The sequence below is a fragment of the Sinohyriopsis cumingii genome, chromosome 4 (assembly GCF_028554795.1).
Source record: "Sinohyriopsis cumingii isolate HCF-2022 chromosome 4, ASM2855479v2, whole genome shotgun sequence".
In the NCBI taxonomy this organism is placed as follows: domain Eukaryota; kingdom Metazoa; phylum Mollusca; class Bivalvia; order Unionida; family Unionidae; genus Sinohyriopsis; species Sinohyriopsis cumingii.
The window spans coordinates 120,117,515-120,189,603 of record NC_142964.1 but is presented as its reverse complement, the minus strand read 5'-3'; the positions used below and the strand labels follow the sequence as shown (position 1 = coordinate 120,189,603).

Here is a 72,089-nt window from a genome sequence, read left to right as displayed (position 1 = left end):
GATTCATCGTAAACGTACATATCCTTGCTAAATGCTACTATGAAAATATTTAATCATGTAGATTTCGACAAGATAGCAGAAGTGCTAACAGTTGAAAATGTCTGACAATATAAATTTACATCAGTTGTTATGCTATTGATACATCTCTACTTTTAAAACGTTACAATTGTTGCTTTAACATGAGTGGCTGTCAATGAATTTGCGTACAGAAAAATGATAGGCAACAGTGTCCATTATCGCAGTGAATGGAGCTAACGATCTTGATTGGCTAAACGCTTTAAATCTGATCTTCAGTATCTTTACTGGATGATATATTATGCATTTGGGGTTAATCTGTGTATACGTCCAATGGAAACATTTTGTGTGCTTTTTGGGATCAGATAGATCAAAAGAGACAGAAAGAATAATATAAATTATACCTATTTATCTTCACTTAATCTTCAGACTGAGAACTATAGCCATGCACGGTAGATGGCAATTGATCGGACAGTAAGAATCTTCAGACTTAATATTTTATCTCATTGATTGTAAAATTCTATTTTTTTTTCTTCAGGTGTATTAATTTTATATTTCCCCCGTGTGTTAATTTGATTAATATTAATGTACATTGAAATAAACTCTTTCGAATGGTCTTGTACGTCTATAAACTAAATTTAGATTGTATGTGCTATGCACATTACCACAAGGTCTGCAGTAGCTGATACATTAAAGGCGTAGTTTTGAACCCCTATCTTTCACTTACCAAATTACATTGCAATTTATTTTCACTACATATCCATGCCTGGACAGGCTAAGGCTTATCGCATTTATCCATATTTTCATTTTGAACTAGTGCTTGGGTAACTTTACATTTCTAGACAATTAAGTAGAAGACAATAAGTACAAACTTCAAGATGAAGACAAGGTTAGATGATTTTACAGGAGCGTACTTCACAAAAAAACAAAAAAAGAAAAGATCCACGTTTTGTTGAACTTAGTAATTAGCTTGGGACACGATCACTGGCATTTAAACAAGTAAAACCTGAACGTTTAGAAGAATCTTATTCAGTTAGTCTTCTACACAGGCGTTGGATTTTAGAAATGACCAATCTCACGATATGCTACAATATATTCTCACGCATGAGACAGAGAAATCTAACCTCACTTTTCGTATCTCAGTCTAGCCATCTCAAACCTGTCGTCTCAGTCAGGGTGTCCACGCGCTCAGAACTACTTTTTAAAAAAAGAAACCCTTGTTGTCTTCTGCTGTGCCTGACGTAGTTGTACTAAAATCAAACAACAACAACAGCAACAAATATATAACAAAAACATAGTAACTTTAGTTAAGTCCATCTTTGAGAACACACCATACAAAAACACTTCAAGAGAGACAAAGACAAATGCATATCATGTCGAGCTTTTTGGTATTATGCTTTTTCGTTCCAAACAGCATGGTCAATTTATTCTATATGCAGGCCTAGCTCAATACATTTTTAAATCAGCGTCATTAAATGTAGCTAAAGCTACCTAACTAGCTTTAAATACTTCGTGTGAAACAAATTATATACTGTTAGCTACATTTAATGACGCTGACCTGAAAATAATTGCTACAGATAGGATAAAATTCTCAATGTTGTGTGAAATGAATAATATAACAGAAAACACTTATCCATGCATATATTCTATAGACTTATACACTTCATAGCCTCCCTACTCTCATGACAATTAAGGAAAACTTAGTAACAGCCAGAAAAGTGTTATATAAAACATGATTTTTTTTTCTAGTTTTGTTAAGTATCTCCACTGTGACCCGGTTAAATCAAAATTATACCTACAATATTTAATGACAAATAATACACTTACCAGCCGGAAGGAATAATTTATCCGTCAGCAATCCATAAACAAATTTCACTGTAGCACTTGCCATATTTCCAGGACAGAAAAATAAATGTTCAAAAAATCCGTGAACTTGAAAGTTTACCACATGGTTATCCGCTAGGGTCAGTTTTTGGAGGGTCTATTATACACGGGGGTAATTTTACAATCAATATTAAGGACAACACAAGTATGTCACACACAGTTTCACCTCCTCCAAAGAAAAGCATAGTTATATACGATAGTGACACAGATCTCTAATTACCCATGAATAATCTAAAGCAAGATGTTACTCTTCGTTACAGCTTGTACTAACTATAACTACAGTACAGTAGAGCTGACTAGCCAATATCATTGGAACTGATGAAAATAAAACAGTTTCTTGTAATAAATATTAATTATTTATTGTCAATTCCATATAACATCCATATATTAAATATGATAATACCTCATTATCATGCGACGTTTTATGTTGTTATTTTTCTTTGCTCACTCGTATAAATTGTGTACTTCAGACGCAACGGTCACACCACAGCCCTCATTAACATATTTATATTATTGCGCTGCATGTAAACATTGGACGTGAACACTAGTGCAAAATTCTTTTTACTTTAAAGGAAAATATTGGGTGAGAAAAATAATCTTCGTTGGGGTTTGGACCGAGACAAGGAAATCCCAGTCGCAGGTTTATATTATATGTCTCCCCACTCGGGCAAGCCTCGTGGGGAGACAAATAATATAAACCCTTGAGTGGGATTTCCTTGTCTCAGCCCAAACCCCAACATAGATTCTATATTTCTCAGCCATGAGACATAGAAATCTAGCTGTTTTGCTAACCTTATTTTTCGTATCTCAGTCTACCCATCTCAAACCAGTAGTCTCAGTCAATATGTCCACGCACTCAAAACTACTTTAAAAAAAGAAACCATTCTTGTCTTCTGCTGTGCCTGAAGTAGTTGTTCTAAAATCAAACAACATCAACAAATATATAACAAAAACATAGCAATATAAGGTAAATCCATCTTTGAGAACACACCATCACAACATTTCGAGAGAGACAAAGACACACGTATACGATATCGAGCTTTTTGGTATTATGCTTGTTCGTTCCACACAGCATGGTCAATTATATCCTATATGCAAGCCTAGCTCAAGCTAAAGCTACCTAACTAGTTTTAAATACTTCCTGTGAAACAAATTATATACTGTTAGCTACATTTAATGACGCTGACCTGAAAATTGGCTGTGCTACAGATAGGATAAAAGTTTCAATGCTGTGTGAAATGAACTATGACAGAAAACACTGATCCATGAACATGCACTATAGACCTATACACTTCGTAGCCTCTCAACTCTTTTAACAACTACGGAAACTTAGTAACAGCCAGAAATGTGTTATGTCAAACATGCTTTACTCGAATTTTGTTAAGCATCTCCATTGTTCGCAGTTGAATCAAAGATATGCCTACAATATTTAATGACAAATAATGCACTTACCAGACAGAAGGAATCATTTATCCATCAACACATTAATCCATTAGGAAATTTCAAAGACAGAAAAAAAGTTTTCAGACAATCCGTGAACTTGAAAGCTTACCACATGGTTATCGGCTAGGGTCCGTATTTGGAGGGTCTTTTATACACGGGGGTAATTTTACAATCAATATTAAGGACAACACAAGTAGAACAGTTCCACCTCTTCCAAAGAAAAGGAGAGTTATATACGATAGTGACACAGAGCACTAATTACCCGTGAATAACCCAAGCACGGACACTGATGTTATATGTAACTTTTCGTTACAATAATGGCCTATACACTACAACAGAGGTGTGAGACCAGTATCGTTTCATTATTTACAATATAATTTTTCAAATTGGAACTGATGAAAATGAAATATTTTCTTGTCATAAATATTAACTATTTATTGTTAATTTCATATTAAATGCGATAATACCTCAATACTATGCAACGTTTTGTGTTGTTATATTTTTTGCTCACGCATAAAAACTGTGTACTTCGGATGACACGGTCACGTCACAGTCCTCATTAACATATTTGTATTAACGCACCGCATGTAAACGTTTGCGCGTGAACTACATTGCACAAGTGATAAGTTCTTTTGTACTTTAAAGAAAATTATTGGGTGAGAAGAAGTGTCTAAGTTTTTTTTATTACCAAGACAAGGAAATCACAGTCGCGGGGTTCCATTACACGTCTCCCGCCTCGGCAAGAATCGAGGGGAGACAAATAATGTAACATCTGACTGGGATTTCCTCGTCTCGGTGCAAACCCCAAACATAGCTTCTATTAAAATCATCTTTTATGAAACCAAATAACAGAACTGCTTTAAGTCCGATTTGCTGTTGGGAAATATTCTTGTTAGATAAATAGCATAAAGAGAAAAACGTCAATAACTCTGTTTAATACTCTGCATTACATAGAGTTTAATACTCTGCATTACATATATTATCACTTGCAAGCAGTATGCTTATAATGAAGCTAATACGTTTATAGATGGCCATCATCAACAATGAACTTTGAAAAAATTACCAAGTAATCACCCATTTGCACTAAGCCAGTTTACAACTGACTACACGTATAGCACACGTGCATTTACCTGATACATTGTTAAACACGTACAAGGACTTCTAAATCAGATATGCACTGCTAGCAGAATTAACAACCTTTATCCTGTTGGCTAACATTGTCTCTCTATCAGCCGCTAAATATCAAGCGAAGCATAAAAACATGAACACAATGTGCAAAGTGACATTAAGCTATGCTCTTGCTGGTATACACTACATGCTTATAAAGAACCTATTGAAAAGTATAATTAGTTCTTCATCAGCAATGGATTTATGGGCAAGATTTCAAGCCGACAATTTCAGGTACCCAATTAACAATAGACTAACTAACAGCAAACGAGTGTTTGTTTAAAATGTTGCCTTTTCACAATATGTACAGAATATTGTGTTGCTGGGAAGATAAATTACTGAACCCACAATACAACGAAGTCTTTAAGAGGATATCCCTTAAGCATATTTTAGTCAAGGACGTTGAACCCTACAAAGTCGTGAAAAATTATATACAATATGGTATGGAAAGCTTTCAATGTCAAGAAGCGGGTATGTAAAGAGTTAAAGCTCGTGTATGTACTTCAGCAGCAAAATGAATAGCTATTGGAATTGTCGGTACGTTAACATCCACCGGATTTAGCACTGAAGTCATGTGAATTATTTGAAAGGCTTTTAAGGACAAAAGATTTGCAGCAAAGTTTTCAAGTGTGAGAAACGGAAATATCAGTCATCACTAAGTTGAACAGAATCGACGACATTGTTGATCAGCGACAAGGCTTGTGTCAAACTGACGACGACGTGAAAATCATTGTGACCACAGAAAAAGATAACTGTGATGATGAGTTTATTTTCATTGACAACGAGTATTAAGTGATGAAAAACAAATTAAGGATAATAGATGAAGGAAATAAACTGAGAATTAAAACCGCTAGATAAATGGATAGCTCAAATCAAAAGATCTACTTATATTTGAGTCACGTCCTGCATACTACATATATATTACCAATCTAACTGATAACATAATGGCATTTCGTTATAGAGAATATATTTTGTTTTTCTTCCGCATTAAAATATTGTGCAAGAACGCAAAAACAATCTATTTGGCTACGTCACTGACAAGAATGAAACCATGACAGTTTCAAATTCCGATGGCTATTGCAACTTCAGAATGCACGTTTAAAGAAACAAAGACTTTAAATTAAACGAAGAAAGTATTGATATTGAAACAAGCAACACTCGGAGTCAATATTACACAGTATACATACTCAACTATATTGCTACGTTGCTGGGATCCCATAGCCAGAGTGTATAGAAGCACTTACAGAATTAGATATAGTTTGCATTTTTAAAACCATGAATGTATACATCTTCCAATATTACGCGAAATAAATTAATCCGCGTTTTAAATTTATTTTTATACGTTAATAATGAAAGTGATTAACTGAGACTTTGTTTCGAACAACGTTTATGACATTTTGAACAATTACAGATGGATGCAGTTTGCAGATTGAGTGTCAGTATAAAATATTAAGATTGAAAAGTACGAGGTTGTTACGGCAGGGAAGAGGTCAGGGTAGGACACCTAGGACAAACAATTGCCGGGGCCCACAACGGCCGTAGGGCCCACCACCGAAGAGAGGAACATTTATTTTAATTCAAAGGGTTCTACTGGAAAATATTTCCTAGTGCCCAAATTGTGTCCGCGGTCCTGTTTTACGGTATGCCTGTAATGTGTGTTTTCCATATGAAGTAAATAGAGCATCTAAAGAATGTTTGTAATAGATCACTTAAATGTCTCAGTAATCATTTTACACGTTGATACAAAACCAGGTGTAAAAGATACAGCAGTAGGTCAAAAGAGTATCGGTCTCCGAGACCTCGGCAATAACCGTGCAGTCAGTGTAAGATACCATAACAAGGTTAATTGTTGCAGATAATAAAAGATTGCATTGAGAAGAGTTGATAACTAAATAAGATACATATTTAGTATAAATAATGTTTGACATCGATGAAACAGGTTGACAATAAATTAACTGTTATTGAAGATAAGGTACTAAAAGAGCAAACTCTCTGAGATACAATGTCTAGTTGATGAAAACGGAATATGATTTTAGAAACTTAATCGACCGCCGTAAAAGTCCCTACTATCAGTACAGTAAAAAGGCAAATGATTTAACTAACATTGGACAGTTATAAGAACCAATATAACGGATGAAAAACATTGCGTTAAATGTTCTAGCTACAGAAATGGGGAAAGTTAAAACATCCCTGCAAAACTATACAACATTACAATCTCATCCTGAACAATTACAGACAGACTTAAATAACGAAATTATACAGAATGATGAATAACAAGGGATTTTAACACACAACGGACTGTCCTTAACAAGAAGGCTACATCTAACACAAGTAATAAATAATAAGGGGGACTTTGTATTGCTCCTAATCTTGAGAAGCTGTAAGCGCTTTACAACATTAGACAACACCTATAATATAAAAACATATAATGATATGATTACAAAAAACAAACACCATGAAACAATATGCAGAAAATATTTATGGTAGGAAACATTATTTGGTCTTTAAGTTTGTTCTTGCAGTCGAAATAAGTGAGTTTTAAGAGAACTCTTGAATTGTGTCTTTGTGTCTAAGTTCAGTGGGCAATTCGTTCCACTTTGCTGGGCCCTGGTACGCAATAAAACCTTGACCATGTGTCCGAGTTTCTGGGGAAAAATGATGAAACATTTATGACCAAAGAAGTCAGACGATGCAAATAGATCAAACTGGATGTGAACAAAAAACACGATCGTATCAATGGAAATAACATACGACAAAAATCAATAGCAGTTTTAATTGGCACAATCAATATAATACAATATGTTATATTAAATGTGTTTTACAATAATTGCTCGCTGGGGTCGAATAATCTAAAAGAGATCCAGAAGTGCATGCTGCTATATGTTTGTGCAGTTTAACACGGATGAAATAGATCAAATAATGAGGTGGCTGGTTAAAGAATTAACATATTTGATGTAAACGTTAACAATTCCCGAAGATGAAATATATACTGAAGTAGACAAAAGACACTCAGGTTAATGGTTTTAATAAAGCTAAGACCCAAATAAGCGACAATGTAGAGGTATTATAAACTGAATTAAACGCCGAAATGGCTCGACAGGGCGTTGTATTGAAGTTAGAATGGACGAAATGAAGAATGAAATTGACAACAAAAAATAGCATTTTGATCACACAGTGAAACTAATAACCATCATACGTAATTAAAATTTATATATATATATATATATATATATATATATATATATATATATATATATATATATATATATATATATAGAGAGAGAGAGAGAGAGAGAGAGAGAGAGAGAGAGAGAGAGAGACAGACAGACAGACAGACAGACAGACAGACAGATAGACAGAGACAGAGTCAGAGAGACACAGAGAGAGAACCTAAATCTAATTTAATTTAATTTATTTTGATACCAGAGAAGAGGTAAACAATACATGTTTGACATATGCAGCTCATCTGAAACTGGAATCTAATATGTACAGTGCAAGACCATAACATAAATAATATCCGGAATGGAACAATATTTCATATTTTCACTTTAAACATAATCCAGACGTACAGTTTCACCCTCTAAATAGTTCTTGCATTGCACACAGCAGGATAAAACGAGGCAGGAAATATGTTAGACTTAAACAGAAAGCATATATCAGAAGATGTGATTCGAGAGTAATAACTAATTAAGGGTTTAGCATTTACGGGAAGCGATTATCTGTATCAGCTAATGGTGCAGCATTTACGGGAAGTGATTATTTATTTAAGCTTTTTGATCCCAATGAATCTGACGAGGAACTATTTACACACGACAATGTTCTCATGAGGTACAAGATGAAAAATTTAAAGTAAAGAAAACACTTGACTATTTGGAGAAAAGAATGAGAAACAAGATTTAGTTACTCAGATAAACCTTAGCTTTGCTTTTCCTCTGTTCTAGACTGCTAATGATGGTCGATTTGATTGAAATGCTCCTGATAGTAATGTAAAATTAAAAGACAAAACCAATAACAGATACATTTTTTGTACCAAACTTCAAATGAACGTGTTAAATCGAAATACATTTTCTTTGTTATTATAATGTTGTAATGGGTGTCATCATGTACGTGACTGTTCCGGTGGCCTAATGGTTAGAGCGACCACGTCGGATGCTGGAGGTTGCGGGTTCGAACCCCGGCCGAGTCATAAAAAAAACTTATAATAATGGTACTAATAGCTTCCTAGCATTAACAGGTTAGTGTTTGGACTGGTCGGCCTGGTGTCGGGATAATGTGACTGGGTGGGACATCATGCTACTTGTCTACGGCACGATGCTCCAATCTAGACATTACTGTAAACCGCACACTGCAGACATGGCAGCGATATGCCTGAAAAATTGTTAAAAAAACGGTAAGAATCGAAATCACACACACACACACACACACACACATATATATATATATATATATATATATATATATATATATATATATATATATATATATATATATATATATATATATATATATATATATATATATATATATATATATATATATATATATATACATATATATATATATACATATATATACATACATAGTTTCTAAGGGATTTGTCAAAATTACTAAAGGGAAATGGTTAGTAAATATATATTAGTAATGTTGACAAATAATTTACTAACCATTTCCCTTTATATATATATATATATATATATATATATATATATATATATATATATATATATATATATATATGAATATCAAAAGAAGAAAGCTCAATGAGTTAAATACTTGAATCAAACATACTATTGTACCACTCACACACCCACTTGGTGCCACTCACACATCCAACAGCATTAAGCCCTAGAAGACTTGGCAAGTTCGCAACCATAGATCAACCGAAACATCATGAATGTACCCGGTGTTTTGATTTGGGTTTTTTCTTTCCTTGATGTTTTTCAAGTACATTGATATAAAGTAAAATGAAATTATAGCTATGGAGTGGTAAACAGTGTGGGAACAATGACCATCAGCTTTATTCTATGGAAAATAAATTATCTTTAAGTATAAGAACGCCTACATTATCATGATGTACAAAGATCTGTGGTTAGCTCTATCCGTTACGACAAACCGAACTGTGCAAGGAAACGTTGAGGAAACTGAATTCATGATCTCTGTTGCGCAAAATACTGTTATAGAAGCTATACAGTTAACAGCGTTTGGAAAGTAGTCTGGGATACTGATAAGATCTTTATCAGGACTTTAGATTTAAATAACAACATTTACTACAGCTGATGTAATAATAGACGAACATAAAGAGCAGCAGGGAGGGTGAACAGACCATTTTAGAAGGGTTTATTTTAAAAAAAAAGCTTCCTACGAAAATGAAAATACAAGCGTTACCGAGGCATCCAACCGGATTAGTGCAGTTTTATTGACGTTTCATGTCATTTGTTCAGAACGCTAAACCGAGGCTTACAACTGAGTTATTTTCTAGTGTGTTAAATTTATTTACACGGGGCCATCACCAATCCCCACCCCCGCTGCTGTGTGTGGTAAAAAACGTAACAATCAGGTGGGGATGTCTCTCGACCAATTATTTCATCGAGACCTATGCGATATCGGGACCGAGAATCATACAATATTTAAACTTAATCATATCCATGCCTCCTGAAAACCAAGTCTGGTGGATGTTTCTGAGTGTGTGGATATCAACACCATTAAAGGCAATCAGAAGATTGCAGTTATCTCTTATCACTTCATGTATTTGAGTATATCGCTGAGTAACATATATAATATCGGTGTTTTTGTGTCTACTTCGGGAAAACATCCGAGCTGTATCTGATTGTTTGTCTAGCATCACATCATCATATACTACAAGATTATTGATACTGCTACCAAGATCATCTACCAACGGCGCATCGTTGATGTCAGTGATAAAATCAGTAATATCGTTACCGTCCTCGTCCAACAGTTTTGCATTTCATTAAAATTTATAAGCACGTCGTAGCATCGCTTAATATCTACAGATGGTGCCACTAAATACAACTTGTCCCACGTGAGCCATCTCATTATCAGGTTAAGCAATAATTGCGTCTCACCAGACCCTGACTGATCTATGATAATTGATCGGATATAATTTGGTAGCTCTGGATGATGATTGATTGGCTCTTGCTTTCGTGTCGCTGAAAAATAAATGACATTCATTTTGTAGAAATATATAATAGTTATATGAATTTATATTGTATTCGATGTAGAGTGCACACCCCCACCAGTGGATTGAAAACAATGACGAGGAAATAAAAGAGTGCACTTAGAGGTAAGTGTGTAAATTGTGGAACAAAAAATACAAATTTATCTCCGACTTCAAGAATGTCATGTGTGGTGATATCGCTTGTTTGCTAAAAAAAACAATACCAAGTGGTTCCATAGGCTAGTATGCTGGCGAGAAGCATCTTCGTGGATATAATTATTGTAGTCCTGGAACCCGACTTGATATCCGACTTGACGAGAAAGATAACCAAATCTAGGAGAGTATCCAGTAAATACGATTGATCAAGCGTGCCATGTTCATGATGATGCGTATAAAAATCCAGATCTGCAACAACAACAAATTGCAGACGTGAAGTTGATACACACGTTACAGTCTGTAAAAAATATTTTTTTTTTCAGATTCGCTTGCTAATTGTTTGATAAAATCTGCGATGAAAGGTAAACGAGTACTGGAAGCTGATAATTAATCATAGATAAGTATTATATGGAGTTAATTTTTTATAGTTCAAGAGGATATTGAAGGGGTAGAGCAGCTATTAGTAAATTTGCTGATGCGGTAGGTGTCGCACGTTCTGTTGCTGAAGATTAGTTAGCACGACAGTCACTGTAGCAAATTTATCTACCACCACCTCCAAAAATTCAGTACGCACATTTTGATGTCAGCACTACCAATGAGGTTCGTCAGGCATATCTTCTGTTTTCACCACATGATACTATTAAAACACATCGACGTCAATCGCGCACATATACATATACGTTGACTGTCGCTGACGTTGCAAGTAGGTGTAATTAAGCAGAACCACTATCAACAAAGAGAGCAACCGAAGTAGCATAAGCTTTTTAATGAATTTCTCAACGTGGTAGCTTGCGATGGCCACAGTTGCTACAGGCTGATCCTGGCAAAGAATTTCTTGGTGCAGTAGTGTCTATGATGCAACAACAAAACGCCAAAATCAGACGAGGACACACCACAATTCATCGCTAACGCGAAATCGTTGAACGATTTAATTGAACACTTGCTGAGCAATTGTTTGGATATCAATATGCACAGGAAATATCCCTGAACAAACTTCAATGGACAAGAGATCTCGCGAATGGGTTGCAAGACTACCAAGTGTGATAGCAGCGCTAAACAACGAAGTTACTCGTGGAATTTCTGTGAAATCCGTCAGTGCAATCACACACACAAAAAAACACAAGTACAACGACATGACTCTTTCTCAAAACAACCAGTACTAGGTAATGTGACTCTCAGATATTTACATGAACCTGATGAACTTGAAGGTGGTAAAAAAAGAGCGACTGTCCCAGTCTGGAGCGTAACTACGTATTCAATTTCCAGCGTGGTTACTTCGACGGGTAGACCTGTAATCTACAGATTGAATTCAACTGCTCCTAAACGTGAATTTATACGTGAACGATTACAGGCAATTCCTGAAGATATTCAACTACCACCGCCTTCACTCTTGTGAAGGAATACTCGCTAGAAGCGAGCCAGCGCCTCTGCGTCGATTACGTTCAAGACAGGGCGGCATCATATTTTCACGCGTGTGGCCGACACTACTATTAATTCTATCCAAGGTAAATTGTCTTTAATTATTATCCGTATACTGCCAAAAAGTTACCGTGTTGCAGCTCGCACAATGATTGTTTTGTCGCTGTTTCAGCGTTATGATAAATTCAACATCAGTATGTAATTTTCGACTTTGTTTTTTTATTACACCGCTGACAACCAACCATATTTGTGATTATTATCTACAATATCGCAGTTATCCTGAATAACTTCAAGAATAATTCTTCGTAGCTGGGACATTCTCAATACGAACATCAACAATCCAAATATTAGTATCCGAAATAATAGTTAATTCATGTGATTAATTAATTGTTTAATATATATTCTAACAGCATCTATCGGGACTAAAACAATACCATTTAATACAGGTTTTTGTTTAGTTAGTTTCAACGCTGAATCAAGTGCCCGATGACCATTGGTTTAAGATCATTATTATTAGGATTTTCATTTAGCGGGTATATTGCATAAACAACTGCGTCCTAGGATACGCCCGTTCATAATATAGTTTGTCGATACCTGTCAGTATTCCTGGTTTGGAATTTGTACTTAATATAACAATACTTCCAGCGTGGGTTGATTCTTGAACCATGTCACAACGTGGTTAGTGCTATTTTGCACTCCCGGGGTTGATTGGAGGTGTGCAAAAGTGTTCAATTATCAGCAAAAATATGTAGAACGTAGAGAAGGACCTGGTGGTGGTGTATACTGACATCTGGTGATATAAAAGAGGATAATTCGGTGTGTGCTTTTTCTGCCACCAACAGTGTATCTGTATATTCGTGTAATTTATTGACTGCGCACGTATATATATTTTGCGATGACATTAAGATTGATATCAACACCGGTTATAACCACAACTCAGATTACTCTTATTGGCGCTGTTAAGTATGCGGATGATAATGCGCCGATTATTGTTACTGTTCCAGCGATTATTGCAGATGCAGAATATACAATCACGTCAGTAACAACGATACGTCAACGATATTTTTTTTTTTTTTTTGTTTTTCAGTATGCACATTAATGACATTTTTCTGTTGGCGGTGCCACTCGCATGCTTGCTCGTATCTGAAACGTTGAACGTAAATTGGGTTTTCATTCATTATGTAAACTGCTAACACTTCAAGTAGTTGGCATGTTGGCGAAGAATTCAATAAACCAATAGTACAGCATGCCTATGTCCTTTTCTTCGGGTTTTACCACGAGTGTTTCCTCATCGTTGTACTCCAATATTACTAACACAGACTCAGAAGGTCTGTTAATTGGATAACGCTGTGAAATGGTTGTAGATGTTGTAAATGTTGTAACGCCAAGTACTGAGAACATGCATATGCCGGTAACCTCAGCGCGATGTTTGATGGATTTATAGAGTGGTGCCTATAATGCGGATGCAGAGTCTGCTATATACACAGCGTTGATTAATGTTGTACGATGAATTACACAATCGGTAATCGTTTTGATATCAGAGAGCTTAATATCAATGACTGGTAGACTTCCGAAATCTCATTAATATTTCTATTTACGTTTCTACGAAAACTTAAAAACCTGGTTACATGACTAGCATAGTCAGATCTAAACGTGGTCAATCCGTCATTGATTGTCATTAACGAAGTCATGATTGGTATGTTGATATTGTCGATATATTTCTTCGTTGCAGCGTCATCGTTTGATTCTGGTTCTCTAAGACCAGTAATTTTATTATTAGCCATATTGAGAGAACCAGTCATTGTACCGCCGGTTTTAGCAATCTATTCACTAATCTCAGTTCTGATCTTGGTGTTGTTGTTGTCCACATATTTTGTTGTTGCTATATCACCGTCTGATTTTGGTTCTCTCGCATTGATAATTGTGGGTTTTTTTTATGTTGAGATCGCCATACATACTATCTCCAATTCTTCTGATACGTCTAGTAATCTCTCCCATGAGTGTTAAAACTGATTCCTCTGAGTTTTTAATTTTACCGTTTTTAATAAACACCACTAAGTTACCTTCGGTCGCACATGGAACCCGCAAAATAATATATGTCAACGGGATATTTTTGTCATCAACTGTCCTTGCTGATCCTGAAAAAGAACAACTTCATTTTAGTCCATATCTGCAAGACGCAAAAGATCAACGAACTTATTCTTGACCTCGTCATGGGTTGCATATTTGGATAAGTCACATTGGGTCTTGCCTTTAACAGATCTTCCGTAAATATCTACCATTGTATATTACACTAAGACTTGTTTAACATGTTGGACGAAGATGTATACTCGTGCACGACTTCATGAGGCGGTGTCAGGGACCTTGACACAGCGTCGCGCACAGCGAGTACTTAATGGCCATATATTGGCGGATCCGTTATTGTCTGTGTTGGTAATGTTGAATACCAGACGGGAGTATTTTGTACTCGGCTGACATATTTTAAAAATTCTTTTTGTGACGACAACACATACAAATCGAAATATACAACTCCACGTGGGTCAACCCCAAATGCAACCCAATGACTATCTGGACCAGAACTTAAAACGAGATTAATGATACCGGTTTCAACACGGTTTGATTGTTTTGGTAATTGATCACGCATAAAACACCTCTGACGTTTTTGATGTTTAATTTCTTAGCAGCATCAAGCAAATCAAAATTAGACATAGGAATCATGTTTAGTGAAGTGTACCGGGCAGTTTCAGACCTGAGCCGCGAGCTGCTTGACCGTACCGCGTTGGGGTTCCTGGCAGTCTTAGACCCCGCCCATTTTTGGAAGTCTTTAGTCCGTGGCCTTTAGCTTTCTTTAATGCCATCCCAGCGGAAGTTCCAACAGCACCGAGTGCAGCTGCTTTTGCAACAGCTGGGTCTGCAGCGGCTATCAACGCTGGTATAGCTGCAAGAAGTGGAAATATATCACCTGTTTTTTCTAGGTCTTTAATGGCACCCACAGAACGATCAAATTTAACACCAGTCTTTGATCATTTCGGCGTCATTGAAGTGATTGAGTTGACGTGTTCTATCAGTGATAGTTTATTTGGACGACCTGCGGTCTGTGCTGATTTCAGCAATATTGTTAATCCAGAATTTTTAAAAATCTGATTGTAGCTTTTTAATCTGACCAGGAGTCGGAGTAACACTAACATGATGATATGACATTATAATATCATGGACGAATTAATTACCGATCGTATCCGTCTTCGAGTAACACTCGAGGGATTTGCAACTGATCACGAGTGATTTAGTTACATGTTTTCCACTTTGGCATCAACGACTCTCATTCGTCCACCAACACCTTCAAGCAGCATTGTTTTGTCTGAAAGTATAACAGCGATTGCTCTATAACCACCAGCGGGCAGTCGTTGCTACACGAGCTCGTAAGTGTAAATCAGCGATTGATTGTCTGAACAGATCCAAGTATTCCAGTGAGAAATAATAGATCGGATATAATGTTGTGAAATCCCTCTGAGATATCTGCAAACCAGAATCAACATTTTGATCACTCCCCATGGATGTCATCAACTGATGATAAACACGTGCAGCATGATTGTTATCAAAATTCAGCCACACTTCTTCATCCGGTTCTTGGTGTGCGATTAATCTCAGAGAAACTTCACTAACCCCAAGCGTGTCAAGCACCATTGGATTTCGTTCTTGCGAATCTGCTCTGGCATTTTCCTGAAATGCGATGAATATATGTCGTGGTGCTGATACCCACTGCTATGATGCTCTCTGCCATGTGAATAACCCAGCAGAATTACTTTGAATACTGTATGTGGTCATTGTCAACCATAATAATGTTGATTTACCACCAGAATCCATGAAAGAGAGCAACCGTTGTTCTTCATTCAGCGATGGAGTCATTCTTGGCATCCACAACGAAAGTTTTGTTAGTATTAATTTACCTGCATTAACCCCAGAAGCACGTCATATTGTATCATTCTCGGTGGCTTCTCTCACAAGTACCACAGTGTGTTTAGCGCCAAATATAACTTTTTTAAACATATCAGTTTAATATAGATCGACGTGATGTAAATCCCAAGTTGAAATTTTCATTAATTGATGCAACTTCAGCTCCAGCGGTATCCTTTGTTACGTTACGATTTTCAGGATGATCAGCGGTATCCTTTGTTACGTTACGATTTTCAGGATGATCAGTGGTATCCTTTGTTACGTTACGATTTTCAGGATGATCAGTGGTATCCTTTGTTACGTTACGATTTTCAGGATGATCAGTGGCATCCTTTGTTACGTTACGATTTTCAGGATGATCAGTGGTATCCTTCGCAAACATCATTGACGGACCAGCTGACTCGAGTAATCAACGCTGTATCGTGCAAGGCCAAGTATCGTCGTTGCAACGTCGACGTAGTTCTGGCATACTGTATTATCACTTATTTTAGCTTGGCTCAGTTTTGTGGTTTTGTAAAAACAAAAAGTCAGTTTCGTGGGTACTTAAATTCGTGGTTTCGCCTGTCAAAATTTGCATATTGTTAGGTATTTCATTCATGGTATAACCTCTACAGATACCCCCAAAAAAGAATACAAAAGAATAAAACTATGCCGACGCAAACGGTGTTCACTTTAATGTTTAAAACATTACTACCACCCGTATGAGCACAAATCAATGACTTCTCAAGTTCAATACTTACACCGTGTTTTCGACCAAGTGAATAACATCAGTCCAAGCCGACGCAGTCAACAACACTAAAACAACACGTCAATCTCCATGAGCACAAATAAAACACCTGTCAAGATTAATCACTTTCGCCATGTTTTCGTTTGAGTGCTCGACATCAAAGCAAGCCGACGCAGCCAACAACACTAGACCAATATGTTATTAAATTACATATGAACGATCTCTTACTTAAACCACTGTCCATCAAGTTGCACCATCAGTACTTTCTGACGATCATGGCGTTAACACGGTGGCTTAAAAGTGGTAACATTCAACTAAGATCTCCCTCGACGCTGAAAGGATAATTTCAGCTTACGCGAGAATGAGTGAAAGATCGGTCCTAATTATCAGTAGATTTGAGAAAGCTGGACTTGTTTAATTCAGCAATTTGGGGCTTATTTACCTGAGAAGCATTTACGAGTACCATGAGACTTGATTGACATGATGTTGATACGGTGGCTTTGTCCAAAAATCTGTGAAGTGTGAGCTTTAATGCTTTGCTGTAATTAGTGTTTATACATAGTGTTTCATCAAAAATAGTGTTTCAAGAAATAGTTATAGTATTTTACAGGATTGTTCTTTTGGATGAAAACTGCATGGATAAAATGAAATGTGCTTTGAGAAGGATTTAAATGTTTCAACAACAGCTGTACACGAACGAAGGATCGATTTGAATAAGTATTAAATGTAATTTTCATATACTGTTATTTTTTATTATTTTTTCTTTCATTTTCAGTATTGATATTGTTTGAATACCTTATGCATTTTCCCTATTTTCTCTCTATCCTTACTTACCTCACTTATCAATTTAAGGCAGTGAGTGTAAAATTACGTCTATCGGATACCTTATTGAACGTGTGCATTGAAACAATATAAAATGATTTATAAATATTGTTTCTAAAGGTTAAAATAAAAAAATTAAACAAACACATGTAAAAGCTAATATTTAATTACCAGATTACATTATTGACCTTAATTTATCAAATACTAGTAGCTGTGTTAATCTCTAGGAACGAAACAATCTAAGAAAACGGGGGGTGGGGGGTGGGGATTGTCATCCTACGTGGCTCATTTGTCGTTGAGGATTTAAATTCTCGGTTCTGGGCAACAACGAAAAACCCGAAAATTGGTCCCCCACGATATTGATGATCCTACAGTATTTCAACAATCTTTCCGTCAATCATGTGTGTGGCACTATTAAATAACGCCATGACGCCATTGTTAACAAAACCAGCTCGATCACTAATTCCGTATGTTGTATTACCTGCTTCAAAAGTCGACTTTCGATTTCAATTAATGCCTCAGCGGGTTTTAAATATCTAGTTGTATAATGAACTTGTAATTCGATTTTTCCACGTGAGTCGGGTACACGCGCATCATAAGAATAATACTGATAATCACGCACTGATTCATCCTCAAGGACTGGTGTGTCCATGTCAAATGCTGGATCAGATAGACGCTTGAACATTTTATTATAGCTGTTATCATCTTACACGAGTAGTACTTCCCGCTATTAGACTTGCAGTTATATTCCTAGCTTTTGCATAAACTAATTCTTTCCACCATTCATTTGCAGCTTGATTTGTATTTTGTTGACGTTTGGAGGCATAACTTCGGTGTTTGCCAGCTTTAATGGGTGAGGTCGGACCGCTGGCGGTCTGAGTGTTAATCGTGCTAGTCTATCCTTGATTGCTAAAAATGCTTTTCTAGCAACATCACCTATAGTACCAATACATTTACCACGAACAAAGTCAATAGCTTTCATTCGTAGTTGTTTTGCAATCGGTATTGCTTTTGGGGCTATCTTTCTGAATAGACTCTGAACAACATCGCCGAGTCCATCTCGGTAGGTAACTTTATATGTTGGTAATCGCGAATTTATCACCCTGACCATTACAGGTCCACATTGAGAATTATGCATGATCATCTTATTTTCTCTTCACTGATCTAAATGCATTAATCACTGCGGTAATCATCAAAGGTTTCACCAATGAGGGACCGATAAACATTAATGTCTATGATACCGCCTGTAAATATCTGTGAAAAAAATCAGCTGCTTTAGTAATGATTTCTGTGGAATTATTACCGGCTCACCCTCCACCGGTTAACATTTCTAGTCTATTAACTTCGGCAAGGACGTTATTGGACAAAGTTTATCGGTCAACGGAAGTGTTTGTTTTATAATCACGATGTGTTTTTAAACTGCCAGTGTTACAACCTTGTCCGGATTTGTTGCCAGGTTGTTCTAATACTGGCTGTGGTTGTTGTACTTGTGCAAGATATTTATCTATTTCATTGATAAATACAGTATATTTGGTATCATTATTTCGGCCCTGATCAACTCCGTAGTGTATGCAAAATATACATTTGTACCAGTCTTCACACCTTACAGCATGATCAGTGTACTCTGATTTCAAATCTTTCTCTCTATTCTCATAACTACGCATGGCAAACGAAGATAATTTTTCCACGCTGTCAATTTTTGTTATGAAGGTAATACTCTTTTCGGTAAATTAGTCATTCACTTCAGTTCTCTCTCTTGTTTGTTCAGATTCTGTTTCTGGTTCTGATTCTGGTATAAGATCCTTTATATCGGCTACTTCAGAACGAAGCTGGTCAATACCCTCAAGTATTTTTTGTGTTTGTGTTTGTGGTTGAGCAGCAGCTATTTCACCTGGAAGTTCTCGTAGAATCTTTTTTGTTTGTTTAGTTCTTTCTGCTCTTTTCCAGTTGCTTTAGCGGTTTGCTCCAACGTGGGATTCTGCACCTTCTGTAAATTCCACCTGAGACTCGTTACGCTCCTGTAATTTTTGCTTGACAGAATCACCGGCTGGAAGATATTTTTAATTGCACCTAGTCACTGTCGAGCTAGTTTATATGTGCAAGATTCCATGGTTAGTGTAGGATCTCTTATTAGTATTTGATAGTATTAATGATTTAATTACTGACTGCGTCCCTACAGCAGCAGAGAGGATGACGACAAAAAAGTCGGTAAACGAGGACGCATACAAATTTGACACAAAAACGTCAAATAATACGCTAACCCGGTTAGAGGTCTCGGTTTGGCATTATTGAGCTTGTCTGTTCACTTTTGTAGGACGCTTTATTTTCATAAATGGACTTTTCTAAAAAGTGGTCTGTTCACCCTCTCCTCGTTTTAGTGTTATTAACGCTTGCGTTTTCGTAGGAAGGGTTAATATCACAAATGGACTCTCCTAAAAATGGTCTTTTCACCTTCCATTCTGCTTAAAGACTACGAACTGGAAAATATGTGCCAAAGCACGATAAGATTACCTCTGAATCAATTGCCAAAGTAATGAGTGACAAATACTGAAATGGACTCGATTTATGTTATGACTTCATCAAGCGAGCGAGAGAGAGAGAGAGAGAGAGAGAGAGAGAGAGAGAGAGTATCCTAGGCATAACAGCGAATACATATTTCACTAACATTATTCTTGATTCACACAGAATGATTTTGAAGGTGCTGCTAAACTATGGAATATGATTGATAAACTTGATCAGCTAAAGATTTGCAACTCGGCAACAGAGAAGACCTTTGTGAATATGAAGGATCTACGAAACTTAGTTATTGCCATTGTTTTCAACTGAGTCTAACGTTTTTAGAAGCCATTAATTATTTTGTAGAGCAACAAAAAGCACATGTTAATGACCAGCGTAACTGACATCAATCATCACACTGGCATTCGTTGCATCAGACTTGTTCAGAGAAGTACTCACGACAACAGACCACGAAGAAGAACATGTGCCCTATGCGCAAATCGTCAGACAATAAATCATCTATTTTGTTTCAGATGGCCGCGTTAACATACCAAACAAACAATTCACATCAATTCACTTTGGAATATGTATAAATGAAATCCATGTTGTTGAGCGTGGCCGATCGTTTTTTGATTGAACTGAATAACATGATTATTTGTAAAATAAAAAGCTATGATGAAGTATTGCTTGCACTAAATTTGCTAGAGACTGAATACAACAGTTTTTTCTTCTTCTATCACATTGTTATTATTTGTTCAGTTTTCACTTGCAAAAAGACCTAGGAGAGAAATTGGATATTAAAGATAAAAAGGTGATTGTATTAATTTCGGAAAATAAACTGGATAGTGTTTGATATGCGTCAAGGAAGCAGCACTTTCTGTATGATTGGTGACTATGAGAACTTGATGAGGTAAAAAGGAAAGTGACACTTTTAGCCAAACTAGCTTTTAGTGGAGGACATTTTGATGCATCGGTCTTGATGATTGTACTGAATTACAGCTCCAAGATCTAAGATTTCAAGAATAATACACGGATGTGTGTTGTATTTTATAGCAAGGACAAGAATCTCTTAATTAAGAGTTTGTCTACATTATTACACAAACTAAGGAATAGTAATGTTTAATGAGAATCGCGTTTCCATTCAAGTGGAAGATATTGACTTGTGTACGTATGCTGTCAACAGTACTATATTGATTACATTGCAATACATCTGGTTATTGTCGGACCTCAGTAAATGCATTAGATGGCAATTTTCTTGTGACTGATCAATCAATTTTTGTACATGTTAAATTATGTCTATATCGCATTTTTGGTATTGCATATCAAATATTATTGTGTGTTTGCTTTTGTTTCTTAATGTGTCTCAGTCTTGTATAAATAGTCTTGTCCTTAAACAAACTATTGGTAAGCCATTTTGCTCATCCTTGAAAACACCGTGAATCCTTTTATTTATTTTTGTCATATTAAATGCGTTCATCCTTATTTTATTCGCATTATATGCTTCAACAGAGGTGCATAATGAATCGCAATCACATATGGAGAGTCTCATTCTATCAATGAGGTTGCTTTTCAGTTTGCTTTAGTATAATTCATACATCAGCGATCTGGATGGTTTCAGCACAGACAAAACACCATATATAGCAGGGGTGCAGAATCCGTAGACGGCAGGCCGGATACGGCCCGCGAACGTGTTCTTGCTGGCCCTCAGGGCAAATTAAAACAACACAAAAATATAGCCCATGAACAGTAATCATATTACAGAAATTATGAATCCACTGGGCTACTGACAAATTTGCAACCTATACCAACCTGACACAGTGGTCAAGCCTAACTCACTTATTAACGTTAACTTTGGTCACAAAGTCGCTTTTGTACAGAACCTGTAGCGTCGTGTTTGCCGCCCTCGAGTGGTCTTAGAAAATGCAGTCTGGCCCATGGCCGAAAAAGGTTGTGCATCCCTGATATATAGGTTTGGTTTGTTTGATCTGCTTGTTTTTGAGACTAACTAATGTCGCAAATGTCACCAAGTGTATTTCAATTTGAAGTGTAACATCACACTGTGAACATACTGGTATTTGTTATCTGAGTTGGAATCACTCTTACCTGGATATTAACATTCATTGAGTGGTACAAACTGTTGCATTTAATCGTTCAAAACTCTCCAAGGATGCATCTTGGACTTTCCTCAACAACTTAGGTTAGCTCCAACATTGTAAAGTGTTTCTATAGATTTGTAATTGGTTCAGTTTTATTTCATATGTTCCAGTCAATGCCTCATGAACCGATAGCTGTGAACATATCGACATTGAAATTCTTCCTGAACAAAATGCATTTTAATCCTTGTACGTTAAGATGTTTATTTCATGATCAGGGTTAATTGTACAAGCTATTTGGTGATGATTATCACAACCAGACAAGCTATGAATGAACAGTGGGATGTATTTTGGTTATACGAAAATAAAAGTACAGCTCTCTGCACAGAACTTCTATGATTGTTTTCTTCAGTGATCATCATCGCAAACTTTATATATTAATATATTGCTCCAACCGATGTGACATGTACTGTCTGGATTAAAGTCTTTCTCCTATTCTTCTATGAAGAATATAGGTTTTACACTTTAAGCGTAGACACGTCTCTTAATACTTCCCAGGTAATTGTAAAACACTTGAATGCAGTCAGTTTCTCTGACAGCTATTGACCTGTAACATGTACAGGATGAAATTACCTACACGCAAAATACTTACGATGACCCTCGTTGTTTCAACTGTCCGACATTTTAACATGTGATTCTTCTGTTTTAACCAGTACACTTTTATAATCACAATAAACGATATACAGGACAATCATAGTTGCTGAATTTATAAGCCAAGTCTTTTCATGTATAATAACTATCGATTTGTCTACGTTGTAACATAACCTTTTATTAACAAATACCTTTTTCTGGTGCATCGAAAACATCAATAACTGTTTGCATATGTATTTCTTGCCATCAAACATGGTTTTAGTGTGATGCTATATTTTTCGCACACTCGAGCAAATCTGTGTTTGACCTTGTTCTAATCACATCTATCTCAGTGCCGTGTCACACATTACATCCTATAAAAACAGCCACCTAATTTAGCTTATTTCCTGGTCAAATTTCGTATATAAAATGTCCAGAAATGCTCAGTTACATAATTTATTTCACATTCAGAAACCTTTCTGGTGACACATTTTCATTGCAATATAAGTTTGTAAAGTCTAGGCTGCGACCCTATCCAGACTGCACGAACAAAAGCTTTGGTAAACAGAATGTTCATTAACATTGAGACCTAAATCAAGGTCTTCCTCAGGGGACAATAAATGTTACACACACACACACACACACACACACACACAAACACACAAACACACACACTCAAAGAGTGAAACGGCTAAAACAATACATCTTTACAATTTGATAAAGAAAAGCTAAACTATTCAGAATAAAAAATGGTTTAAAGTAAGGAAATAAGAACAAAACAACGGTTGAATTAAGTACCCGTGTAGGAGTGGACTCTGTATTTATCAGTGCAAAACTGATGGATGGCTGAGATTTTGGTAAGATTGCAGCGGGAAAGGTAGATTATTTTTCCTTTAGGCCAAAACTCCCCACGATTTTTCTAGTGTTGCATCCAATATTGTTCCTTACGTGTGCGTTCTACGTCTTTCCACTACAGGTTAGTTACGGTAACATCTAGATTGACTGGATGAAATGTCCATTCAAGTTGTATTAATTATTAACTGTCGCATACATTTTGTTGCAAATGTGCCTTTTGTGTTTATTCATTCGCTTTCTGAAATCATTGGTTTGACCAACATTTTAAATGGCACAGATCTTGCATGTCAAAAGACTGATTGTATAATTGGCTTGATTGATTGAACTTCTGCTATCGAGGTTCTGAAAGAGTTGGTGTCGGGCATATATTTGCAAATTAGACAACGCTGTGCCTGAATCGAGATCTTGGTTGAGAAGTCACCCTGTTACTTATAAGATGGTCCTTGAGATTTTTAGGGCTATGGTACGCAACCATAGAAACTCCATGATATATACCCTGTTATACAGTTTAATTTGTATTTGTTATGTTTTTTCACCATGATTATCTCTTGTGTATAATTGTATTTCGAACTTCGCCATGTCCAAAATCAAGTTCATTGTGTACCGACTAGTAACCTTTATTTAGTTTTTTAAATTAGACTGATCAGAAACCTTTATCTCTTCATATGTGCACGTATTGCAAGAAGAAAGGCCACGTTATTTCTTATTGCTTCAGATTCAAAAAAAGCAACAGAATCAAGACAGACCTATTCCATAATGCTCTTATTTTTAAGAGGTCAAGGTCACGGTCATGCATTGAAAGGAATATGTTTGTTGGGTCGATTCAACCCAGTCTAATTTTATTATGGAGAATTATGAACCATGAATGTCGAAAGGTGCTATATTACTTATTATCTTGTTCCTGTTTACATGCATTTCAATATCGTTATATGATCGATACATTCAAATTTATATGCATTTCAATATCCTTATATGAACGATACATTCAAGACTTTCTTTATATTGGGTGTAGATCATATACTTTTTATTTTGTTGATCGGTGATAGGACTTAATTCACGTTTGTTTGAAATTCCATTTGTTAAATTCATGTTTGAGTTTTTTCTCGTTGAGTTAATTGTTGTTGATAGTTCCATGTCTGGAACTTTATAATTTTCCTTATCGTTTTGTTTATAATGGTGTCAGATTTGTTAATATTTAATTTGCGTTTATAAATAAACATCTTATAAACGCAGTTGCTTTTGGTGTCTTCCCTAATCCAGTCCCAACCCGGCTTCATCTTGTGATTATATTATATCAGTTACCGTTCATTTATTTAACTCGGTGCGCATTGAGTTAAAAATCCAGTCTTTAATTTACGCGCACGAATTTGGGTGCAGGATATTTCTAAACACCGCATTTTTGTTTATCATTCTTACTGTCTTCATTCTAATCACCCCAATCAGACTCATCTTGTTACACTGATGAGGGACTAGTGTAACAAAATGTCGTATGAGTATTTGCTTCATTATGTCTTGACAGTTTTGAAGATATGACACATGGGGTAAGATCCTAATCCAAAGATTTGTGTCCGATGCATGTTTTAATTTATCTATCCATGACGCTTTAACGCAGTGATTTCCAACACTTTTAGGTCGCGACCCTGAAAATAGTTTTCCTGAGCTTTTCGACCTCGATTCCACATTTTGATAAGTTGTAACACCCTAAAATAATCCTAGCGACCCTACAGAACGTCCTCGCAACCCTGATTTGGTTCGCAACCTGGGGGTTGGGTACCGCTGCTTTAATGTGTAACCAACAATTACATGGGGATTTTATAAATTCCCAGGAACAAAGGGTATGATCCAGTGTCTTTTAAATCCTTGTGTTCTTTCAACCTCTGCAAAGCAATATGTTGGGTATCTCAACAATTTCCATGTTATAACCCATTGTTTTCATATGATAACCCATTGTCCAAAAGCCATTCCATACCCTGTAGCCCCATCACTATGAACCATATAATATTTTTGAAACCGTATTGTACATCTATGAACCCCTCCAGTTGCAACTTAAGCGTTCATGTCCAAATTTGTAACCGTATAGAGGAGATAGACTGCATTTCCATAAAGAAACCTACATAAAGACGGACAGGACGACGGAAGCCGTTTTTATTTTATTTACAAAGGGCATGATTATTTAGGACTGGAAATTAGCTCCATGATAGCTTGTTGAAAAGGCTAATAAAGTCCGATACTCTCTTCCCTGTCAAGGACGGTAAAGTATATGAAATAATAAAGTAGCATCCTGGTAAAATGTTGTTGTGTACTTGTGTACATTTCTTGCATATTGTACAAAAACAATGTTTAATCAGGCTATAATTTGCCATGAAAAATATACAATTGTTTGATTCATTTACAATGTGTAAAGTTAAATGCACAAAAAGAAGGCAACTAAACAGAATTTGTACGTGAAATTTGTACAAAATTTTCTTTGCAGACCTAACAAAGTCTGTAACAGCGCTATCAGCCGTCGTAAAAAAGAGACCCACGCGCTGTATTAGCGGACTATAACATTTGTTTTAAACTGAAGAATAATGAAGTTGTTGAAGATAATAACACGTGTCCAGTTTATGAATTCATAATGAGGTTCAATACAACGTCGAAATAAGTACAAGGCAAAATTATGTCATTCCTCTTAGCAAAACGCGTCCTTGTGGGACATTGCGTCATACAAGAGAGGCAACGTACTTGTGGAACACTGTATCCAACTAGAGAGGTAACGTACTTGTGGGACATTGTATCAAACGAGAGAGGCAACGTCCTTGTGGGAAATTATCATATTAGAGAGGCAACGTCCTTGTGGGACATTATCATGCTAGAGAGGCAACGTCCTTTTAGGACATTATCATGCTAGAGAGGCAACGTCCTTGTGGGACATTATCATGCTAAAGAGGCAACGTCCTTGTGGGACATTATCATGCTAGAGAAGCAACGTCCTTGTGGGACATTGTCATGCAAGAGAGGCAACGTCCTTGTGGGACATTATCATGCTAGAGAGGCAACGTCCTTGTGGGACATTATCATGCTAGAGAGGCAACGTCCTTTTAGGACATTATCATGCTAGAGAGGCAACGTCCTTGTGGGACATTATCATGCTAGAGAGGCAACGTCCTTGTGGGACATTATCATGCTAGAGGCAACGTCCTTGTGGGACATTATCATGCTAGAGAGGCAACGTCCTTGTGGGACATTGTCATGCTAGAGAGGCAACGTCCTTGTGGGACATTATCATGCTAGAGAGGCAACGTGCTTGTGGGACATTATCATGCTAGAGAGGCAACGTCCTTGTGGGACATTGTCATGCTAGAGAGGTAATGTCCTTGTGGGACATTGTATCATAGTAGAGAGGCAACGTCCTTGTGGGACATTGTATCATAGTAGAGAGGCAACGTCCTTGTGGGACATTGTATCATACTAGAGAGGCAACGTCCTTGTGGGACATTGTATCAAGCTAGAGAGGTAACGTCCTTGTTGGGCATTGTATCATACTAGAGGCCACGTCCTTGTGAGACATTGTATCAAATTAGAGAGGTAACGTCCTTGTTGTCCATTGTATCATACTAAAGAGGCGACGTCCTTGTGGGACATTGTATCATGCTAGAGGGACAACGTCTTTATGGGACATTGTATCATACTAGAGAAGCAACATGTACATTATTTACAACCTCTTCAAGCTCGTACTATTTCAAACATTTTTGAATAGCCATCTTATTAGAATCACAGCATATTTTACTGCATGAAACGAAATTTTACTTTGAAAATGATCTGCACATTTAATATCTTGACATAAACTTAATTTATTTAAGAAACGATGTTCCTTAATTCTCTGGAGTGAAAATTTTTAAGCTATAAAAGTTCACTTCTCGGTATCAGACACGTATATTATTATTATTATTATTATTATTATTAGTGGAGCCTTAGATGGCATAAGGGGCTCCTTTACAGATAATCAGACATCGTACCTATATCCGCGCGAGTTCGAGTTTCATCTCGACTACGTGAGTATGTGAGAAAACTTGTCAGTAACTTCCCGCGGCTCCTCTCTGATTCATCCTCCCCAAAATATACAAGCCGCCATGTACATACATATCATGTGCTCGAAAATTACTTTAATCTCCCCCTCCCCAAACCAAACGATAAAAATGATGATGATGCTGATTTTTATTATTATTATTATTATTATTTATTATTATTATTATTATTATTATTATTATTATTATTATTATTATTTGCTGAATGGCTAGTTGGGGTCTTCTGACATCAGTGATGAAAATGAATTCATTTTCTTTAGATAGTAAGATATTTTAGTAACAGAGCTTACAAGAAAATTATATTTGAACATTCAGACTGGTTAAGGGTACCTCACCATGTTAACATGGCAATACCAAATATTCAGAGTGGTTAAAGCTATATCACCATGTTAACAAGGCCATACCAAACAGTGGTTAAGGCTATCTCACCATGTTAACAATGCAATACCAAACAATCAGAGTGGTTAAGGCTATCTCACCATGTTAATGCTGCACCAAACATTCAGAGTGGTTAAGGCTCTCTCACCATACTAACAAGGACACACCAAACGTTCAGAGTGGTTAAGGCTCTCTCACCATACTAACAAGGACACACCAAACGTTCAGAGTGGTTAAGGCTCTCTCACCATACTAACAAGGACACACCAAACGTTCAGAGTGGTTAAGACTACCTCACCATGTTAACAAGGCAATACCAAATATTCAGAGTGGTTACAGCTATCTCACCATGTTAGCAGGCATTGTCAAACATTCAGTGTGGTTAAGGCTATCTCACCATGTTAACAAGGCAATGCCAAACATTCAGAGTGGTTAGGGCTACCTCACCATGTTAACAAGGCAATACCAACCATTCAGAGCGGTTAAGGCTATATCACCATGTTAACAAGGCAATGCCAAACAATCAGAGTGGTTAAGGCTACCTCACCATGTTAACAAGTTAATGTCAAACATTCAGGGTGGTTAAGGCTATCTCAACATCCATGTTAACATGGAAATACGAAACATTCAGAGTGGTTAAGGGCCTCACCATGTTAACATGTCAATACCAAACATTCAGAGTTGTTCAGGATATCTCACAATGTTAACAAGGCAATAACAAACAGTCAGAGTGGTTAGGGCTACCTCACTATGGTAACAAGGCAGTACCGAACATTCATATTGGTTAAAAGCTATCTCACCATGTTAACAAGACAATACCAAACATTCAGAGTGGTTAAGGCTTCCTCACCATGTTAACAAGGCGACACCGAACATTCAAGAGTGGTTAAGGCTACCTGAGCATGTTAACAAGTCAATACTAACATTCAGAGTGGTTAAGGCTATCTAACCATATTAACAAGACAATACAAAACAGAGTGGCTAATGCTATCTCACCATGCTAACAAGGCAATACCAAACATTCAGAGTTGTTCAGGATATCTCACCATGTTAACAAGGCAATACCAAACATTCAGAGTGATTAAGGGCCTCATCATGTTAACAAGGCAATACCAAACATTCAGAGTGGTTGAGGCTATCTCACTATGTTAACAAGGCAATACCAAACATTCAGAGTGGTTGAGGCTATCTCACTATGTTAACAAGGCAATACCAAACATTCAGAGTGGTTGAGACTATCTCATCATGTTAACAAGTCAATACCAAACTATTTGCAAGGCCAGTTTGCACAAAGCTGCACATATCATAACACATCTTCCATGTATTATACAACTTAAAATCAATATACCTGATCGACAACTTCAAAGATCAGTGCTGTATATAGTATTATAAACGAATTGAAACTGATTATTATTATTATTATTATTATTATTATTAAACAATTTATTCTGCTTTCTTGGCGATAAAGTTTATTTTTTATTGAACTACTTATGAATTGAAGTACTATTCTGTGGAAAGTACTATTATGTGGCCCTTGTACCTCTAAGTGAGCCTCTTTTTACTGATCCTATAATCCAAACTAATTCCTGGTCGTGGGCCTTGGAGCCATCGTGAACATATATTGTACTGATACAGGGTGCAAGATCAATATACAGTTTTGAAAGTGAGTTTTTTATGTGTAATAAAAATGAATACCTACAAAACCTTGCTAATATTGCCCGATTCATTACGGTTGGGGGGGGCTGTATTATTGTCATACAGAAACGTATCTTCTGTTGATACGTCATAAATCTTTTCATATGTTTGTATATTTTAACTTCACCGCCATGACAGCCATGTTTGAAGTCACATCAAACGTTTTCATTTTGAACTAGATATTATAAGTGTTTTAGTAAAAAAGTTTAGGAGTAGTGATGGCAAGATGTTTAAGATAGCTGCCATGGTGGTTTTCTAGAGGTCGATGTGATTGAATTTTTCTTTAGGACCAAACAAACCAGATGTCTTATAGAGGGTTTTAGTGAAAGCCTCATGTAGATATGACTATATGTTCAAGAAAAATAGCGATAAAACAACATTTTTTTCAAGACAGCCACTATGGCAGTCATGCTGGTGGTAAAATCGGCACGATATATTTAGGACCAACTATACATCTTAAGATGTCTTTTAGTGAAATGCCCATGTCAGTGCGACCATGTAATTATGAAAATTACAATATCAAGATTTGTAAGGTGTCCACCTATGCAACCATGTTGGATGACAGATCAGCCCAATTTATATTTAGGATTATCCACATCTTCATCGTATTTTAGTGGAAAACCCAAGATTTGCAAGATATTGTCCGTCCAAGTGCAAGCCAATCTAATTAAATTCAGATCTCTACTGTTCTACAAGAAGATCTGATAGCGATTGCTTGGGGGGGGGGGGGCATATTCTGGTGACGTATGTTATGACCATAATCGCAAATTATATCAGCCAAACAGATTAAGTCTTCAATCTTCGAGTTTGGGAGACTGAGCAGTATGGTTGAAGAGCATAACGTATGGCGAACGATTTGATTTACTTCCAGATCTCTGAAACAGAGGCGTAGCGGGGGGGGGGGGGGGGCAGGGGGGTACATATGTCCCCGGGCGCCAAGGTACAGGGGCGCCAAAATGAGGCTTACAACTTTACATTATAATAAGTAAACAAAGGTAATATTCAAAAATGTGATTAAACGGGGAGGGGGTTGGGGCGCCAATTTTATAGTTCGTCCCCGGGCGCAAAATATCATAGCTACGCCTCTGCTCTGAAAGCTGCATTTCCGTTGGCTAATTCAAAGGCCACATGAACTATGACCTCTACGCGGTCGCCGCCAGATCGTACCGTAGGACAGTAAAAATCTGATTTTAATCAGACTGAAGGCAAGCATCTTCATTTAGGATTAACTGGACCCTGTGATCAAAGTATGTTAAAAATTCAATGCAATCCTCCCAGTCGCTTATGAGTATTAACAAGAAAGGACTTCTTCTAACTGACTGATTGATCCTGCACGGACAGTAAACGGACGACAGGGCACTGAATAGACTGGAATAATATCAGTACAGCTAATAAAAAGCACGATTCTTCCATTTACATTAATTTTAATCAGTTATATAAGCCTTTGCACGCATGAGAAAAGATGCGAGGAACTTTTTACATTTTCACTTGAGAAAACTTTACAACACAAATATCGCTGAATATGTCATGTATGTTTTAAATATTCAAGCAGTTCTCTCTCTTACACAGTACAGCAGAATTAATGAATATTTTCAAAAAGGTATACTGAATTCAGGTAAGGTTTATAATTTTAGCAAATATATGATTTATCTACTGGTACAAAGATATACTTTATACATACAAAGTCTTAGATTTGACTTGCCGTTTCAGACCAGTTGATACAGTTTAAGAGTCTACACATCATAATTTAAGAAATAGCTCCAAGACATTACTACAGCACTTCCAACATTAAACTAATTTTCAAAACTAATAGAAAGAACTAAACCAGGTCAGATCTAAATATCATAAGTCTAAAGCTCTTCCTTTTCTTTCCAAAATCTCCAAAATCTAGTACGTTCTAGTCCTCATCGACCATCTTTTTCTCCCTTCGCTGGGTACTCATCGTCAGGGAATCTTTCTAATTGCTCTTGTTCTTGAAAGGGGCTGAAATTTTCTTTTACTTCAGTCTCCGACGTATTATCAAATTTTCCTGCTGGAATATTGGGGTTTTTCATCTTTGGACTCTGACCAGTGAAGACTATTTGGGCCAAAACCACCATTTCTTCAAACTGAACCTAAAACAACGACATGTAATATTCAGGTAGTAGAGTCTATGTGACTGGCATAAATAGGTTACTTTCTATCGCTGTTGAATGTGCCATTTGAGACAGGAATATAAAGTACAGCAATTCCATCTTTTAAAGCAAGTATGATTTTGGTAAACTATTATGAATTATTAAATGAGATGTTTAACATTCGACTAGCAATCTTAAACAAAGATTGAGCACTATTAATTCAAGTCTTAATTTTGACTCATTATGCAGAAATATTTACCAATAAAAAAACAATATTGAAAATTTCCGTTAAATAAACCCTTTTCAATGTATATTTTAATTTAAATTGTTTCTGCGTTCTTTTAAATGATGAAATTCACTGCTTTTCTTATTCATACTTTGTGCAAGTTTTTATGTAAGCATGTTGTTTTCGTCTTTTATAGAGTGTCAGTAAAACCTCTTTGGACTAAATGTCAACATGCAACTTTTAAATAAAACATCCATCGCATGGATTAAGTCCCTTGAAGGATGACAACAGGCCATTACTTTTAATCTTGTTTGTATGGTATTTAGTTCATATTTCTTTGTATAAAGATACATTGTATTAAGGTAGTCTTTCTCTGTCTAAAGATGTATTATATTTAGGACGTCTTTTTTCAACGATGTCCTGTGAGATGGTTTTATACTCGTATATGCCATTTTGCCTGACTTATTGTCCTGTGAGATGGTTTTATATTCGTATATGCCACTTTGGCTGACTTATTGCACTGTGCATTAACCAAGAGTAAAATATCCTTCTTTGGTCTTTATGTACCATACAGGAGAATTGGGTTTTATACGCATGTGCCAAGTACAAAAGTGTGCAGTCGAACCTTAAGAGTCACTCAAAATGCCTTGTCAGCTTAATTACTTCATTAGAAAGACATTACAATCTGTATTCAGTTTCTGATATTTTTATGATATACAGTATTTACCCCAAAATTATGTATCTCTGGGTCAATCACTCAACCCATCTAAAGTATCAAATTCACTCATCTGAAGTATGAATTCCAGCCATCTGAATTTTCTTAGAGATAATGCCACAAGGTGGCGCATTATACAATATACAAAAATAAGACTCCGTCATCTTGAAATATACATTACATTGCAATATTGTTAGGTTTCTTCGCCCTGAGGTGGGGTGGCACGTTTAAGCTAGGGTTTTTTTCTTATATTTTTAAGATGATATAACAAAATTGCTTATTATTTCTACAAAAGCTGAGAAGAGTAATTTTTTAGGCAACTTGGGACTCTGAAAATTACAATCAAGTCCCAGCCATATCCTTGAAAATTGAATAGTCTGTATCTTTGTTCAGTGAATGGCATTGTTGTATTTATATCTGACGAGAAAAGTATTAGATCTAGGACGTGGACCCGGTTGGCATCAGACATCAGTTATCGACGTAAGTCGTTGTACACTGTAGCACAGTAATCTTTGGCTTGAGCTGCTTACTCAACATTGGTAATTTTCATAGTTTAGAGGAACTGATGCCATCGATAATAAAACAAATGCTAAAATATGACATCCTTTCAAACATTCGTCTTGTACTTACACTTGTTCCTGTCTAAACTTTGTACGTCAAATGTATAAAACGAATCTCTTACAACGCCTAGAAATCAAGTTGAATCCTAAAAATGAAGACATATGATGAATGTTTCTCAGTGTGACACAAAAGGAAGTAGGTAAATATTATACTTGAAACTTGAAGAAAAATCGTGAGACAGTTGGTAATTGTAAAAGATACAAACCACACATAATTACAAGACACAAACCACACATAATTAAGAGATACAAAACACACATAATTACAAGATACAAACCACACATAATTACAAGATACAAAACACACATAATTACAAGACACAAACCACACATAATTACAAGCAATTAGCAGTGATCAGTAGACGGAATAATTGTTCTGCGCCTCTTTTTCTGACATGATTCATGCCGGAGAATAATTAGTTGGACTACGCGCTGAGACACTAATGAGTTCCCCATAGTTTAAGAAAAGGTTATATGGGGAGAGAAAATAGTCATAATTTTCCCATGGAAGGCTACATGAAGTGTTCCATAGCCACAGCAATCATGAGATCCTTTCCAAATGTGATTCTTCGTGTACGTCGATTTAAAGCTGTTTTATATGTCATTATTTCTTAATCTCTTAATTTCCTTTTATATCTTTCTGACATATTTGGAAGAACGCATACCACATAATATGTTATCTTACAATGAAAAACAATTACGTTTAATGGCAATCAAATCTTTATTGAGTTTTTCTCTATCCATACTATTCTAATTTTGAATACAAAAGAGAAAATGAACCAATCTGGATGTTTCCAAGACGAACTGATAGTATGGATAGTGTTTATTCCAGAAATGGAAAAAGTAGGGCAACTACCAGATCAAAATGTCGGATCATTTAGAAGAAAACGGGCATGGCAAATATCATTACCTGTTTCTTGCTTGTCTCTTAAATCAATCCATAAATATATAATTACCACTGGCACTTACGTCATAGATGCATTAATTTCGGCAAATAATGTACACTTTTCTAGTATTATGTTGTTACGTTTAGGGGGCCTTATCTTAAGTAACAAGACCACGTAAACCCCAAATAAGCATTCAAGTTTCTAAATAATAAACTTATTTTAATAAAATATTAGATCAAAGTGAAATAATTAAAAATAACTTACAGTGTATGAATTCCTCGAACGTACTCCTAGCAATCCTAATTGTGCTATCAAATTCTCATTAATCCGGAAACTGTTGAAAGGTATTCCGAATGAAATTTCTAAAGTGCGTATGTGCTACTGTGATAACACCATTGAATTTAACGCAGTTATTAATCCAAGTGCCTTTTTTCTCATTGAAATCATGCAAACAAACAATATCAATGAAGTCTTTGAAAGTTTCAAACAATCCGATATAACTTGGTACATACTCAAATCCTTGTATGAATTCAAATATTCCTCAAAGTACAGACTGTTTGAACTAGTGGTTATCATCTCCGCTATTTTCAACAAACAAATATATCACTTCCTTTCAACGACTCTTACAAAGCTAGCATAAATGAAGAAGAATGGTATTCGTGTTGCGTGTGGTCATTATATAGTAACCATATGCGTTCAAATAAACAAAATCGGAATAATATTAATATCTGGAACAATTTAAATTGTATTTATTCTTTTTCAAAATACCTTGGTCGTCAACATACAATTTGTATCTATTATCCAATCAACTGGTAGGCCGTGTGTAATAGCTATCTACATGACAATTGTACTATGATTTTTCAAACGTTGTTTACGTGACCTTCATTCACTATTCGCGTGACATCCTTGACCGATATAGTTGTTGATTTGACGTTAGCACTCGGCCTTGTTATAAATAATATTCTTTCGAAAAAGTGCACATGCACTTTACTATAGTATTTCCACAAATTAACGAATTTTAAAAAAAAACTGTCATAGTATCAAATGACTTCAATTAAAATTTCATTATAAATTCAAAAGATGAAGCATAGATCTGTAACAATATGCTGTGAATCATTGTCGAGTCTGATCAGTTGTTGTTGTTATAGGGTTTAACACCACTGTTCAGCACAAGATAGGCTATACTTGACGGCCTGTAAAAATGTGGAGGAAGGACACAGGAAAATCCTGGGAAAAAACCACCAACACACGAGAAGCTACTGGCAAACTTTCTCACATGTCCACATTGACCGAACCCGAGACTCCGACCCACGCAGACAGAGGTGAGATGGCAATGATCCGTAACGGTTAGCGCTTTAGACCACTCGGTCGCTCTGGACCACCGAGTCAGACCAGATTAAATCGCATGAGCTCGATACAAATGCAGTAAAGAGTATAGGTCAATGAATAGAGGGATGGGGGGGTCCTAGCTGTGCATTAAATCTGTAAAATTTTCATTCTTTAAAAAACAAACCTGAGCAAAGTTCGAAACTGAAGAGCAGAACCTAAACAAACATTTGAGGATACTTTTCCAACTTAATTTAACATTTATCATAATAATCAGCTATCTGAAGCCATATTTAAATATGATACATGGAATCAAAGTGCAGGCAGGTTATAAGTCATGCGCTGTCATTCGTCAATTGCAACATTATATATGAAAGTAAGACTATTGATCAATTGAAAGGGTTTGAGATGCAAACCTGTATTAAATACTGCGACAGAGCGACAGGTTTTTGACCCAGCACCCTTTTCATTAACGGGTACTTTTAATTTCATGTATAATGAACACCTTACGATATGGGTTTTACAGTTTTGCTTCAGGCTACAGAGCTCAGTACCAGCTACTTCTGAATATCAATCGGATCCTTGACAGCATCTATCCTCTCTCATTAAAAAAGGGGGCCCCGTGTGGCCGAGTGGTCTAAAGCGCTCTCCGTTACGGATCACTGCCATCTCACCTCCGTCTGCGTGGGTTGGAGTCTCCGATTCGGCTAATGTGGGCATGTGAGAAAGCTTGCCAATAGCTTCTCGTGGGTCGGTGGTTCTTTCTGGGGTTTTCCCGGGTTCTTCCTCCACATTAATACTGGCCGCCATGTATAGCCTATCGTGTGCTGAAAAATGGCGTTAAACCCTACAACAACAACAACAAGAACAACAATTCTCATTAAAACTGTGACCTTTCATAGCAACTGTAAGCGACAAACAATACTTTATTGAACAAAAATACCCGGTGTCGCAGTATGACCCTTATGCAATATTTGTAAAATAACATTATGTTTGGTTTTACCATTAGATGTAACTTCTAGCAAGATCTAGCACCATGAGAAAATTTACCGATGAACACTGGGTACCTTCATTGAATCTAACAAGAAAACAGAACAGAGATTAGCTGTGTTCTTCGTGTCATTCAGCAATGAATGGAGACCATTCACTTCGATTAAAGTTATTTACATTCGAATTTAGATCGTTACAAAATAAATTACATTACGATAGAGTTGGATTGACTATTTATTGATTTTACATGTCCTCGTCTTACCTTGAAATGTTTGACTCTTTTCCAAAGTACGTTTCAGTTGATTGTACCAACCGACGTTCTACTTAAGTGTACCACACTGCGTAAGTTGACATTTTGAAACTGGCGTGACAAGCTAAATCCTAGCCAAGTTATACAGAAGAATTGCCACAAGGTGGCGCATTATACAATGTACACAAATATGTTTACGTCATCTTCCTGAGTTACATTGTTCGAGCGGAAATACATTTCATTGCAATTATGTTATGTTTTTTCGCGGGGAGGGAGAGGGAGAACACATTTACATAGGATTTTTGTTTTTCTTTTATTTCTAATATGATGGATATAATTGCTTCTTTTTCTACAAATCAAAACGATGGTATTTTAAGCAATTTGAAGCTCGGTAATTTTCCCCCCAAAAGTCCCAACCTTATCCCATGATAATTAAATAGTCGGCCCTTATGTGAGTGAATGACATGGTTGTATTTACATGGGACATGGACATAATGAGGCCCAGTACGGTGCCCCGCATGGCCGACAGGTCTACTTTACCTGCCGTTAGAGATGACAGACGTTTCAATTTTGCCCTTTTGGTTTCGAGTCAGTTGTGGCATGTGAGAAACCTTACCATTAGCTTATCGTAGGTCGGTGGTTTTTGATGGGATTTTCCAGGATTATTCCTCCACCATATATTATGGTTGTGCTAGGGATTAGTCATCGCTATTTACCTGTACCAAATAACAATGACTCACGTGGTTTTACAATCAAATGACGCTATTTGATAACCGCATTGTACAAAAAATAAATTACACGTCATTGTCAGTTAAATTTAGTATCCCTTGAAGTTGACAAAAATGAAGATGGCAATTGATGTAGGTTTTACATTTCACTTAGGAAATTATAATTCCAATAAAGACTTTGTAGACATGCACTCCCTATCAGGAAAAGAGAATCCATACCAATTTCTTTTACTTCTTTTCTTTTTTGCATCACAGAGTAGTCCTCTTCAAGCTGGGTAATAAGTACAAAATCCTTATATATAAAATAAATTCAACGTAGATCCTCGAGAAATACCCGCTAGACAAACATCCATTAAGGAGGAAAGTCGTTCTTCGGTGTAGTATAATATTGTTCGGGTCCAAAATTTTATCTTGCCTTGAGCTGCAAATTCTACATTGGTAATTATCATAGTTCAGGTGCACTTATATCACTGCAAAAGTAAACAATAAAAAACAACACACAAAACAAGGAACAAAGATAACAGGTCGAAACTGTAAAATGTGCGAGGCTGGAGCATGTTCATTGAAAAAGGTATTCAGTGACAACTTCCCTTATATTATACACACATATTATAGGTTGTATCCATAAGGGATATGGTTAAATCAAATGATGACATAATTAGTTCACCAAGGACAAGGCTGGATCAAATATAATAATGACATGGATGTATCCATGTGTGTGTGTGTGTGTGTGTGTGTGATATCACTACGATGTCTGCAGTGTGGTAGTTTAAAGTGATGTCTAGCACTGGGGCATCGTGCCGCAGTCATGTAGCATGATGTCCCACCAAGTCACATTATCCTGACACCAGGCCGACCAGTCCTAACACTAACCTCTTAAGGCTGAGAGCCTAGTGAGGCAGCTGTTAGAACCATTTTTAGAAGTCTTTGGTATGACTCGACCGGAGTTCGAACCCACGACCTCCCGCATCCGGGGCGGATGCTCTAACCACTAGGCCATCGGAGCGGTGGCTGTACCCATAGAGGGCATGGATAGATCATACAATGACATAGTTGTACCCATAAAGGACATGGCTAAACCATGCTATGATATGATTGTACCTGCGGATGACATGGCTAGATCAATTAACGATATAGATGTATCCATGACCAACATCAATGAACGACATAGTTGTATCACTGAAGAACACGTCTAGATCAATTCATGACATGATTATGTTCATGAGGGACATGCAGGAGCATTGTTAGTTCAATGCTTCAAAAATAACGCACGGACTCACGCACGCACGCGCGAAAACACAGATATTCATTGATTGTGGTCATTATGTCAAACCGAAGAAGAATAAACCTAATCTCCAGCCGACAGTCAGCTAGCGCATGGCATGTATTTTGATTCTCCAGTTGCGAAGTAGAATCGTCAGACGAGTGGAAGGGTTGTGTGAACTAATGCAAGTGGACCAAGGGACCGACATTTTAAATTTTCTGGGTGGAGAGTCTTAAACATTTTTTCGAACACGAAAAGTATCCTTTCCTTTACCTCCAGAAATGTTTTCCGCCAACGTTTCAACTAATACAATGGCTATAATACTTTAAATCAGACCAAGATTGTTCTTTTCAAGCTAAGTGTCGGCTCTAAATGTTTTTCATGATCTGATTAGAAAAATAGCTCAGCCCTCCCCCGGTACCGTACGCTAAGTGGTGGGGTTGGGGGCCCCGAGTGGCCGAGTGGTCTAAAGCGCTCTTCGTTACGGATCACTGCCATCTCACCTCTGTCTGCGGCGGTTCGAGTCTAAGATTCAGCCAATGTGAGTATGTGAGAAAGCTTGCCAGTAGCTTCTCGTGGGTCAGTGGTTCTTTCCGGGGTTTTCTCTGGTTCTTCCTCCACCATTAATACTGGCCGCCATGTATAGCCTATCATGTGCTGCAAAATGGCGTTAAACCCCACAACAACAACAACAAGTGGTGGGGTTGTGCGAAATTAAATGGTAATTTCTACATAAAACCATATCATTTACTAAACTAAGTATGTCCTTCATTAAGACAACCATGTTACGCATTGCACTAACCATGTCACCTATTTAATTAACCATGTCATTTATTAATCAAACATTGTAACTAGTGAATAGGCTGCCATTCTCTGACCTCACCTTGGCACCTGCGAATCCCATATAAATGAACATAATCTAAGCATGAGCTCAGATATTACATAATCCAAGTTCCTTCTTTGAATGTTTAGGTTGCCTAGTACGTATTGTTATCTTCATTACTACCATACAGTTGGTAGACATAAATAATTTTATATATGACGCCACGTCTTTGTGAATTCTTACCTGCAAGGGAATTTAGTTCAAACAAGATATAATGCTATGCTGCAAAGGAAATTGATGTTTTATAACAAATTACAAAAGAACCATCAAACTGCTTTACATAAATATGTGATCAAGGAAAGGAACCTGACCTTAAAATGCAATGGTAAAATTTATGACGATAATATATTATGTGAAGCGTCTCTCGAAACGTAGAAAACCCGTTTAACTGGGCTCATTCTTAAGTGCGCCATAAAGCAGATCAGTGAATGTGACGAAAATATTTTCATCTATAAATCTATATGAAGTTTCAAAAATAAAGCAAATAGACGATATATAAAATTTATATTTTTTAGACTTGTTTTTAAAATTTTTGTAAATTGCGCACCTGTTCACCTGACATCGACGTAGCCACCTTCCCCACCTGAAGAGGAAAATAGATGGATTTTATCTTTTTTTCGAACAAGATGGTACAGATGGTCGATTAAATATTATATGAAAACATGGAGGGGGGGGTAGTTTGTCTTGTCTGGTCACACTTTACATGAGGCATATTTACTGAGTGAATATTGCTGCAAATTGCAAGTACGGTCTGACAACGTCTCAAAATACAAATCTCATAAATTCTGTAACGATACACATCGTCCATATAACAAGTGATATTTATTTTTTTTAATTTTGACATCACATTTAGGAAGACAAGGAACAACTAACAATCAGAATTTAATATCACTAAACAACTGATACATATTGTGTTATAACGTACTGTATAGGAGAACTCAAAATCAAAATTGAAAATCACTATACCACTAAGACTGTTTTGTATTCGCAACTCATATAGGGATATAAAAAATTAAAATCAAACTAAAGATTACAAGAATACAGCCAGATCATGGAGACAATTAGCAAACAAAATACAATATAATGATTTTACATTTTTTAATACAAGTCATATTCAATTGATTAAAGTTACACTGTATTGAATTCAAGATTTTTGAGAGAGGAGATATAAACATTCATGAGTTTTAACATATAATAGTCATTGCCGGTCTCAATAGATAATGTCCAGTTATTGTTTATACACTTGTATGTCATACATGAGTAGTCAAAGCCATCTCTGTCGAGCAACAACATGAAAGAGAACAAACGTTTTAATTTATTGATTTCAGACAGTAAAAAAGACTACTTCAAGGTTTCAGAAAGATGGAAAATTATAGATTTAATTTCGTCATGATAACATTGAGATAGAATTAAGATAGACAGCAATTGCTTTGAAAGCCAGATGGTTAAAACAGCGCAGTAATACGATATGATATATTACATATTTGATGTGGGTAAAACGCAAATTTGTATTGGTTAAATTTACTGTACACTTTGAAGATATGGTAAAGTTGGTAATAGTTTTAAGAAAACAGCAGATATATAATTGATGGAAAACCAAGTTACATTTAAAATAAAACGTATGACTATTTGCATTGAAAGTTTATTTTGATGGCTTATCTTTATGACCACCGGGCGTAATAATATAGATTCACAGATTTCGCAACATTTAATAGACATGTATTATCTTTATCCTTCAACTTAATAGTGGCCTAGTGGTTAGAGCGTCCTCCACGGATGCGGGAGGTCGTGGGTACGATCCCCTGCCTAGTCTTCCCAAAGACTTATAAAAATGGTACTAACAGCTGTCTCGCTTGGCGCTCAACATTATGAGGTTAGTAATAGGACTGGTCAGCCTGGTGTCAAGATAATGTGCCTTGTTGGGACATGATGCTACATGTTTGTGGCATGATGCCCCAGTACTATACATCACTATAAACTGCCACACTGCAGACATCGTAGCGATATGACTGAAAAATTGTTAAAACTACGTTAAAATCCAAATCACACACACACACACACACACACACACACACACACTTCAACTTAATACAGTCTTTTGTATCCTAATACATGACGACAATTCTGCCAATGATCTTTCTGTGAGTGGTTGATAAATGTATATGGGAAATGTAAAATATTACATCGTTGTATACATTCGTCTTGTACTTACATATTTCCCTGTCTAAACTTTGTACGTAAAATGCATATGAAGAATCTGTACTCTCGTCCTGTGGCGCAAATCAATTACCAATCAAGCAGAATCCTGAAAAAAATGAATACAAATAAAGACATTTTTTTCATTTGGACACAAAATGTAGGAGGTAAAGCATTTACCAAAAACTATAAGCAAAAGTCAAGAAACAAATGACAACTGTACTAGATACAGGACACACATGATTGCAACCAAATAGTAATTACTCGTGTGATGTCTCGTGCTCCGTAAACCGGTTTTCTGACATGACTAATGGAGGAGAACAACATGTTTGTCTACTCGCTCAGGTGCTAATGAATTTGCCATAGTTGGAAAACAGAACGTTAGACGGTGAGGAAAACAGTCATTATTTAACTATGGAAGGTTATATGAAGTATTCCATAACCACAACAATCATGTAGTCCTGTCCAAATGTGACTCCATCTAAGCTCTTTCATATTTCATTACTTTTTTGATCTGGTAATTTAGTTCTAAATATGTATGACATATCTGGAAACAACCAAAAGCAATTGATAAGTTCTCTTAAAAAGAAAACAAATAAACTTAATAGCAAAATATTTCTTGAGTTTTTCCTCGCACAAACTTTTCTATTTTTGAATACAAAGGAGAAAATGGCCAAATTTTGGAATTTCAAATTAGAAATAATAGTATGCATAGTGTCCATTCCAGGAAAGTGGGGCACCTACCAGGTCAAAATGTGGGGTCTTTTAGGAAAACAATCGGAGAATGCAAATATCCTGACCTATTTCTTGTTTATTCAGGAATGTCAGAGACATATCATTATACCATATATTTAATAATTTCTGCAATTAATATTCAGTTATCTAGCATTGTATAATGAGAATCAGTCATTGTCAAGTCAGAATACAATAAATCACAGGGGCTCGTAACAAAAGACATTGATAGTACTTATTAGTGGCTATCGAGCTAGGGGTCGTCCATCCTGAACATTACATCTTGCAAATACTCATTTTTTTAACAATTAAACTCCGTGCGAAGTACAAAAATGAAGAACAGAACTTTAAGAGTCATCGAAATGACCCACACTCCAAGAGCAATGCAGCCACACTAGAAAGAGTCCAGTAGCATGCAGCAAGGTGTTTGTTATGGTGACTACCGACGAACCAGCAGCGTCACAACCATGCTCAAGGACCTCCAGTGATAAGCCTTAAGGGAGCAAGATCACCATATGTAGCAGATTATCAACCAACTGGATGAAACCCAGACAACAAGATACTTGATCCCGGTAGGAGCATCAACCAGAGACCATGCCAACATATACAGGGTACCATACTGTTCTGTGGACACATATAGGAGTTCCTTCCTCAACACGGGCATCCGTCTTTGGAACTGCTTGCCAGCGGGTGACAGCCATTACAGTGCCATCCATTGAAACCTTTACGGCACACATCGGCGTCATGGAGACTCAATATCTTAGCATGGACATCGTGTGTCATTTTAACCTCTTTTTAATTTGTACAAAGAGCCTTACTTCACATATGTTCAGTTCACCTGCCTTCATATGGACAAAGCACTTAACTAGAACATGAAGATGAGATGCTACTAATTAAACAATTATTATAAACGTAATTAAAGAATTATCGTAATTTTAAGTCAGCTGCAGACATTTTTATATATGTTACCCTGATCCAAAGGGCAAGCAGGTTTTAAAGCACGCACTGTCATTCTTCGACGGCAAGACGTCATAATCATATGGGCTCGTTACAACTGATATTAAGTGTATCGGTGAATAAATATAGGACTGGTGGTACCAACATGCGATCATATTGTTACAGTTTGGCTCCCTCCGCCGCCAGCCCCTTATTCGTTGACATATACTCTTAATTTTATTTGTTACGAGCCCTTGTTATAAGTTTGGACCCCAGCCCTCTATCCATTCACCGATAGTCATAATTTCATTTGTAGCGAACCCTTGTTACAGGTATGGACCCCAACCTTCGATCCATTGATCAATATTCTTAATTTGTAAGGAGTACATGTGCTTATAATAGCAGCAGTAAGACGTTTGGTTTTAGTTTCACTTGAGGTCGCCGAGTTCACATCGGTCTCTCATGGTATACTGGCTGCTTTATGAATCCAAATGATAGCAAGAAATATTTCGATGATATATCGATGTTTTTGCGTTAAACGTGTCACATTTCATAGTAATTGTAAGTGAGAAACAATACTTTATGGAGAAAAAAATAGTTCGTATCGCCCTACAACAATTATGGTCATTATTTAATATTTCTAAATTTGCATTACATTTGGCTTTACACGACGTTAGATGTTAACGTGTAATAATAGTATATGCCTTGCAGCATGAGACAATGTATCGATGAATTTGGGGTGTCTCCTTTGAAACTTTAAAGAAAACACAACCAAGACTGGTTCTGATCATAGCACACAACGATGAATGAAGACCATTAGTGTCGATTAAAGTTATTCGCAGTCAAAATTTCTTACCTTGAAATGCTTGATTTATTTTGCCAGACGACGTCTCAATCAATTGTTGTACCATAGTGCGTACGTTTACATCTTAATAATGGCATCAATGCTAAATCCCAGCTAAGTTATGCACAAGGTGGCGCATTATATATTTACACAAATAAGGTTACGTCATTTCGCTAAGAGTTACATCGTTCGAGCAAAATTAGAATTGTAATGTTGTTAGGTTTCAGTGCAGGGGGGGGGGGGCACGTTCAAACCAGGTATTTTGAATTTAAAAAATTCAGCTTAGTGGATATAATTGCTTGATTTTCCTACAAATCAGAGAAAGAGGATTTTTTTTAAGCTATTTGAGGCTCAGTAACTTTTTTCCGAAACTTCGCAGCCACATCCCCTGAAGAGTAAATATTGTGGATCTTAGATTAATGAATGGCATAAATATATTTATATCGGAAAAGCACATACTTAGATCTGGGACAGGCCCACGGGTATCTGAGTGATCTAACGTACTCGCCTTTACAGATCACTGACATCTCACTTCTGTCCGCTTATGTTCGAGTCTAGAGCTCGGTCACTTTGAGAAATCTTGCCAGTAGCTTCCCGTCGGTCGGTGGAATTTCCCGGTTCTTCTTTCATTAGATATACAGGCCACCTCACATAGCCTAACTTTCTGCATGATTGTTTATCCTTGTATACCTTGCCCCTATAACAATGACTGACGGATTTGGCCGCAGAAGGACCTATTTCAAGTAAGGAATGTACAAAGCAAACTATATGTCATAGTCAGTTTAATTTAGTATCACTTAATTTGGGCAAAAATTAAGATGGCAATTAATTTAGGTTTTTATTTCGCTTTATAAATTATATTTCTAATTTAGAATTTATATTTTAAAAAGATACACACTATCAATCAGGGAAAGAGTATCCTGACCAATCTCCTTTACTTATTTCCTATTTTCGGGGACAAATTTGTATCTTGGCATGAAGTATTTATCATACATTGGTAATTTTCATACTTTAGGTAAACTCATAAAAATAATAATCTGATCGAAGCTCAAGAATGGGGTCGGCGAGATAAAAATGCAATTTAAGTAGTGTCGAGTGACAACTTATATTATACACCCAGATAATATCAATTAATGACCTGGGTGTAGTCATGAAGGAGAATTTTAGATCAGTTTATGACAGGGATGTATCCATGAGGGATATAGATAGATCAAATGGATACGTGACTATGTTCCCGATGGACACAGCTAAATCAAATGATAACATGGTTGCATCCACAAGTGAGATAGCTAAATCAAATAATGACATGATTATATTCCTGAAGGACATGGCCAGATCAATTCACGACATGGTCGTATCCATGAGAAACATGGCTACATCAAAGAACGACTTGGTTGTATCAATATAAAACACGTCTAGATCAATTAATATCATGATTGTATCAATGATGAACACGTCTATATCAATTCATGACATGGTTAGGTCATATGGACAGCGTTCTTTTGCATACCAGGGCCCACCAACGTGGAATGAATTTCCCACTGAACTTAGACACAAAGACACAGTGATCACATTCAAGAGTGCTCTCAAAACTCACTTATTTCGACTGCAAGAACAAACTTAAAGACCTAATAATGTTTCCTACCTTAAATATTCTCAGCATGTTTTTTATGTTTTCTAATTTCATGTTGTTTGTTTTGGTAATCATATCATTATATATGTTTTTTATCTTATAGGTGTTGTCTAATGTTGTAAAACGCTTAGAGCCTCTAAAGATTATATGCTATACGAAGTCGTCATTATTATTATTATATACACAAAGGACATGCAGGAGCATTGTTAGGTCAGTGTTTTAAATCACACACGAACGTGCGCACTTACGCGCGAAAACATAGACAGTGGACATTCATTGATTGTTTTCATTATGTCAAACCGAAGAATTAATCAATCCCCAGCTGACAGTCAGCTACCGCATGGCAGGTATTCGGATTGTCCAGCTGCCCAGTAGAGTCGTCAACTCAGTGGTAAGGTTGTTTGAACTAATGCAAGTAGACCAAGGGACCAACAATTTATTTTTTCTGGGTGGGGAGTCGTAAACATTCTTTCGAACACGGATATTATCCATTCTTGTACCTTTGTACCTCAATATCCTTTTTTCGTCAATGTTTCAATTAATACAATGGATATAATATGTTCTTTTTGTCAGCGCTAGAAAAAAGTTTTTAAGTTAAGTGTGCCGGCAATATTTCATGATTTTAATAGAAAAATATCAGCGCCGCCCCCCCCCCCACCCCACCGCCACCACCACATCAACCGGGATGGGGGTGCGGCAAATTAAATGATCCCTTCTGCACAAAATCATATCATTCACTGACCTGATGAAGTCATACATAAAAAATGAACATGTCACGCATTACACTAACCATGTCATGCATTACACTAACCATGTCACTTATTACACTAACCATGTCACGCATTACACTAACCATGTCACTCATTACACTAACCATGTCACGCATTACACTAACCATGTCACGCATTATACTAACCATGTTATTCATTACACTAACCATTTCACTCATCACACTAACCATGTCACTCGTCTGAACAACCATGCCATTTATTTATCAAACAATGTACCTCGAGAAGAAACTGTTATGCCGCCCATGCATTCTACCATTCATAGACATAAATCCCATATAAATACACCTGATCTTAGCCTTATGTAATCCAAGATCATTCGTTTGATGTTAATGTACAAGTTCATTTTTACTCTAGTACAATACATTTTAACAGACAGAAACAATTTAACATATGACCCTCTTTTTACTGAATTCTTGTATGTAGGGAATCAAGGTTATTTACTTTTTAGTCAAGATATAACTCTAATGCTGTAAAGTGACGTAATGTTTAAAACGCATTAGAGAAGAATCATCAAGCACCTTTATTCAGAGAGGAACATGACTTTATAATGCAATGGTAAAATTTATGACGATATAATATATTATGTGAAGTGTCTCTCGAGATGTCGAAAACCCGTTCAACGAGGAGTGTTTTTAAGTGCGCCAAAAAGCAGACAAAACCACGCGACGAAATATATTTTCATCTATAAATCTATATGAAAGATAGAGTAATATACGATATATTAAGTGCTAATTTTATTAGATTTTATTTAAGACACGAAGTAAAATGCGCACGAGTTCACCTGTCTTCTTCTAGTCAAATCCCTTACCTGAAGAGGTGAAGGGCGGATTTTATCGTTTTAATGCAGAAGGTACCATAGATGCTCTATTACATATTGCATGCAAAACATGTTTTTATTGTGGGGTTTTTTTCTCTTTTTTTCTTTTTGTTTCATTAAAAAGTTTCAAAATGCATTCGATATGAGTGAATATTACGAAGCTGTACAAATTGCAAGCACGTTATCAGAAAGTTCCAAAAATAGCGATCTTATTAAAGTTAGTAGTATATATATTGCCCGTTTAACAAATGCTATTGTTTTTTGTTGTTTTTTTTTCACATCACCTTCAGGGAGATATGGGAACACTAACAATCAGAATTTAATATCACTTGACCATTCATATGTTTGTGTTTTTACATACCGTGTAAGAGAAGACACAACCAAAGTTTACTAATATTGTTTTGTATTCCCAACTCATAAAAACATTAAAATCAAGGTAAAGATCACTAGACCAGTCTGTCTGTGAAGACAACTAGTGACAAAGCACAAAAATACTTTAAAATTCTTTTACGCATCATATTTTTTGGATTAAAGTTACACCGAACTGAATTTAACTATTTTCACGCTGAAAACAACTGAAGAGTTTAGCATATGAGCAACATTATCGGTCACAGTGGATTATGTCCCTTTTGTTTATAAGCTTAGACGCCATAAAAGTGTTGCCAAAGCTTACATATTATATTAAATAAGAAACTGTGTCCCTCGGTTTTTCTGATCATTCTTATTAGATGTTTGATTTCTAAACATTGTGTCAGATTGAGATTTAGAATTACTCGTATGAGACGGAGATGATTTTGCAGAAGAAAACTGCGCACAGGAAGATTTACTGACAAACGGAACTTTGCGACTCACGGAATAATCATCAGCTGTACGACCAGCATTTTCGAAAGATTCCACTTTTTACTCTTCGTGATAGGTCTTGACGTCACAGTGAATCTCATTCTTGAACTCTTCAATTAATATGAGAGGTCTCAGGCTATCGTAATCCTTACCAGCCTTCTTGGTCGAGTACTTCTTATCGAACGGTTGCTCTTTTTCTCTAGTAATTTCGATGTTGGTTTGTCCAGTTTTTTTTTATACAATTCCTAAACCGTTTTCGATATGCCTCAGGTACCAGCTCATAAACCTTCTAGATATTTTCCTTAACCACCTCACAGTCAGCGCTATGCTGTACCGCCAGTGAAGTGTACGCGTACAATAAGTACATTTTGTTATAATAAAGTCCAATGCTCATATGGCCATTTCAAGTTTTCAGCAATTTTCTTCAAGTGAAAAAATATTTTTCTACTAATTTGTCCTGCAAAGATGGCTAGAAACCTAATATTTCTGGTAACATCAAAACCTGAATTTGTCGAAAGTCTAAAAGTATAGAATGTTCCGAATTAATTCCAATAGTCTTGATTTTCCTGATGTACCAATACTTTGAATGATCTGGTGTATTAATTATACAATCCAGAATGTCTTTGAATGAATATTTAAAAGAATCATAATTAATGCATTAATGCTTTAAATGATAACTTAGTAATTCCTATGAATGATTTAAATAAATATTTTTTCTATCATTATCTCTAAACTGAAGAGCAAACTCGGATCATATATTCCCAAAGACTGGTGTGAAATAGGAATTAATTATTTCTTTATAAACCATTTAATGTATAAACGACCACTTGATTCAAGAGGCAATGGAATTGAAAACTAATCATTTCCATGGAAACACTTAAACAAGATTAGGCCTTGAACTTAAATTCTAATAAACATTTTGTTAGCTACTTACAGTCATGACAAAAGTCAGGAATGCTAAAATTATTTACAACCCTTAATCACAGACAATCTTTAAGTAAAGTTGACCTTTCACAGAACCGAACTGTCGAATCTTTCACATATTGATCAAAATAATTCAAAATCATTGAAAACATACCTCTTGGTAGTTAACACTGTAAATATTTATCATTAGCATTTCATTTTAAATCGATATATATAGTCTGAATATACCTACTTGTTTGTAAAGAGATGTTTGTGTGTGCGTGTCTGTGTGTGAGTTTCTACTTAAGGGTCAAGAGACGATTATAAGAACATATCTTTATTATCATGTTCAAATGTACTTAAGGGTTAAAAAAATACGTTTACATGAAGAGACGAGTATCACGATATATCTTTATTACAAATCACATGTGTACTTAAAGGGTGAAGAGACAAGTATAATATCATATCTTTATTATAAATCACTAGTGGACGTAATGGTAAAGACAGTATGATGGTACATCTTTATTATAAAATACGTCTACAAAAGGGTAAAGAGATGAGTCTAATAGTGCATCTTTATTATAAACTATCTGCACTTAAGGATAAATAGACCAGTCTAACAATACATCTTTATTATAAACTTCATGTACTTAAGGGTAAATAGACGAGTCTAACAGTACATCTTTATTATAAACTTCATGTACTTAAGGATAAATAGACCAGTCTAACAATACATCTTTATTATAAGCTATCTGCACTTAAGGATAAATAGACCAGTCTAACAATACATCTTTATTATAAATTTCATGTACTTAAGGATAAATAGATAGACGAGTCTAACAGTACATCTTTATCATAAACTGCTTGTACTTTAAGGGTAAATAGACCAGTCAATGTTAAATCTTTGTTGTAAACTAAATATACGTTCTATTGAACAGATAAGTAATTTATTCACATTGGTTACACATAACTGTGACTTTTGATGAGATACTGGTCACACGTTTAGAAGTATTTAATAGCGGAAGTACCTGTGGGTACTGATATATGTTACCTATCGGTACTGATATCTCTTTTATAACAATAAATTGATTCCAATTCTGCGTGATCATAAACTCTCTAGCTAAAATATCTATCCAATAAGTATTATTTATTTCAATATTCTTAAAGAAAGAGTTAAACATTCGCAGATTTAATTGCTCAAAAGGGTCCCTAGTGGCAAAGTGGTGTATGGTGCTCGTGTGTAGAGACCACTGACGTCTCATCTTTTTCCGCATGGGTTCGAGTTTCAGCAAACGCATGGATGTGAGAGAGCTTGCCTGTAGCTTCCCGTCGGTTACTGGTTCTTGTCAGGGTTTTCGCGGGTTCTTCGTCCACCAAATATACTGACGGCCATTTATATCATGTTCTGAAAAATAATCGGTTTGCTCCAACATTTCAAACTGTATTCACATTTGAAACAAAAATGTGAATAAAAGTGGTTCCAATTGAACCATGATGTCATATTTTATATTTTATAGATGAAGAAGGCACGCCTGGATTCAATTTATTCCGTATCCTAATACTAAAATATCGACGACTTATTTTAAAATGTTCATCAATAGTCTTGTAAAAACTGTTTCAAATCAGACTTGATATGGTGCAAATGAATGGAAAATTGTATTCGTATTCATGCCTTTAAGAACAGAACCATTTGTGTTCAGAGTAAACAAAATATGTTAATACAGTTATATTAAAAATTTCATTCTATCTCAAATATTACTACTTGAAATAAATTTGATGTCAAATGTTTATCAAATTCATCTAAACAGGAACCAAGTATTTTTATAAATTCTTCCGAAATGGTATCAATGAATGCAACCATTCCAGCCATTTGTACACAGACTTCTTTATTTGAAAAAAGAATACACCGTCTGGAAAGATTGTAAATTGTATAAATGAGTATATTAATATGTAATGTCTTTTGTCTTTTTTCTCACCTTGACTTTTGTATTTTAGGTTACTTATTTAACTCGAGCAAAGCCGAGCGTAGATTCCGAATTTAAGGCTTTAATTCATAGCACGCGTACGTTTTAGAGGGGGTATCCCTATGTACCACAATCCGTCACGATGCCGATTTGCTCAGAAGCGGAAAAGCGATGACTCTACTCACGGGCATAGTATCAGAATATGTAACAATAATTTTTCAACACTGCTTCTTTTAATAAATCTAGAGGGAAACATTTAAATGCCGTTCTCAAGATACCACTTTAAAGAAGATATCCATCTTTCTCCGCCTCTATGACTGCATCGGCAAATTGACTAATATCAGGTACACGTAAAGATGATTCAATAGCGTATTCCTCCCCTCCCCACCCCGCCCGATACAACATTCTAGAATTCAGAATCAGTCCTAAATCCAAAATATGATCTTGTCAATGCAGACATGTTGAATACGGTGTACGTCAATAAACTCCGATACTAATCGTAATGCGTTTATCTCAGTGCGTGAACCAACCCTTGATGTTGCTCTACAACGTGATAATTCGCACCAGAGTAAGGATTGGGATTTATCCTGTCATATAGGCGTAGAAAAAGAAGAGAGAAATCGGGCTTCACCATTATGCTACCTCACAAATTCTGCAGCAGTGTCACAAATTTAGAGTTTATTAAGTTAAAATAAAAAATAAACGTTAATTCCATCAGAACTTGCGGTGGTTTCTGGTACATTATCATTCTATATACAAAATGTAAAAGAGGATCCAATTAAATTGCGCGAAATATAATCAGTACAACAGGTGAGAAATATTTGTTTTGTGCCTTTTTGCGGGTGTAGCGCTCCTGTTGTAGAACGCATTCTTGTTTGGCGCAGATTTGGTGAAGGGATCGGTCGCAACTTCAAAAGATAAACATTTATTTGGACAAACATTGGAAATATATAGCTAAACGGTGGGTGTTACGTTGGCTAGAAGAACTTTACAACATCGAAATGCAATACTCTGATATCTTTTAAATCAGTGATACTTGTTGGCAGTCTTTTTTATTCCGTAGTAGTTTCAGTTTATAAACACTCCCAATGATGTCATTTGAATGAAATACATCTTTGTTTTGAGCTCCATAGGTGAGCTTCTGTTACAGCAATCCATATGCAGGACTCACGACACTAATTCATTTCCCATAGAAACTTATGGGAACGCCATGATATAAATAATTCAATGACTTAAATGTTTGGAATGTTCATGATCAAACCTTTATATCTCAGGCAAAACATATCTTTGATTAAAGCTCTATGTCTAGGAAATCATCTGAGCACACGTGTTTTGAATTCCACACAGAAAAAATTAGGTGTTAATATTAGTAATGATTGTTCCAGAGCCTAAACGGTAAAATGACTGAACCTTCATCATTAGAACATTGTCTCTATATTTTACCGTGGCAAATATGATACATTCTTTAAACTAATTTTTTTAATTCTCATTTTCAATCAGTCAAACAGTGTATAACCTAGACTGGTTCCCATTGGTCTATATGACTCACAGTACAGATTCTATGGAATTATGTAAATAACTGCCGCTAGGACAAACAATCAATTATTTTGTTCATTCTGAAATTAACCTAAAGCTAAGTGCACACCATTAATATTAAAGTCTGAATTCACCCCTTACAAGTATAAAATGAGATTACTCACCCGCAACATCAATTACCATTATTGTCTGAATAATGATCCCTATGGTGCAGAGACATCTGTGTATGTGCTCTCATTTACATATATTGAGGTTGATTCGAACAAGTTTGAACATGTTTTGGACTTGCTTGATCTTGACTAAAGGTTTAACAACTACCAAAAAAAGAATTGACCTTAAATAAATGATAACGGCGTTTAATGCGAGGAAATTGTCATCATTCAGAAAAGAGGTTCGATGCTGGGTCCTTGATTGAACTGCTCGAATAACGATCTACAATGATACATTTACAAATTAAGTCAAACATAACGTATTTTATAGCTTTTTGATGACAATTGTTTTGTATATTTAAGTTGTATTTGTTGTTATTTTTTCTCCATGAGTATAGGTTATGTATAATTGAATTTTGGACTTGACCTCAAAATCACGTTCACTGTTTACCGGACTAGTGATTTTGATGTTTTTATTTTGTAAGCAAATATACCTAGTTAATATTTCTCAAAGAGTGTCGGTTAAATATTAGGGTCATTATCAATAAAGGTAAACATTTATTTGGATCTGGGTCAAGGATATTGGAATTCACCCATGACGATCCTCTTGTATCTGATGTTTGTCATGTTCTTTATTATAATTTTAGTAACAGATTTTATCTGTTTACAACTTAGGATTTTCTAGAAATGAACGTTGGACTTACATCCTGGTTCTACATTTGTGTCTCAATTTTCTATATTACTTGAATTTATTCATTTCTTACATTTAATATTTTAGCAGAATCAGTCGTATTGTTGTGTTCAGTATTTCATTTGAGTGGAATGACTTATTCAAAATTTTATTCAGTGAAAATTTAAAATGCTCGTCTGTAATATTCTTGGACTGGTACATTAATTTGGAATTAGAGTGATTTCAGTAAAGAACATCTTGGATTATATTAGTGTGATTTATCAAAAGACTGTTGGTACATCTCCAGGTCACATGCCACGACAGGTACATCAACACATTCAGAGTCGAAGCTTTTTTGGAACACGACTGAAATTTAATCAGAACTTTATTCATTATGACTGGTCATACAATTTATTTGCACTATTTGGGATTTATTTCATAATGCTGTAAGTTCTTTTTAAATTTTCACTCTTTATTCTAGGGAAAAAAGTTTTTGTTCAATTATACAAAACGTTTTGGTTTTCGCTCATTTCTGTTACTTAATTTAAGACCATAGAATCTTAACACAATAAGCAAATGAATTCTATAGTATTTCAGTCTTTCATTTATATTGTTTTGATATTTTGTCCGTGTTTCGCAAATGTCTTGACACAAAACTCGCCAATTACAGCAACAAAAAAAACAGTATATTCCTTTCTGCGTGGAAACAAAGAATGATCACCCAATTCATTGATACCAAGATAACAATGATGTCTCTAACTACAAGTCGATGTCGCTAGTTAGCTGTATTGGAAGAGTATTTCAAACCTGCATTGTACAACATCTCTATACAACAAGATGGCCGCCATCGCTTAACCGGTTTGAAACAGCTGTTCCGTTTTTTAGTGCCGTTTTCATGATATTTGTGTTTGTTGCCTGTCTTCATCTACGTTATTGTGTTCATTATGCATTGGCTGTTCAGTTCGTATGTGTTTCTTCATCTCCTTGTTTTGGAAATGAGAACAATTAGACTTTTTCTCAGCTGTCTTGTTCCACTGTTTTTGAACAAACCTCCGTCATGTGATACTCGCCAGTCAATCCGTTTATGCTATGATGGACCCTCATTAATTGCTTTAAATGATCACTCCTTGGCTCTCCACACTACATTGTGCTCTAGACTAAACGAACTGGGACTACATTCATCATTAACTGAATGTAAACAGAAGCGAAAAAAGAAACGTTGTTTCAAAGCTGGCCGGCGTAGAACAGGAAGAAGAGTTTCAGTTATCTCCCTTATTTCGGCTCAACACTTTAAAAAAAATTCGACCGTTAATTTAGATAACCTAATTCAAATCTCTACTAATTCGTCAACCTTTGTGTCAACAATCCAAGATATACCTCTTCGTATTGCATTATTCAATGTCCCGTCAGTAGGACCACCGGAAAAGCGCACAGAAACAGTTAATTTTATCAACGACCAGAATATTGACATCTTTTTCCTGACAGAAACATGGCTAAAAACATCAGGCGATGAGCCCAAGTGTGCGGATCTAACACCCACTGCTTACTCCATCAAGTCGTTCCCCAGTAACTCTCGCGGAGGTGGAATTGCTGTCATCACAAAGAACTCCATGATCAAACATCTTAACCACACCACAACATTCAATTTCGACCACACATCGTTTGAACTAGTCCAAACCACACTCACACTGGAGCAAAGGTCAGTCCATTTTTCTGCCTGTACCGCTCTCCTCCTAGTAGAAAAAACAAGCTGACTGAATCTCTCTTTTTGGAGCAGTTTCCGAATCTCCTGGAGTATGGAAATTCGGTAGGTGGCAACCTGATTATTCTTGGAGATTTCAACTTTTACTTTGACTGTCCCGGAAACCCAAACACATCAAAACTCATAGATTATATTAATGTTTTTATCCTCAAACAGTCAGTTAACCAACCCACCCATAAACATGGTCATATTTTAGACTGGATTCTTCATAGACCTGATGATAACATTCTACGGTCCTCCCTGGTATCCCATGACTTTGCATCAGATCACCTCTGCATTATATGCCATCTTGACGTATCAGTCCCTAACCCTCCACCTTTATTTGCTACTAAGAGACACCTCCGTATGATAAATAGAACCAAACTAATGCACGACATCCAAGCAAACTTAACAACTTGCTTACCTCCTACAGCAGAACAACTCGATAACTGCCTGCTTTCATTGCTCGACAAACATGCCCCAGCTACCAAGTGCAGAGTATCATTTCAAAAGTGTTCTCCATGGTACAGCAGTGTTAGGGACCAGCTTCGCACTGCTAAAAGAGACCGCCGTAAAGCTGAGAGGCTTTGGCTTTCCACCAGACTCACTATTCATAAGCAAATCAATGAAGCCGCTAAGAAGAATGTCACAAATATAGTCCATGCAGCGAAATCAGCCCACTACGCTACTAAGATCATGCAAAGTTCCAGCTGCAAAGACCTCTTCGAGATTACTAACAAGCTAATGTCAAGGAACAAATCTACACCACTTCCAACTACCTTCTCTCCAGTCGACCTTCCGGACATGTTTGCAAATTTCTTCCGTGACAAGTACAAACCATTAGAGATAAGCTTGACACCACAATTTCAATTGACTCGTCGTTACCATACAGTTGGGATACAGAATTTGAGCGGCAACCATTAGCAGCATTTGAACCTGTCTCTATGTATTTCGTACGTACAAACCTGATGAAGAGTGCACCAAAGTCATGTGAACTCGATCCTATTCCATCATCACTGCTGCTTGAGTGCTTAGTTCCAGTATTACCTTCACTAACTGATGTTATTAATACCTCTCTCTCTCATCTGGGGAATTCCCATCATTTTTCAAAACTGCCATTGTAAAGCCTCTGCTGAAGAAACCAACAATAGACCATAACGATTTAAAGAACTACCGCCCAGTTTCTAATCTCCTATTCATATAAAAAATCTTAGAAAAGGTTGTTCTACCCCAGCTTGTATCTCACCTGAATTCAAACAGTCTTTTTAGCAATGTACAATCTGCATATCGCCCTTGCCACAGTACTGAAACTACTCTTGTAAAAGTAGTTAATGACATTCTTTCTGCGTTGGATAGCGGAAAGATTACAGCCCCCACCCTCCTTGATTTGTCTGCAGCATTTGACACAATAGACCATGACATATTACTTCACCGTCTCCAGCATGCATTTGGCATTCATGATACATCCTTACTGTGTTTCAAGTCATACTTGGTCAACAGGACACAAATTGTATCTGCAAATGGAATACACTATAGCCCAGTTGATCTCTGTTGTGGTGTTCCACAGGGGTCTGTTCTTGGATCTGTTCTGTTGATTTTATACACTCAGTCGCCCTCAAGTGTCATAGATCATCGTCCAGTGTCTCACCAATTATACGCTGATGACACCCAAATATGCAAACAAAGCCACCCAACTGAAGTTGGTGCTATCATCCAAGGTGTAGAGAGGTGCATATCTGATGTGAAATCATTGATGACATGTAACAAGCTGCAGGTGAATGATGATAAAACTGAGGCCATTCTGATGACAACATAAAGACTTTCCCATTCACATCCTTTACCTCAAACAATAAATATCAGCAACACCAACATTAAATTCACACACAATCAGTACGAAACCTAGGTGTTACTCTGGACAGTACTCTCACATTGCACCAACATGTCATGAGCATATGCAAGGCTGCATATCTTGAGCTGAGACGCATCAGCTCAATTCGCAAATATCTTTCAGTTGATGCCACTAAAACACTTGTGTGTTCATTAATACTTTCAAGACTGGACTATTGTAACTCAATTCTGCCTGGTTCATCTCAATATCTGCTCCAGAAACTTCAAAAAGTTCAAAACACAGCTGCTCGGATCATACTTAGAGTACCACGATCAGAGCACACCTCCCCGCTGCTGTGTACCCTACACTGGCTATCCATTCGATCCACAATCGAGCACAAAATTTGTTCTCTGTGCTACGTTTCACTGTCGGACTCTAGTCTAACATACCTATCCGACCTCACCCATGTGTACACACCAGCAAGATACTTATGCTCCTCTTTTGACAATCGTATACTCATTATTCCCACTATGAAAACAAAGTCATATGGACAGCGTTCTTTAGCATACCAGGGCCCGGCAACGTGGAACGAATTGCCCACTGAACTTAGACACAAAGACACAGTGGTCCCATTCAAGAGTGCTCTCAAAACTCACTTATTTCGACTGCAATAAATAGCTTAAAGACCTAATAATTTTCTTACCTTAAATATTCTCAGCCAATTTTATTTTTTGTTGTTTTTTTGTTGTTGTTGTTGTTTTTTATAATTTTTTTTAAATGTTTTCTAATTTCATGGTGTTTCATTTTGTAATCATATCATTATATATTTTTTTTATCTTAAAGGTGTTGTCTAATGTTGCAAAACGCTTAGAGCTTCTAAAGATTACGCGCTATAAAGTCCTCATTATTATTATTATTATTATTATTATTATTAGAATGTCACATCGGATAACCTAATCATATATTTAGAGTCTGGTTTCACCCATATAAATAGGGCGATTCTAGAATTATGTGATAGTTATAATTCCTTTCGCAAGGCGTTGATCAAACAGCAGGGGTGACAAACATACGGCCCGCCAGACTCATTAGCTCGGCCCACAGACGAGGTCGCTTGTTAGTGTCCAATTCATATGAATATCATAATTCATTATACGCATGACCCGATAGAAGTACATTTTTATAAAATATGGCCCGCCATAGAAAATGGGTTTGAGAATCCTGGATTAAGGTAAAGAAATAGGAGAAGTGTTTTGTGACATAAGTATATGTTCTGACAAAGTTTGGTAGTGTGGACAATTCAACCAGCTTCTAGATATTTGCATCAGTGGTAGTTTATATGATTGATTTCAAAATTATCTTATAACACAAGGCACAAATGATTGTCAAAGACAATATGTAAGGGCTGGTATTCCACATGGATCTATACTTAGGCTACTTTTTATTCTTAATTTATGTCACTGATTTTGTCCGGTATAGGATTATTTGCTGTTATTTTATTTTTGTAGTACTGTTCAGGATCCAGCCTTGGCTGCTGGCGACTTGAGTTAAGGCCTTTATAAAATTCAAATATGGGCAGATAAACGACTCTTCAATTTTAATAGGAACAAAACCGAATCAATGATTATATCACGAAACTGTCATTATATGTCCCACCCATTTAATGAGCAACACGGTAATTAATCATGTAAATTCCCACAAACATTTAGGTAAAACTATTGATGAAATACGTTTAGAACTAGAGTTGGGTGGATGAAAATGCCCCCATGCACCAGGCGAAGGTGGCACCGTCGGAAATTTATTTTTAACTGACATTTTCATATTATTTCACCTTTACCTAAGTCTTCTTCACAAAACTTAATTTTTGGTGGTGGTGGTGGTGGTGGTGGCTGGCAACTGATCATAAATAATGTCCTTTATGCAAAGTAGGGCCGCCACCAAAGGACATTGCCTCGAACCCTCACGACATTATTGATTTGTTATGGATCCGTATATTGCAAAGTTTGAAATTCAAATTGATATGAAGTTATTAGAGGTTATATTTTTCTCTTTCGACAAATCACTTCGTGAACACGGGGATATAAACTGGGACAATTTGACACATTATGAAGAAGTTTTAAACTGAACCAATATAGCCTCAAGCTGTTAGGAGTGTAAGCAGTATCACAAGATCTACGCCATGTATCTTAGAAGAAACTAAATGGGGTAAGCTACCAATTTGACGGGATAAACACAGAATGATTACTTTTATTTGAACATGTACTATATTACTTCCACCCGGTTTCCTGCTGCTATAGTTCTTCGAAGCATCCAGCAAGTAACTAATAGACAGCTTCACAATACAACACACACACACACACACACACACACACACACACACACACAAACATACGCGAGCGCGATTTTATCAAACACTTACTTACAAAAGCCTGTTCCGAAATTATTCATTGCCATACGGGAATAAGGGTCAACCCTTCCATAAATTCTTTCAAGTCGTACCTGAATCGGGATTTAAAAAATCCCCCGAGCCTACGACTGTTAGTATGGAAGTGTTTCTCAAATGATACATATTCAGTTACAAATAGGCTGTGGCTCGTCAAAATGGATATCTTCAAAAATCATTTGACTCTAAACGACAAATTCGAAAAACTACTTTATTGTCCTAAATTTAATCCTGTTAGAGATCGAACAATATTAACTTTACCGCATGATTTAGATTTATGGTCATTATCGTCAGGCCCAGCCCTAGGGTAAGGCGAACGAGCCAACCGCCTTTTGCCCCGCGCTTTCAGGCAATGCATTGTTGTGTGTGGTTGGAGCCTCACACTCTACGCTTGCTGCCTTGGGTTCCGCATGCTGCCTTGGGCCCCGCACATCCTAGGGATGGGCCTGATTATCGTTGGAGGAAAACTAGGAGATATTTGATGCTGTACAGAAGTTAATAAAACCCACCAAGAGTATATCACTGCGTTTCCAGTAGTTTGCCAGTCACTCCCCTGCGCCACCCAAAATACCACAATACATCCCTATTTACTCCCCTGCACCAAAACACCATAATATACACCGTGTTTACTCCCCTGCACCAAAAACACCACAATAACACTATTTACTTATATGTCGTTGTTCAAAATATATTAAATGATCACGTTCAATTTTTATTTGTAAATATTAAACTTTTATATACACAATTTTTATTTATTTCCTTTTTGCATTTTATTTACGCCAGTAATGATATAAACCGAGCTGCATGTAGGTAACCCAGATATCATCTGCTTGAAACAAAGGAAAGGTTACGGCAATCATACGTTGTCTGTATCTTATGGCTGGTATGTGGTTGTCAAAACTCTTGTTCCGGATAAGATATATTATTCATTTATAGACTATTGCATGAAGACAGCGTATTGCAAAAATGAGGTTAAGGAAACAATATAATAGTTTTAAAAATCGCACAAGTTTCTATTCTTTTTTGTCTGAGGGTTCTGCATACGTTTAATTGATAGGGCCCCGGGTGGCCAAGTGGTCTAATGCATTTCATTTCTTTCCACGTGGGTTCAAGCCTTGACTCTGTAAATGTGAGTATAGGAGAAAGATTGTTTTGGGGGTTCCCCAAGGTCAGTGGTTCTCCCTGGACTTTTCCCATTTTCTTCTTGCAGCAATTATACAGCCCTCCATGAATAACACATCATGAGCTGGAAAAAAAAAAGGCGTTAAACGCACACATCCACGAATCTATACACAGATTCGTATATGTCGTTGTTCAGATTCAGACACGAATACCTTGACAACTTTGCCTTGTGCATCAAAACCTAACTCGGTTTTACCCTCTTGACAGTCGAGCGATTTGTGGCCTCTGCTCATTTTCTCGGATCCAAACTTCATTATTTTCTCTTGAGTCGGGTTCAAAATAGTAAATTCATGCTCATCACCCTTGGCAATCTCATTCAACATCTCAGATCACTTTTCGATACTTGGCGAGTACCTGTTGGCCGATTTCAATCCTTGTCTGTTTTTGATCACTCGTCAGCAAATACAGAACCCATCTTGCACATACATATCTGACCTTCAAATAATTATTCAGTTTCTTAACAACAACCCGAATAAAAACAGCTGATGAATTAATGTTAGAACTATCCTCCACTGTGTTTCGATGATCTTTGTCATTTGTCCTCTTCACAGCAGCCACTTCCTGCTCACCGATCGCCGACACCTGTCTTGTAGAACGCGTTTAATCCTTCGTGAATATGCGACGATCTTCTAAATGAGGAAACCACCTCACACCTGCATGATATGACAAAGAATTGTATCCGTAAACGTCATCCAAGTCATCCTTGCTATCAGTTGAAGAGTGCCCAAAGAGTTAACGAATGTACTGTATGCCATTTGTGCAGTAGTATAATTGATCTCTTGTATTTTGGCTTCGCTCTCATGATCTATATTACAGAATACACATATGTTGATGAGTATCTGGCAACGTGCAGATAAAGATCTTTTTATAGAACGCTATTTTATCTATCGAGCGGTATTAAATTTATCGACAGGTTCACAGAAACCAGTAAGTCACTATACGATGAGGGTGGGTGCTACACACACACACACACACACACACACACACACATTTAATTCCAATGAACCTATCAGTTCAGTCAATTTCTTTGAAAAACTAATGTACAACCATAAATACCACCAGAGGTACTTGAGTCGTTTGGTTATTACTTGTATTTTACAACAAACAATTGGTATTTGTATCTAAAGACGGGGGTGGGTGGCGGGATAGCTCAGTTGGTAAAGATTGTCAGACTTGTAATCCAAGGGTTGGTGGTTCGATACGGGCCCAAGCCAGCCCAACATAGGTCCACTTTATCGGTGTGACATTGAGAAAGGAACATCGCTCCCCTTTTTTTTTTTGGCGTTGTATTGCCAGTAGTGTGTTAAGTGCGTTACAATCAACCATCCAACCAAAATAAGAACAAATTGTTAAAGGACGTTTTTGTTGGTCTAAAGAGGTGTAAAAATGTGACTGTTGACCCATCACTCAGCCCTATATGGTGGTCATTTGATAGTTGTACCTACATTGTCTGAGTTGCCCATCACTCAGCCATCTCTGGTGGTCATTTGATAGTTTTGCCTACATTGTTTGAGTGACCCATCACTCAGCTCTCTATGGTGGTCATTTGATAGTTTTGCCTACATTGTTTGAGTGACCCATCACTCAGCTCTCTATGGTGGTCATTTGATAGTTTTGCCTACATTGTTTGAGCACACACAGCCTATATCTATTGACATGCTTTGCATGCTCAACGTATATGAATTAAAAATATTAGTTGTACACTAGCTATGCTATTCGCTTTCAAAGGGGAATCCCAAAAACAAAATTACTTGATTAAGGATAGTATCGGAAGATATGTTTAATTTAATCTCAACTCCAAATTGAATGTTGTTTGTTCTTTTATTCAGTGACTTAAATCACTTGAGAGTACCTTTTTATGTTAGTCTATATCGACCGTCATTAGAGACAGTTTGTGAAGTCACAAAGTCAACTTGCTTACAACAGTGTCAAGCTCTAAGCTCTTAAACAATTTACGTGGTAGTCAGACATTCCCTATAACGAGACTAAAACAGGAACCGATGTTTTGCAAATATAAACTACGATTAACCGTATTGGTAATTTTTACTCCTGTCGGATATCGTAATAAACCTAAGTCCTCATTAGCAACGAAAGCACAGTTGATTTAAAAGCAAAGATAACTCTCGCTCTAGTGTGTTTAAGTTTCTAGTTTAATGAAAATATCTCCATAAAACTGCATTCTAAGATATATTGTGCATTTCATTGCAATAAACTCAAACTGTCTTAGTACCGCAACGATCCATACCGTGATTCTCTAATGCTTTCTTATCATTACCACAGGCATATGATGGAGTCAAACACGGTAGATAAAACTATAAAACTGATTTTCAAGCATCTGAACTTAATTGTTTCCTAAAGCATGAGGTTTCCTAAATTTCCTTTGCATTTTAAGTACCCTGAAGTAAATATCTTTCAAATAATGAAGTGAAACATTTTGAGGTCTTTCCCATTAAAAAGAAAACACTGTTGACGGTGAAAATGTTCAGTATTTATAAAATGTTTTTATTAGAACATATTCGTCATAAAATTGAAACAAAATTGCAGTTTAAATATATACTATTACTACATAATATGACTACTACTACAACTACTAGCTAGTATCACTACTACGACAAATACTTGCTAGTATCGCCACTACCACAACTACTATATAGTATCACTAATACTACTACAACTACAAGCTAGTGTCACTACTAGTACAACTACAAGCCAGTATCGCTACTACTACAACTACTAGCTAGTATCACTACTACTACAACTACAAGCTATTATCACTATAACTACAGCTATTAGCTAGTATCACCACCACTACAACTATTATCCAGAATCACTAATACTAGTACAACTACAAGCTAGTATCACTACTACTACAACTACTAGATAGTATCACTAATACTGCTAAAACAAATAGCTAGTATCACTACTACTACAACAAATAGCTAGTATCTCTACTACTACATCTACTAGCTAGTATTACTACTACTGCAACTACTAGATAGTATCGTTATTACTACTAAAACTACTAGCTAGTATCACTACAACTACAGGTATTACCAAGTATCACCACATATACAACTATTATCCAAAATCACTAATACTACTACAACTACAAGCTAGTATCACTGCTGCTACAACTACTAGCTAGTATCACTACTCATAAACCTACTAGCTAGAATCACTACTACTTCAACTACCAGCTAATATCACTACTACTACAAGTACTAGCTAGTATCACTACTACTACAAATACAAGCTAGTATTACTACAACAACAACTACAAACTAGTATTGCTAAGACTACAACAACTAGATATTATCACTACTACTACAACTACAAGCTAGTATCACTACTACTATAACTACTTGCTAGAATAACTAATACTAAAACTACAATCTAGTATCGCTACTACTACAGCTACTAGCTAGTATCGCTAATACGACAACTACTAGCTAGTATCACAACTACTACAACTACTTGCTGGTAACTTTACTACTACACCTACTAGCTAGTATCACTACTACCACAACTATCACAACTACTACTACTATTACTACTATTAGTTAGTATCACTACTACTACAATTACTAGCTAGCATCACTACTACTACTACAACTACAAACTAGTATCACTATTACTACAGCTAGTAGCTAGTATCGCTACTTCTACAACTACTGGCTAGTATCACTACTATTTCAACTACAAGCTAGTATCACTATTACTACAACTAGTAGCTAGTATTGCTACTTCTACAACTACTGGCTAGTATCACTACTATTTCAACTACAAGCTAGTATCACTATTACTACAACTAGTAGCTAGTATTGCTACTTCTACAACTACTGGCTAGTATCACTACTATTTCAACTACAAGCTAGTATCACTATTACTACAACTAGTAGCTAGTATCGCTACTTCTACAACTACTGGCTAGTATCACTACTATTTCAGCTACAAGCTAGTATCACTATTACTACAACTAGTAGCTAGTATCGCTACTTCTACAACTACTGGCTAGTATCACTACTATTTCAACTACAAGCTAGTATCACTATTACTACAACTAGTAGCTAGTATCGCTACTTCTACAACTACTGGCTAGTATCACTACTATTTCAACTACAAGCTAGTATCACTATTACTACAACTAGTAGCTAGTATCGCTACTTCTACAACTACTGGCTAGTATCACTACTATTTCAGCTACAAGCTAGTATCACTATTACTACAACTAGTAGCTAGTATCGCTACTTCTACAACTACTGGCTAGTATCACTACTATTTCAACTACAAGCTAGTATCACTATTACTACAACTAGTAGCTAGTATCGCTACTTCTACAACTACTGGCTAGTATCACTACTATTTCAACTACAAGCTAGTATCACTATTACTACAACTAGTAGCTAGTATCGCTACTTCTACAACTACTGGCTAGTATCACTACTATTTCAACTACAAGCTAGTATCACTATTACTACAACTAGTAGCTAGTATTGCTACTTCTACAACTACTGGCTAGTATCACTACTATTTCAACTACAAGCTAGTATCACTATTACTACAACTAGTAGCTAGTATCGCTACTTCTACAACTACTGGCTAGTATCACTACTATTTCAACTACAAGCTAGTATCACTATTACTACAACTAGTAGCTAGTATCGCTACTTCTACAACTACTGGCTAGTATCACTACTATTTCAACTACAAGCTAGTATCACTATTACTACAACTAGTAGCTAGTATTGCTACTTCTACAACTACTGGCTAGTATCACTACTATTTCAACTACAAGCTAGTATCACTATTACTACAACTAGTAGCTAGTATTGCTACTACTACAACTACTACATAGTATCGCTACTACTACAACTACTAGCTAGTATCACTACTACTACAACTACTAGCTAGTACCACTACTACTACAATTAAAATATACTATCACTAATTATACAACTACTAGCTAGTATCACTACTACTACAACTAGTAGCTAGTATCGCTACTACTACAACTACTAGCTATTATCACTACTACTACAACTACTACATAGTATCACTACTACTACAACTAAAAGCTAGTATCAATATTACTACATCTACTATATATTATCGCTACTACTAGAGCTACTAAATATTATCAATACAACTAAGGCTATTAGCTAGTTTCCCCACCACTACAACTATTATCCAGAATCGCTAATACTACTACAACTGCAAGCTAGCATCACTACAAATAGAACAGTATCACTACTACTACAACTACTAGCTATTATCTCTACTACTACTGCAGCTAGTAGTCAGTATCGCTAATATCACCACCACTACAACTACTAGCTATTATCACTACCACTACAACTACAACCTAGTATCACTAATACTAGAACAACTAGCTAGTATCACTAATACTACAACTGGTAGCTAGTATTATTACTACTACTACAACTACTAGCTAGCATCGCCACAACTACTACAACTCCTAGCTAGTATCACTACTACTACAACAAGAATCTAGTATCACTACTGCACAATTTACTAGCTATTATCACTACTACTACTAGTACTACTACAGCTTCTAGCTAGTATCGCTACTATAACTACCAGCTAGTAAAACTACTACTACAACTACTATGATGTATCACTACTACTACTACTACTAGTTAGTATCATTACTACACATCTACTAGCTAGTATCGCTACTACTGCTACTACTAGCTTATATAACTACCATTGATAATACTATTTATACTACTGCGACTTCAAGCTGGAATCACGAAAACTACCAGCTAGATTTACTAATACTGTTACTTCGACCGATAATCACGAAAACTACTAGCTAGAATTGCTACTACTGGTACTTCTCCCTAGAATCACGAAAACTACTAGCTAGATTTACTACTAACACTGCTACTTCTACCTAGAATCACTACAACTACTAGCTAGATTTACTAATACTGCTGTTTCTACCTAGCATCACTATTACTGCTACTGTACGCTATAACCACTACTAGTACTACTACTAACCTTTTTAGTTTTATGTGATTCTCACTACTCTGTATCAGCGGTTGAAACAATAATAAAAGCAGTCGAATATAAAAAACTGGTGTTTCAGCTTTTAAAAATAATTGTTCTACAGCAATCGGCGATAAATTTTTAACACATCTACAAGGCAAAATAGCAAACTAGCCAACATGAATTAAATTATCTTGAATTTTCACTCAAACCTCAGAGAGAGAGAGAGAGAGACAGACAGACAGAGAGACAGACAGACACAGACAGAGACAGAGACAGACAGATACAGACAGACAGAGAATTAACACCGTGGATATAAATAGACATGTGGGGAAAGACGAGTGCTTATCGTCTGGTATGTGTTCGTGAATAATTATAACCTAGGAGAGGCTCTCAATTTAATTAGTGAAAGAAAGAGAGAGGAAACGCTTGAGATAATCGAATAATAAAGGGGAAAAGAGAATGTCAAGGAATTCTAGAAATGTTTCCGCACGTAGCAAATTTCAAAATGATGATAAAGTATTTGGTTAATCATGGTCAGGGATGGTATTATCCAGTGAAATCCGTGTCGCATAATAGCCATACAGTTTCGCGGATGGGAAGATTCTCGCGAAGGACAGTCTCTCAGCTGGGCTAGCGGCTGGCAAACACTAATCCTTGTCAGTAAGGTGCTTAAAATAGACTGTACCCCAACAAATGGGCAGAGATATGTATGGTCTGATCTTTTCAACAACAATATCTTGTTTAATTGTAATGTCACATTTTACAATACTTATGTCATTGCTAACACTATGTATTCTGTCCACGCGTTTTCCTTACTGGTTAACTTGAATATGTCTTTTTAGAAATAACTTTATCTTACGTATTAATGAATATCTTTTAAATCCGTTTATTGTGATATATGATTGATTGGTGTAACTTGGATTACACAACGTAAAGACTGACCTTATTTCAGACGTGCATCTCTCAAAAGGACTGCTAAAATTTTGCTCTGTGCCCTACACTGGCTATCCATTCGATCCAGAATCAAACACAAAATTTGTTCTCTGTGCTACGTTTCACTGTCGGACTCTAGTCCAACATACCTATCCGGCCTCACCCATGTGTACACACCAGCAAGATACTTACGCTCCTCTTCTGACATTTGTATACTCATTATTCCCACTTTGAAAACAAAGTCATATTGACAGCGTTCATTTGCATACCAGGGCCCAGCAACGTGGAATGAATTGCCCACTGAACTTAGGCACAAACACACAGTGATCACATTCAAGAGGGCTCTCAAAACTCACTTATTTCGACTGCAAGAACAAACTTAAAGACCTAATAATGTTTCCTACCTGAAATATTCTCATCATGTTTTTTTTTAATAAATGTTTTTCTAATTTCATGGTATTATTATATGTTTTTTATCTTATAGGTGTTGTCTAATGTTGTAAAGCGCTTAGAGCTTCTAAAGATTAAGCGCTATAGAAAGTCCTCATTATTATTATTATTATTAATCTGCTGGGTCATTTTCACTTCCTGGGCTTCAGAGGTAAATTTGACAGGTCCTTTTCACTTCATGGGCGTCAGGGGTAAATTGGACAGGTCCTTTTCACTTCATGGGCTTCAGAGGTAAATTGGAAAGGTCATTGTCACTTCCTGGGCTTTAGAGGTAAATTGGACAGGTCATTTTCACTTCCTGGGTTTCAGAGGTAAATTGGACAGGTCCTTTTTACTTCCTAGGCTTCAGAGGTAAATTCGACAGGTCATTTTCACTTCCTGGGCTTCAGGTTTAAATTAAACAGGTTATTTCACTTCCTGGGCTTCAGAGGTAAATTGGACAGGTCATTTTTACTTACTGGACTTAAGAGGTAAATTCGACAGGTCATTTTCACTTCCTGGGCTTCACAGGTAAATTGTACAGGAATAAAAATCCTAGCTCATAACTGCTTTTATCTTTCATTCCTTATTTTTATCTTTTGATATATTTTATAATTCATTTTTTGCACTTTGAGAAGTTATTAACATTTACTCTGGCAAAATTCATTTTCCCTATGTTAATAAATGCTCACGTTTGTGTATTTTTCAATTGTTCATTTCTCACGCACATAGGGAACAGCTGTTTCGATCAGCATACTTCAGTTCTGGTATGCAGTGAATACGCTAAATTCTGTTCTGGTTGATGGATATTGATTAGTCTGGACTGGAATAGATTAGTATCATCCCTGACAATCAACCAAAACTGAAAGTGGCATATTCACTGTGTGACATACTGAAAGTGTATACCCTCAAAACTGTAAGTAGCATATTCACCGTGTGACTTACTGAAAGTGTATAACCTGAAAACTGAACGTAGCATATGCTCTATGTGACGTACCGAAAGTGTATATCCTCAAGACATAATCCAAGTTGACAACGTATAAAGCAACGGAGAAACTTCGAGCAACCGTGGCAAATGGCACTGGTCTACGACCAAATTGCTTCTGAAATAAATGTAGTTGTTGTTGTAGGGTTTAACGCCATTTTTCAGCACACGATAAGCTATACATGGCGGCCAGTATTAATGGTGGAGGGAGAACCCGGGAAATCCCCGGAAAGAACCACCAACCCACGAGAAGCTACTGGCAAGCTTTCTCACATACCCGCATTGGCCGAATCCGAGACTCGAACCTACACATACAAAGATGAGATGGCAGTGATCCGTAACGGACAGCGCTTTAAACCACTCGGACACTCGGGGCCCCTGAAATAAATGTAGTCAATTTTACTAAATCTGGGTCGCTGAGAACGAAAATGATGTTTAAAACTGTTGATTTGCTCTAGTTTGAAAGATATGATACTGGGTCAGCATATACAACCCTTGAATTTAGATAGGCGGAGGTTATGTTAGTGATAAAGAGACCGGGTCTCAATTTAAACCAGAAATGACTAAAATACATCTTTGACTGGATCTATGAATAAATCTATGACTAGATTAGGAGAGTACTTTCTTTTCGGGCAAAACAATGGATTCTGCACTCCGAAGCTCGCATTGCGTCATTGATGATGTAAATTGCATCATGCTATTCCTAGAAGTCATGGATTATGCAATGATAACTACGCTTAGATCACTCTGTTAAACAAATTGCCCTATATCAGCTCTAGAAATTATAGTGTCGTGCTCTCTTATTTGTCAGTGTTTGATTTTGCAAAGAGACACATTTCTCTTTAGCAAAAGTGAGCAGAGATGCCTCGTACTTGTGTGAACAATGCAGATAACGTCCGCTATGTGGTGAAGTGAATTTTGCATCACAAAAGCGTGTTATAACTATTACCTTTATTTTTGCTGCAAAATAAGAGATCAGGACATGAGGTGGACTCCACACATATGCTGCAACACTTGTGCAACAGATCTTTGCCAGTGGTTGAACTGGAAAAGGAACTCTATGCCTTTTGCAGTGCCCATGATTTGGAGAGAGCCAACAGATCATATCAGCAATTGTTACTTTTGCATTGTGCCTCCAGTTGGGAAAGTTGTGTCAAAGAAGAAAACGTAGGCTTTGATTATCCAATCATTCCATCAGCTATACGCACAGTACCCCACGGAGAATGACTGCTGGCTCCTGATGCACAGAATCAATCTCATTTGAGTCAGACGAGAAAGAGGAAGAGTATCAAACTTCATGTCATGAATCATCATTGTCACATGACCTATATTTTATCCCATCCTCCTTCTCTGACTCACACTTCATAATACAAGGTAAACTGAATGACCTTGTTAGGGATTTAGAACTATCCAAGAGTAAGGCAGAGCTGTTTGGTTCTAGACTACAGCAGTGGAATATCCTGGCAGATGATGTTAGGGTTTCTGTGTTACGTGACCGTCAAAAGGATCTTGTCATATTCTTCTTTATAGAAGGTGATCTTGTATCCTGCAACAACATCGATGGTAGGATGGCAGCCCTCAACATCGTTCATAATCCAGATGAGAGGAGACTGTTCATTGATTCATCGAAGACGAGTCTTGAATCTGTTTTGCGGGATAATTGTAATGTTTTATCATCAATACCAGTTGGTCATGTAGTCCATGTGAAGGAAACCTATGAAAACATGAAACAAGTTTTGAGTGCATGAACTATGACCAACATCTTTGGCAGCTTTGTGGAGATTTGAAGGTTCTTGCTCTTTTACTTGATCTGCAGACTGGATACCCAAAGTACTGCTGTTTTCTCTGAGAAAGGGATGGTTGTGCGAGAGATTCCCACTAAATCAAGAGAGATTGGCCACTCCGACAGTCTTTGGAGCCTGGGAGGAAAAGTGTTCAGCATCCACCAATTGTTGAATCAATGAAGATTTTGTTACCAACCTTGTACCTCAGGCTGGGTCCGATGAAGAACTTTGTCAAGGCCATGGACAAAACGCAAGCAGCTTTCAAGTACCTCCGTGGAAAATTTCTAAGGTTAAGCGAAGCTAAGATAAAAGGAAGGTGTCTTTGCTCTTCCTCAGATTCATGAACTTCAAGATGATGCATTTGACCATGCGCTGTACGGCAAAGAAAAGATGGCATGGAAAGCCTTCAGTTAGTGGCAACACATGTTCTCGGAAACAACAGGGCATACAAATACAGGGAGGTGTAGGAAAACCTCCTCAAGGCATACGAAAGCCTTGGTTGCAACATGTCACTAAAGATACATTTTTTGCACTCTGATCTAGATTTGTTTCCACCGAACTGTGGAATAGTGAGCGATAAGCAAAAAGAGCGATTTCATCAAGACATTGCAACAATGGAGAAAACGCTATCAGGGCAAATTGAGCCCATCAATGCTTGCAGACTATTGCTGGACAGTGACAAGAGATGCTCCATTTAAGGAATTTAAAATACAAGCCAAGAAACGCCGAGTAAACACTGAATAAGGACTAAACAATGTACTTATG

At 36.5% G+C, this 72,089-nt stretch overlaps 2 long non-coding RNA genes across 2 annotated transcripts; both read right to left on the bottom strand.

The window, feature by feature from the left end:
- Nucleotides 1-31,380: 31,380 nt before the first annotated feature.
- LOC149802007 (uncharacterized) lies at nt 31,381-37,266 on the bottom strand. Its single transcript, XR_016420769.1, has 3 exons — nt 37,117-37,266; nt 33,662-33,737; nt 31,381-32,090 (listed from the first exon to the last, which is right to left on the bottom strand). It is a non-coding gene; the product is annotated as an uncharacterized LOC149802007 (long non-coding RNA).
- A 3,232-nt stretch (nt 37,267-40,498) lies between these two features.
- Nucleotides 40,499-44,756, bottom strand: LOC149802006 (uncharacterized). The gene is made up of 3 exons (XR_016420492.1): nt 44,700-44,756; nt 42,192-42,284; nt 40,499-40,562 (listed from the first exon to the last, which is right to left on the bottom strand). It is a non-coding gene; the product is annotated as an uncharacterized LOC149802006 (long non-coding RNA).
- Between the last annotated feature and the right edge of the window lie 27,333 nt (nt 44,757-72,089).